The sequence below is a fragment of the Dermacentor albipictus genome, chromosome 1 (assembly GCF_038994185.2).
Source record: "Dermacentor albipictus isolate Rhodes 1998 colony chromosome 1, USDA_Dalb.pri_finalv2, whole genome shotgun sequence".
In the NCBI taxonomy this organism is placed as follows: Eukaryota; Metazoa; Arthropoda; class Arachnida; order Ixodida; family Ixodidae; genus Dermacentor; species Dermacentor albipictus.
In genome coordinates, this window is record NC_091821.1 from 307,889,982 (window position 1) to 307,961,457 (window position 71,476).

The window sequence follows — 71,476 nt, forward strand, 5'->3', positions numbered from 1 at the left end:
GAAAATTCTGTAGACAGTACAGAGCAAAAGAATGAGGAAGTATCTAGCGGATTTTCGCCAAAAGCCAACGAGAAGAGTAGTGCCTGTGAGATTTGCTGCACATTCATAGGTGAACGGAAAGGACTAGCCGCTAATGATGCCTCAGTGGCAACAGAGGCCGTTAAAGGCCAGAGTGAGAGCGACGAGGTGCTGTGCCAACAGAGGACTGTAGAGACAGCTTGGCCAGCTGCGAACAAAATGGCACAGTTACCACGCGTGTGCGTCGCATCTCATGGTATCGAGGTCGTTAGTGTTTGTTCCACGACAATGCCCGTCCTCACATCGTTGCATTTAATGCAAAACTGGCAACGTTCAAGTGGGAAACGCTGCAACATACGCCACACAGCCAAGACCTGTCGCCTTGCGACATCCACATTTGGGGCAACCGAAACAGCTCAAGGGAACCACATTCTTGTCGGGCAATGACGTGAAAGAGTCAGTAGCAGACTTTTTGAAGCAGCAACCCAAGGAATTTTATGTGACCGGAATCACGCGACTCCTTAGTCAATGGGACAAATGTCTAAATGCTCATGGCGACTGCTTTTGAATAAAGTACCTCGTTTGTCATATATTCGCATTGGCCCACTTTCAATTGACTCGCGCTCGTATATTTTGCAGAACTGCTTTTTATACGTGCCCTCTGTTGAGACTATAATTTCGGTGCGATTACTCACGATACACGGCCGGTGACAGCTGCTCCTACGCAATACATTGGAACAAATGCCAGCGTCATTGATATTTTGCACTGGCCGTTGCATACGTACATGAATATAAACACGGTTCTTGAATGACCAAGTTTCATTAACATATTTGTCCTCAACTTGTTCGTTTCATGTCCTTTAGATTTTTTCACATCAGCGGCATGCACTGCTTTGTGGTTGCGAACTGATATAGTTTTAAAGTTCGTGTGATATTTTTACTTATTAAATAGACAACATGGAAGCATGGATATCAGTTTTGGACACAATTCTTGGCACATACATTTTTATGAAGAATGATATATTTTACTTGTTTTTACGGTGCGTAGCGTTCAATAATTCGTTTGCAGCAGCTTTGGCAATGACAATGTACTTGATCCCTCGACAAATTGTTTAAGAGGAATCAATTAAATCTGTTGCATTTGAGAAAGCTAAATTGTAGTGTCTGTTGGAAGCGGAATTTCGATTTAGGGCCTGAATTTTGTTTAAAGTATTTCGAAAAATATAGGAGCACGACATTAACAAACAGCTCTGCATCAAGAACAGATATCGCGGTTCTGTCAACGGCATCTATTATAACAGTCAAAGCGGACAAATTTGGTATGTCAATTTGTATCTTACGTGAATTAGTTACGTGTACAAGGGTTCTGCAAAAGCCGTGTTTCTATAGAACTAGTTTTTTTAGATTCACGTGCAACATATCAATTTTGTCCGCTGTAGATATGCTATTGATGAAATTCACAGAACTGTGCTATCATTTATCATTGTTGAGTTGGAGATTTAAACTTCATAGTTTCGTTTCCTGAAAATTTGCGATTTTGGCCAATTTTTAATAAAAAGATTGACGACCAAATAAAAAATTAGAAACTAGCAGTCACTAGAACCCCCGCCCCCTTTTTTTTTCTTTTAAATGCAAGAAACTTCGTCAAATTTGGCGCAGTGGTTGCCGAGAAAAACGAATTCCCATTCTACATGTATTTTGATAGGAGCACCCGAGCTAAAGCTTCCTCTTAAGGTTGCCGAGCTGCAACGTAACACCCCCCCCCCCCCGAACGAAATTTCTGCCTATGCCTTTGTACTGCGCATATGCATCAAGCCACAAGTAGATATTGAAATTGGTGCAGAGTAACAAAAGCCATTCATGATCTATGTGTATGTGCATTCATACTGCAACAGCCCTCATCATATGCTTCCATCTCAAATTCTTATGCTTAATGCACCATTGTGGAAAGAACAGATCGTTATACTCTCCAAATATTAGCTTTATTCGGCGTACCAAAATGTCCCCCCAAATCTCCCGCGATTGTTGGGCAGAAAAATAGAGAACACACCTTCACTTGTCCAACCCGATAAAAGTTCGAATAGCACTCAATGTCTGCAAATAAGGGCATTTTATATAAGCAGTGACAATGTTAGCAAAGCACACAATATACTATATGCTAGTACAATACTGAACTACACTGTGGCAAAATACCAGCAGCTAAAGGATTCAACTTGCTTTCAGTATGCACACTAGGCCTCTTGGACAAGAACATTCGCTCCCCTTGCTTTATAAATATGCTGCCTACTATTGTACAAAGCAAACTCGTGGAGCAACATTACATCAATTAGTTGGAGGTGTACAATATGTACAGAAAACAGCAAACACATACTCCAAGCACAGGCACCAACACCCAGCAAGGCTGCTATACAAACGCCCAGCGGGAACATGTCAAACTCCGATTTTCAGGAAATAAGGTTAATTGGTTAGATGTTGGAATTGAGAAATAAGGACACCTTTCAAAAAAGTAACTTCATTCCTCAAATGCCAAGACAGTGGAAACACAACAAGGTCATGTCACAGGGGAGAAAGCACTCCTCCCTTTTTTATTAACACCATTAGCATTTTTTATTTAGTTTTGAGTCACCTGTGGCAACTTTCACAGAAACTTGCCTCGACGTGGCAAGTAAAAAAAAAGAAAAAAAAGGAGGCCACGAACAAGGCAATGTTGGGGGAGGGGAGTTGACAAATAGTCTCGTCCCAGGCAACGCCCTGACATCACAATCTCGAGCAATTTTCGACCCCATTTTAAAAACTGCACAGCTGGCCACCGCTGATGCACTCCAGGCCACTGCACACCAACAACAGCGAACAATGGTGGGACACTGGACTATAAGCAAAAGAACGAGCTCTTAGAAACAAGCCAATGGGGTTACATGTGTACGACTCAGCGTTAAATTTTGATCTCCCTCAATGGGTACATGGCCAGAGCTCCCAAAAGCCATGCCTACGCCCAGCGCTTGCAACCAATATTCCGCTGTTGGTAACATGCCAGTGGCAAGAGCACAATGCGTGTGTACCAGCTGGCCACGGCTGCAGCACGGTGAACCTGCCACACCTCCCCCATTTTTCTGTCCCCTTTTTCACTTCTCCCAAGTCCAGCTGCTGCTTGCGGATGTGCCGATTTTTTTTTTTCAGTCTTCCCTCTGCCCATACACTTCTGCTAGCCCCATCGCTGTGTCACAGGGCCACACTTAGATCAGGTCAGCCACATTCATGGGCATTTCCTCTATCTCTGTGTTGTAAAAGCCCTCAATGTCCTTAAGGGTGCGCTTGTCTTCTTCGGTTACAAAGTTTATGGCAACACCTTTGCGACCAAACCGACCTCCTCGGCCAATTCTGAAAAAGAAAAGAAACAAAGTGAAAGTTTAGCAAAGGAACAATCCATGCACAGTATCTACATTATTCAAGACCACATTAAATAATAAATTGAGGGGTGGGGGAGATATTCTGTAAGTGTCCACGTAGTGGGCATGTCCAATTCAACTGATGCAGGAGTTTTGATTGGCTCGGTTGGGGTAACGTGCAAAAACGACCACAGGCACCTCCAGCCAATCAGAACTTCAGCAGCAGACAGATGTCCACTAGGTGAACACTAACAGAAAACTACCCCCACCCCCTCCTGGTGTCCCTCAAAAGGAAATAAATGAAATTTTCGACAGAACAGATTTTCTGATTTCTCGTCAGCTGCCCATAGAAAAAAAATTAGTATCTTCATAACAGAGGCGTTTTATTTGGTATTTCGGCTTCAACGAACTTTTGAAGAAACAGGGACTGAAATGAAATTTGAACTGCCGAGTAGTCAAATTAGGAGGCCTTTCCAAAGCAGTGACATTGATATTTGCACTTCAATGAGGTTTTTCGCAATGATACTAACCCCACTGAAGCTGCCGGGTCCCCATATACAGTCGAACCCACTTATAAGGATATTGGTATTAACAATATATTGCTTATCACAATGAGAAGCTGCTGCACCGTCAACTTTGTATGTTTTCCATGGTGAAATAACCTGCTTACTACAGTGCCTCGATGCCACATTATCGGTTATAACGATGAAGTTTGGCTGCTGGGTGGCCGAGCCGAAAGGTAGTGAAATGCGAAATCCTTGAAAAGAAAAAAGAATACGACAAATTCAAGCCGCTGCATGATGGGCCGCCGCGCGCTCATGTTGTAGCCATCTCCAAGCGCCTCTTCCCCGTTGCCCTTCCAACCCTCCAAACAAGAATGGGCTGTGCGCACAGCTCTACGCCGCCCCACCCTCCGATACAAGAATGGACCGCACCAACTGCTCTGCTCATATGTTGCTCGCTGGCTCCTAATTTAGCACAGTTCTGCAAACAGCTTAATCGCACGCGTTCGTCTTCGGTGCTTGCATCGATCATTCCTGGCCACAGGTTTTGTGCCGCCGAAATGGAAGATTGCTGATCCGCCCACTGATCATCAGCAATGCACATCGTTGCAGGTGGAAAGAAAGCGCGCAGCTATAGATTTGGAAACTAAGTGCTTCTAACCGAGGAGGCGATCGTCGCGACCGTGCTTGCATCAGATAGCGGTGGCAGCGATGACGCGGTAGGGCAAGCTGCCTCAATGTTAAAAAAAATTAAATTATCGGGTTTCATGTGCCAAAACCACTTTCTGATTATGAGGCACGCCGTAGTGGAGGACATGACATGACAAGAACTTTATTTGAGTCCTGAGGGACTGAGACCTCGGGGAGCCAAAACCGAAGGCTCCCGAAGATCAAGTCGGTGGCTCCGCCCATGATGGAACCGGGAGATCAAGTCCCGCAGCAATGTCGTGGGCCCTCTGGACAGCCTGGAGTTGAATGTGGAGATTGCTGCTCTTGAGAGATTCCTGCCATTGTTCTTTCATGATGGGTGGAGAGGCGTTAAGGGCTGGGCACAGCCAGAGCATGTGGTCAAAAAAGCATGAGTCATGACCACATTTGGGGCACGACTGTGAGTGTTCAGGATCTATCCTGTTAAGAGACCGAGGAGTGGGATATGAACGGGTTTGCCGGAGTCTTAGCCTGGTAGCCTGAGGTTTGTTCAATTTGGGGTGAGGGGGTGGAAATGTCCTCCTGCCTAGTCGATAATGGGAAAAAATTTCGTGGAATGTACTTAATGGATCTTAGTGGATGACCTCGTTCCAAGCCTGGCTACCCGCGACAGCGCGGTGCGTAACATTGCGCGCTCTCCGGTGGGCCTGCTCGTTCGGATTGCATCCAAGCGGTTTAATTGAGCTATCTAGATGGGCTGAGAACCACGAGATTTGGTATCCTTCTTCGGTACTCTCCCTAGTCCTTTGAAGTGCTTTGATCACAATACTGTACGCCTGTTCAGATATGAGGGCGTACGAGAAGGATCTAACCGCTGTGCGTGAGTCCGAGAAGACGATAGCGGGAACTTTTGAGCTGTGAAAAGCCAGAGCGATCACCGCTTCCTCCGCCACATGGGCAAACTTAGTATAAATAGAGGCTGCATTGACCAGGTTGCCCCCCGCGTCTACCACCGAGACAGCGAACTTATCTCCACTGTCATATCTGGCAGCATCGACAAAGAGGGCATCTAGTTTCTGCTGATTGATCTTTTTAAAGATGGACTTCGCTGTCATGAATCTTCTACCCTGGTTATGCACTGGGTGGATGTTTCGCGGGACGGGGTCAACCATGATGCGAGCTCTGGTTTCCCGGGTCAAGCTAACTTTGGTCGCCGGTTCAAGTCTGGGTTGGATTCCTGCTTCTAAAATCTTAATCCCTGGCTTAGTGGATGAAAGTCTCATTATCTGAGCCGCTGTGTGAGCTTCGATTAGCTCATCGATGGTGTTATGGAGTCCTAGCTCCAGCAGCTTCTCAGTGCTTGTGGACTGCGGAAGGCCGAGCACGCGCTTGAGACCGGTTCTGATTAGGGAGTCGAGCTTAGATTAGGGAGTCGAACCGAAACCGCAAAAGGGGTGTTGCTGCAGTCTGCGCTATGCGCTGAAGCTAGCAATAAGTTCTGTTTATCTCCCCAAGAAGGTAGCACAAATTTCAAACGCTTCTTGTAAGTCCTAAGAGGTGGCAGCACCTCCCAGTGAGCACGCATCGTCATTATGGCGCGAAATTTCAAACGGTGGGTCGAAACCATACCCGTACGGCAAAGACCTTGCTGGACAGAAAACTGCCGCCGTACATGTACGGCAAAAACCTTCAAAGGGTTAAGAGCTGCGAGTGCACAGTCTCCGCTAATGGTGACATTAGACACACCAGGTCTTGAACAGTCTAAGCAGGAAGCACAGGGTCTTGCTTCACTGTTGCTTTATTGCTAACATGGCACAAAGATTGCACAACACGATTTGTTCTGTTTGCTCACACCAATTTTTACAAACACCAAATATTTCACGTCATGTGAAGCAGAGGAGGTTTGTGCTTTGCTTTACACAAATGTCAATTTCTAATGTTTTTAAAATGAGCATCTATTTGCATCTACTTTCAGGTGCGATTTCTTTTTTTGATATGGCCCAAGGCAGTTTTCAAGGCAGGTGGACATTCCACCTTCAGCGATGATACACTAGTTGCAACAGCCGCCAACAGGAAGGCTGCATGCATCAGGAACTTCGTCAAGAGTGGGTTTTAACTGACGTTGGCACTTCTATGCAGACATAAGGTAGGATGGTCTAAACAATTAGGTGAAATTTTGAGCTAACAAATGATACTAATATGCCACACTGAGCGATGGGTAGGATGAAAGACTTGTGAACTTGTGTTCTTGCACAATTTTGAGCTCCTTAGTGACTATCCGTGGTGACAAAATGCTGTTTTCTGGCATTTGGATGACCGAGTGTCCATCTACATTATTTTGACATTGATACATGCATATTGCGTGTTTCTTGTGGATGATGCACGCGGGCACCCCGATGAAGACAACGTGCACACTCTGGCTCTCAAATTGTCAGCTGAACTGGCTAGCGCTGCATTATCCTTTGTGAGTATACTTTGTAAATAGTCTCTAGTCCTTAATCCTTTGTTCGCGTAACAATCTTGTATTTCAAGTGTTGAATCTTGTCAAAACAAACGGTTTCCTCCCAGTTTCTTTTTTTTTCCCAATCTGATCTTTGCAGCTTTCTTAACATGACACAGACAGCTTCGCAGTACCTCTAATGGTTCTACAATGTCAGGACAACGTCATATTCCTCTTGTGCCTGAAGTCATACAAAGGGCAAATACTATTGGCATAACGTTAAAACGCAGGAAAACCCACATCATAAACGAAGCTACCTGTGACAGCTAGATATAGAGGGGCTACATACCTAGTATGAGAATTGAGCATTGATAATGCTGGCACAGTTAAACAAAAGTGTGGGGTATAACAAACAGCCAGCACTTGCAGCTGCTTGGAGCTGCGAGCCTCGGCAATGAACTGCAGTTTGCACTGAATCTGCCACAATGGCCTCAGTACATCCCACATTCAGTAAGCTCTAGTCAACATTGCGAAGGTATGATGCTATTACAGAATTATGCAAGGAAGCAAGCACTGTGTGGCACAAATAGTGCACACTGCAATGAATGTATGCCACATTCACCAATTGAATATAGCACCACAGGCTGCCACACCTAATGAACTTTTTTTATGTCAGCACATACATTAGTCAAAGCATCTCTATGACATCACTATTTGCAAGTATTTGTGCCCATCACTAACACATTTAGCTTCAACAAAACATGTTGATGCACTACATGTTGCTAAAAAATGTCACTCTGCCCTTGCTGAACAAGAGAACTGTACTGTACAAGAGAAAGTGCAAGCTATTGGTCATTATCCATGACTTTCATGCAGATCAAGAGAAGAACTTGCCTGTGGATGTAGTTTTCCCTGTTGGTGGGCAGGTCAAAGTTTATGACCAAGGACACTTGTTGAACATCAATGCCTCGGGCAAGCAGGTCAGTCGTGATCAGCACTCGACTCGAACCTGACCGGAACTCGCGCATGATCACGTCACGTTCTTTTTGGCCCATGTCTCCGTGCTAACCACAAGGAGGGAAAAGAACAAAACTAAATACAAGAACCAGAATGCTGACAAGTCGTTTCAAAAAATTCCAAAAGCAAACTATGAAGGCCAGTAAAATTGTTAAGAAACACAAGGGGGCTTTAAAACTGTGATCTGACTTTACTTCAAAAGTCGCCGTTCAAGACAAACTGTCAACGTTGGGCTGTGGCAAGCATCTATATCAGGGTGTCTACCAAGTTCACATTTCCAAATTCCCCGAGTTCTCCAGGTTTTCCACGAGTGCCTTTGCAAGATTCCCTGAGTGATGCAGAACTATGTTTTATGTCAAGACGAGCGGGAACCATATCGCCCAATGCTGTCACTATGAAAAGCATATGAAAAAAAAAAATTCAAAAATGGCATAATCCAATTTGAATACTAATGAGTAGCGTATGTTATTCAGAAAAAGAATATAAGGAAGGGGTTAGGAAAATGCATAGCAAATGAAATGTCTTCTAAAAAAATTGCAAATCGAGTCGGACATTCTCAAACATGAATAAAAAGGAGATGCATACATAAGCAAATATTTTTGAATATGAGCTATTTCTAACTGATAGCAAGCTCCGTGGTATAAAGCCCGAACTTTGTCACAATTTATATCCTCTCTCAACAGCTCATAAGTCGACCTCAACTGTCCTGACATACTCTCAGCGAGTGCACGATGCCTCATTGTGTCTCACTGCTTTAAAGAGTCTGTTTTGGTTTGGATGAGGGACATCTGCAGCTCGGCATCAGCCAACAATTTGTTTTCTGAACTCAAGCTCCTTCAAAACGGCAGCAGCGCGCTTAATTTTCTGTTCACTCCTCAATGCATACGTTCTTTCTGTTCTTGTCCTCCTTCCGCCACTAGTTCGCCCCACGGACCATTTGAAGCATCTTCTTGGTCGGTTTCACAGTCCACATCCGATTTTTCGAACTCCCTAGGGGCCGCAGAAACATCCAAAAAATCGTAGAGTTCGAAAACATAAATGCATGTCACTTACTGTCCTTAAGGGCTCAAAACGGCACAGCACATTCGAAAACACTCTGAAGGCCTGTCGGTACACATGTTAGGCGTATCGGTGCTTGTACTGTGACGGGAAATACCGGCTGCACGCGTGTATAATTAAGGAATACATACTGTGTCCCGTGGCAATAGCCCCTTCCCACGCTTGTTATGCTTCCCTGCAATACTTTTGCGTATGCTTCACCAAGTAACATTTCTGTACGGAGGCGAAGCTGTGGTTCAGGAACCGGCTTTATGCAATGCACTGTGCTTTCCAAGCTTCTAAGCCAATCGTGAGGACACAAAGACGGAGTCCGTGCCATTGCTGACAGCAGCGAATTCTTTCAATAAACAACACAGCACCCAACAGCTAGAAGCTCAATAGCGAACGTCGAAGCAGCTAGGCCTAGCATTGCCGCAGTGGAGCTACGGTTGCCAGCGGATCTGCGTGAGAGGGCGCCGGTTCGAGGCAGGGAGGTAATCGAAACGGTAGCGGTGGTGGCTTTGATTAATGCGTTTCGGACCTGCGGTCACGCAAAACACCCGGAAAAATCGGACACCGAAGAGTTCTTGCGTCCGAAATTTCTGATGTTCTGATACATTGACTCTATAGGGTACGTGGTGGTGCCGCGAAGCTGTCCAAGTTATCGAGAATCCAGAAAGTCGGTCGTTGACTATACACTGGCAACTCCTTCAACCGACGACAGGCAATCAAAGACGATTCATTACGATTCCTGTTGCTCGAGCCAGCATTACTGGGACTTTCAACCCTTTCAATTAAATTACAGCTAATTTTCCCTGATTGAGGCACAAATTCCCCGAGCTTTCCCCGGAGTTTTTTCAGACTACTGAAAATCCCCAAGTATCCTGGTTTTCTCGGTATTGCATGTGCATGTCAATTTCTCACTTAAGAATATTTTAGGCGACTTTCTGTTATGAGCATTTGCTGCTCAGAATCATTACATAGAGGTCGACCAGCTTTTCCTCCCGAGGAGGAGAGGAGGAAAAAAAATGAAGACGCCGGGGCCTGTGACAGATACGTCACGCGATCCTCGATGTCCTGTATGGGAGAATGCAGGAAAGGCAGAGGCTAGACGGGGCAAGTGGAGAAAGTGTCTTGCTTGGCAGTGGAGCTCGCCTGATGAAATCATGGGTTCACGGCACTGAAATATTTTTATCTCGACAAGTAATGAGTCGATTTGAAAAATTTTTTTTTTTTTTTGCGGCGCAACGCTCACAAGAGGACATGTAACAACTTGCAGTGTATGTCCAAAATTTGCTATGGGGCATAGTGAGGGGCCCTTTAAAGGTACACTAAAGGCAAACACTGAGTCAAGCTAAAGTCATAGATTAGAGCTTGAGAATCTCTAAGGTGACAATATTATCGCAAACCGAGCCTTAATAATCGAGAGATCGAGGTAAATGCAGGACATAGCAGATTCAAACACTTGCCCGATGACGAAAGCACTACTCAGTTAAGTTCTGTCAATAGTACTATACTCGTTGCAAAGAAGCATCTTATTGTATTATAAGATGAAATAAAACGCTATTTGTCCAGTCTGATTTCATATTTAAAAGAAAACTCATTGAAATTACTGTTGACAATGACGCGGGCAGTTGAAAGGTTTCGTTTTCACTCGACTCTGCGCCGCCCATGCTTTTGCGTTTCAGTACTTTCCTGATTGCGTAGTGCTGCGCTGGTTTTGCTGCCTCGCAAAACTCGCACAAACTGTGAAGCTTTAGATGTTCCATCTAAAGCTTGTGGAATGCTGAATATTTTAAGATGAAACTTTAAAATGCCACTGCTAAACGTTTAGGAGCTTCTATATTTAGCTTACGTTCGACCTATATTGGAGTATACTTGTGTTGTTGGAGTAGCGAAGGCTTCAGCTTCCATGTGATGTCACGGGACGCCTGAACAGTCTACGCCACTGAACCAAAAAGCAGCTGCATTGGCAAATCCGCCACTGCCTTGGCTGGGTGCCGCCATCTGTCGGGCGCAGTTTTACTCACTGATAGCAGCAAAAGGCAGTGAAGGCATATGCAACGTCACCACTCCCACAGTTGGGTGGCGGGAGATTTGAATTTCGAAAAACGTATTCGGACCCTTCAGACAATTTTCTCTTGGCAAAAGAGGTCTCTTCTTGGCCCGAAACAAGCTTTGTGAGGTTTCTGGAAAGGTATTTAAACATTCCACGTCGACTTAGTATTTGCCTTTAGTGTCCCTTTAAGCTCAACACGATGCTACTGCGACAAAGCTCCTGCGATGTGACAGTTCATACTTGACGAGATAGGCTTGTAGCACCAGTGATTGAGGTCCCATGGCAAAAGTTCCATTGGCACCTCACCCAACGCCAGTGCCATAATTTCTGACCTTGCGACAGCTGCAACCGTCTTGAAAGTGTACGATCCCAGTGCTTTTAAAGGTCAATGGCCTGCCAACAGCACACCACGCAAATTGTCTTATATGACACAATGCTGAATGCTATTCACACTTTGGCTTGCTTTGGCTTCACCATGCTTGTTAATTTAGTTAGTACTGTACGGCTGTGTAGTACAATACAGGTGCACATTGCAATTGGTGCCTGTTAGAATCGAGTAAATAAGGTGATTTGCGATTGGCACGACTGTGGCTTCGATGTGTGGTATCGCCATACACTGCATGGCGTTTTGGTTTTCCGCATTGGCCCTCGCAGCTCCAGCGGCGTCGCTGAGCTCAGTATTTTTTCACTGGCCTTGATCGTAAACACAGATCGAGATTCTCTGGTCACGAATATAGGTTGATAGCCAATTATGGTTAACATTTCTGGAAAAAAAGGCAGAACCATACTCGAATAAATAAGGTGACTCAAAATTAGCAATTATGTATTGCTGAGAGTTCTTGCTATCACGAAATCAGCCAATAGCGTTGGTCGCTCAACTGCTTTCTATTAGCTTTTGTTGACATCGTGTATGTGAGAGCAAGTGTGTGTTCACTGCTTTTGACTTGCGATAGTAAATTCCCTGTTGCATGCAGTGAAATATTTGGCTCACATGTTCAAAGGAGCCTCACTAACAGATCGGCAACATTTTTTTACCAGGTTCAAAAAGTGTTTCAGGGCCTCTTTATTGGATACACTCACCAGTGCCGAGACGGTGAAATCGCGCTCGTGCATCTTCTCTGTGAGCCAGTCAACTTTCCGCCTCGTGTTGCAGAAGATCACTGCCTGGGTGATGGTCAGCGTCTCATACAGGTCACACAGTGTGTCCAGCTTCCATTCCTACACCCAAGAACACACTTGCGTTTCACCTCGCAGCTGCCACAAGTTTCATATGCCACAGCCAAACAGTGCAGGACACTACTCAAATAAAGAGAGCTTCGAATCAATATAACTCTGAACATAACCTTGCACTGTCATCTTGTAGCCTCCAGGTTTGCCCAGATGGTGGAGCAACTGCCCCGAAAAGGCACTGGCCCAAGGTTCGATCGCTGAACCAGGACAAACCTTGCCTTACGTGAACCTCCCAGGGGTAACACACAATCATCAGTACATGGCCACCGAGGCCAGAAATGGAAGCCTCACAACTGTTTTTTTTTTTTTTTTCAGATGCCATAGCCACTGGAACTATTACAGCAAGTTGCCAAGAAATTCAGGCTCAAGTGCATGAACTACTTTGTCAGTGGTATTACTGCTAGGATTTTCTAGTCAAATATAACTAGCAAAGTGAATAAAACCCCAATGTTGGACATTCCTGGTAAGCTTACCTCACGGTCTACGGCTACATAAAATTGCTTGATACCCTCAAGGGTAAGCTCCTCCTTCTTCACCAGAATTCGGATGGGGTTGCGCATGAAGCACTTTGTCACATCCAGCACATCCGACGGCATTGTAGCCGAGAGCAGGATCACCTACAAACACAACACACAAACTAAGTTTCACACACAAGGTAATGGTAAAAGAAAAAGCCTGCTTTTCATACTGGCTACTACTAAGTAGTGAGTGACCATACAAGTATCAAGGCATACCTGAATGTTTGAGTTTAGTGTCCGGAAGACGTCGTAGATCTGATCTTTAAACCCTCGGGACAGCATTTCATCAGCCTCATCCAGCACAAAAATGCGGATGTTGTTTGTTCCTGGAACACAGAATGCACATCACCATTAAGCATAGATGGCAATAGCATTAATCAGCCAACAAGTACTCATACCTCAAGATCTAGGCTCCTTTTTATGCTCAAGACAACTTGCCACCTATCAGAAAGCGATGCTACAACACACTTCATTCAAAAAAATGAGATCTATGCATCTTAAGTAGTTAAGGCCTGCAGAAAGACAATGCCCATATGACGGCACTCTCAATAGACACACTCGTAAAGCTAAATTTCTTAATGAAATTGAATACCAGTATTTCAGATTTCTAGGTAATGCGAAGTACCAAGGTTGCATGGAGTCCCTTTGGCAGAACACACTTATTTACGTTATTTGATTTATGTAATCCCATAAACAACAATAACTCTGTTCAACTGAGAAGCCCAAGAAACAATAGAGCCCAGTCCAAACTTGTGCTCCACGACAGTAATGAGGCAAAGGTGACCACGTGCCAGTAGTAAGTAGCCAGTTGTGTTCATTGAAAGAGCCAAGTGTAATAATACAACAGCACTGCCCGCGGTTTTGGAGGACCCAAAACATATGTTGTATACTTGCTACATCATGTGGCAGTGCTCTGTGCATGCCGAAGTTACTGATCGAGTAATCACAGCTAGGCAAGCTGATTAAGGGAGAACATGGGTTGTGGAGATTATTTCCTGCATTTTATGGCCAACTCTGATGAAAATAAACAAGCTTACTTAGTTTTTCCGTGTCGATTTCAAATATGCAATACTTTTTCTTTAGGTTTATTAGTTCAGGATATTGACAGTGCTGCCACTATGTCTCCGGAGACAATGGGAAAAAATAAGCTGCTCAGCAGAAAGTGCACATTATTGAACAGCCAGATACTACCAATGTGCAATAACCGCAATGCTGCAAAAAGTTTTCAAATGCAATTATAAATAGCCATTCTGCAGGTGATCAAAATTTTTTCCTTGTACTAAGGCTACCCCACCAAAAGAAAATAAAATGGAAATATAGAGGCACACAAATTTGAAATACTGCTCTCAGCAATTTGTAATATGCAGATTAGGCTTTCTGATAAAGAAAGAATTGTTGCTCTAGCTGTTCTAGATCATAAGGTATCACTCCGACAGTCTGGTGAAGTGACTCAAAAACATGTTTTAAGAAAAAAGCGAGAAAACATGCAAAACCATATTTTATTTACAAATTTACACCTGGAACAGCTCAGTAGGCACCAGGCACGTAGTCCTGCTGACTTCCAGCCAGTGTGCTGCTTTTCGAGGGACTGGCGCAAGTTTTCTGATGCTTTGTGCTTCTTGGCTGATGCTGCCATTCGACGCCCATCTTTCTCGACCATGCGGGTGCAACTTTGCTGGCTTGGATTTAAACATAGTTCTTTCATTATGCCCAGATCATCGAATGCAGGCTTTCGTTGTTATTTTGTGTTTTACCACGCTGGCAACGTTGCAGTAGTTTCTTGTCTGAAAGACATTCATATATGGGACGTAAAGCCTGACACACATCAGGAGGAAGCTTTCGAGGTTGTTTTGGAATCGGCTCACCCTTCGCCACTGCAGCATTTTGCTTGCACCACGAGTTTGGGCCTGATGGACAAAGAGCGTGATTAGCCACATCATCGTTTGATGTAATGTGATATGTGACCACCACTGCATTTTTAGTGGCATCTACATCTCTTATGTGGGTCTTCAGAGCCAATCCGTAGTATGAGGTTAACCTGGAGATCAAGTCTGCTGTCAAACGGCCTTTTCCACCAAGACTCATGTCCAGGGCCTCTGTTTTGCCACCAAGTTGCGCAAAGCCGTCCCCACGAGCTTTTGCATGCGACTCACCCAGTCCTCTTTTTCAATTGGGATGTACCGATACACTACATCATCTTGTAAAGCGAGATAACTGCGTCTGTTCCCATCACAAAATACCATTGTATACGGCAGATTATGCCGCTTCAATGATCACCTGAAATGGTTGAGGGCAGCTTCCACCTCCATCTCGCCAGCTTTCTCATTAGTATTCTTCTGACACTTGTAATCATTCTTCCAGGCTCCATAGGAAGGGTCCCTCTCCTTAGGCCCCGACTGCAATCCAGCACAGAAAGCCGAGCACACGTCAGCTGAACAACTCGATCACGGTGCCGACACCGATATGGGATGTATGACCGTGGGTCATCCATGACCCGTCATATGACACCGCTAAGTTCCTGGTATGACTCGGGTTCAGTTCAGCGTAAAGCTCGTGAACAGACTGTGGGCAGTTGCTCATCAGATTACACACCGCGCGATCCGCCGCTGGCGCCAACTTCGTCTTCACATTGCTCTGCCACGCTTTCGTGTGAAGAGCCCGACGGCTGATGCCCATCAACGAGATACGTAATTGAATGCAGTCTGTCGGTTCCCCTTTCCTGCATGGCACGCATAGCCAAAACGTTCACAGCGAAGGGTTTCATTCGTTCAGCACTGAACGCACGAGCTCCGCAGTGACGCAATCTCTCCACAGTTCGCGCACATAAAACGCAGCTTCACAGTGAGTCCGTATTCCCGCTCGTCTCGAACAATTTGTGAGGCACCATTAGATATTGCAGTTCGCAAACGTTAATGAAGTGTTCACGGCACTCAAATCCACAATCGTAAACGCAGTCCGATCAGGCGGACGAAGTGCATCGTCGGTATTGTCACCTCACTTCCTCTCCGTCGCTGGAGCGGAGGAAAACTCCGATAGCTTTGCTTTGGCTTTCACTTACTCCTCCTCCAGCTTGGAGGGTTGCTGGTAGATTGTATCTTGCCGTACGCGAGCGCTGGTCGAAGGGTCTGCGGCAGACAGACTTGTCACAGTATCCACAGCAGCCGATGCAGTCGTTAGGCCTGCCGTTGCTGCATCGACGATTTTAGCATCGGATGCTGAAATTGTGGGATCCTGGGCACTTTGCAGTGTTAAGCAGCGTTTTTTGACGTTTACATGAGCGTCTGTCACACTTTGTTCACACCAAACTTGTGCCGCGTACGAAATTTGCGCTCCGTTTCAGACATCGCACCCTGCTTCCTCGCTGACACTGGGGCAAGATGGCATACCTCAATGCGCGGCTCCAAGCGCTGAGCAGATGATGGCCATAGAGTTCCACCAATCTGGAGGCTAGCTCAAGTCACGTGCACCAAGTGACGAATAGGAAGACGTTCTAGTACCTTTTTTGCCATTCATTTTCTAAGTGGCTAATGGCTGAATGGGGCCTGTTCTGGTGGAAACTTGAAAGGAAACGTCGGCTCTTTCAAATGAGACCAAGATGTCCGTGCTAGCACACGTGGACGAGCAGGCAGGCATTTCGGGAAATGTGCCGTTTCAGCTCAAGTTTCGCCTGAAATAGGGCTAGTACATGTCGTATAAGGCGTCACTGCGGCTAAAATACTGGTGTTATCGGTATGAAATTAACAATGTAAATGCAATAATAGCTGTAGATTCCAAAAATGCAATAAAACAATAGAGTATTTCCGTGATTTTTGGTTGCCAAAACCCATGTCCCCCCTTATAGGGACACTAAAGGTTACCAGAAACTCAAGTTAAAGTGGTAGAGCAATGTTCTAGAACGTCTAAGGCGTCAATTTAATCGCTAACAGACCTTTAGTAACCGAGAAATTTAGGTAAATGCATGACACGATTTGAGACCCCCCAGCGACATTCCGGTACTAGCCCGATGACGAAAGGACTCCTCATAATTTGTGTTACTAATACTCAACTACTCGTATTAAAAATATTATTTCATTCGATTATAAGACGGAAAAAAATGCTACTTGTCTATGTCTATTCGATTCTAAGAAAAAATAACATTTTGATGTTACCCTTTAATAATATGGGTGTTCGAAAGGTTTCGTTTTCGCTCGACTCTGCGCCGCGCACGCTTTGGAGTATTAGTACTTTCGTTATTGCGCCGTGCTGTGAGGGTTCTGCTGGCTCGCGAAACTTTCATTTGGAACAAGCAGCGAGAATGCCACGTCCATGTGATGTCGTGGGAAGCCCTCGGTGCTTTCCCGCTCCGGAGAGCCGGTGTCGAGGCCGCCGTCGTAGTACGCAACGATGCCGGCAGTGCGAGCCCTCAGCAGCAGGTCGCGCTCATCGGTGCTCAAATCGCTGAAGTTGAGCCTACCATCGCGAGCCAATCTGTCGGTGTCAGGGTCCATTGCGACGAGCGTCAAAGTTTGCGTCATAGAAGGAAGTACCAGCGTATGGGCGTCTTGCGCTGGAGTTTGAGGTATAGTCTGGGTCGTGCCAGCTTGCGTCGTATTGAGCCCTGGCTGTGGCGAAGCACGTTTCTAGGCCGAGTTTTGCGTCGATTTGCACTTTTTTATGCCCTGTTGCGAGTGCGAAAAGGCTCGTCACTTCTCACAGACCACGCTGCGAGCCCGCCGCAGCCTATAGTTTAACGAAAACGGACTCTCCGTGTGCCGTGGGACGTAATGTGGGACGTAGTTCATTTCTCCTTCCGCTAGCCACCATACTCCCGCTTTCGCTCTGCTGTCGGCTCTGTCTTGGCTGTTTCTGGCCGCGCGTTTGCGTTTTGCGCATAAAAGCCGTAGCGCCGTCTGAGGACGCCGTTCTACTCACCGATGGCGCAACGTCACTATGAGACCATGATGTCAGTACTCCTTGATCGGAGGGCGGGCGATCTGAACTGCGCTAGAGGTACGCGGACGCTTCAGAACACATTTTCTCTTAAAATAAGTCTCTCCTTGGCATGAAACAAGCGTTTCAAGGTTTCTGTGATGGTATTTCAACAGTCCACGTTGACTTAATACTAACCTTTAGTGTCCCTTTAACAAAATGTGTAGCATCACTATTGATGGAATTCAAAGGAACACATGGGCTGTGAGACACACTGTTGCAGAAAACCATGCATTCATTTCGACACTAAGTAAAAAGTTTCCAAGGAAAGTAGCGTGCACATAAACACAGTTAAACTTCAACATAACGAAGTCGGTAATATCAGCAATTTGCTATGTCACATCGAAATTTCATTGTATTGAAATAAGCCCTTTTATGCAAATAAGTAGAGTTCCTGATCTATTTTTTTTTTTTGCACGGAAAGTAGCCACAGAATTTTCCGACCTATCGGACAATCGAAAAAAGCATATTTAAATGAGAAAGGAATTCATTTTGATAATTCAGCAGTTGGCGACAAATGATGCAGTTTCATGCCATGTCAACGATATCTTCAGATCGGCGGTACGAATTAAGCGAAGCCAGCAAAGCTTTGGCGAGCAGACCGTCCCCGCGGACGATAGCGTCACATGCACTGGGACGACACTATCATAAGAAGCGTCGGCAATGGAGAGCGAATGATTCATCTGCCCCTCGTTTGAACAGGTCAACGAACGCAAGATTACGCAGCCTTCAATACTAAATGCATGGAAAGACAGTTTACATGATACCACACGGTCTGGGCAAGCAGACTTTGTGCACGACACCTTACTTTAAAGCATGGTGCGTGGCTGCATATGCGCTCAGCCACGATTCCCCACCCCCTTGCATGTGCTTGATCGCGTTACTGCGAACTTGCTTCCCTCCCCTCTTTCCCTATGCTCATGAGGGAAGGCGGCACTCGTGAAGCCATTATCTTGTTTGACCCTCGCATTTGGACTTCATACGGAACATTATGCAGCTCCACTTCGGTGGTCGCTCTTGTGGCGTGATTTGATAGGCGCATTCGCAAGCAGCCGCTTGGTAATTTAATGATATGACCATCTGCATCATTAAAAGTCTCCATTTATTCTCTCGGCATTCCTTTGCAGTGCCAGTGAAATTTCGTTATATAGAAATCGCATGCAAACGCACTTCATTATATTTGGTTTCTAACTATATGCTGTTCTATAAAGAAGAGGTTATGAAAAGTACCATACTTCTTTATATTTACGTTTGTCTTTTTGCATTAGTCACTTGTCTTAACTTGATTGAATCAAGTACAGTCGAACCTCGATATATCGAACAGCGCGGTGATCGCAAAATAGTTCGATATAGCCAGAATTCGATATATAAAATCACGTAGAAAACGCGTCAAAAACTAGCACAAATCAATCAATGAACCAATCGTGGCGCAATAGATACTCGCATGAAGCTTCAAACAAAGTATTTATTTCGTTCGCTGAAAGTACTGAAGCAGCGTAGCCTGCTTCATATTGGCAACCGCGTGCTTGACCATGGCGTCCTCAACATAGTCCAAATGGTCCACAAGAGACGGTCCAGTGCCTTCTATTGCGCCGCAGTAGCGGCGTACAACGGCCAAAGCAGCTACAGCCTCAGTTGCAGTCGGGAGCGGGGCAACATCAGCGCTTGCTGGATCAGCCTCGGCAGCGTCTTCGTTTGGGCGCTCAGCAGTCACTTCTGCCACGATCTCCACATCTGTTGACTCCGCCACTGTTCCGGTGCTGTCGTCACCGCCAATGAAGTCCTCAATGCACATGCTGTGTGGCTCAGCACCTACAAAGCGCCCCAACTGACTCCACGGCCACCTCGATCACGCGCGCACGGCGGGGGCGCGGGCGCGCGTGATTGAGGCGGCCGGGCTTACGGCCGGGGAGCGCGCGCTTTAGAGAAGCGCGCGCTCCCCTCGAGACCGGCTGTGGCTGGCTCCATAGTCTAGTAACGTTGGCTGGCTTCAAGCCACCGCGTGTGTACGCCGCTACGTTCAAATGGCGCCCTCGGCGCAACCGATGTGGGAGCTGTCGTACGCAGCAGTCTGGAACGCCCATCGCGCCGCCGCTATCTTCGAGAGTGTTGCGGGAAAGCTCGCCTCCTGTCAACAGAGCGCACTTGGTCTGGGGCGGCAGAGTTCGATATATCCATTTTACATCCGGCCCCGTTCGAAATAAAAAATTAAAAATGCATGCGATTTTCCACGCGATATAGAAAGTGTTCGATATACGCAATAATTCGATATATCCGTGTTCGATATATCGAGGTTTGACTGTACTCCTTTGACGTATGGCTTCTTGAACTAGCACGAAAGGACGGTGCAAGTAACGTCACAATTTAGTTTTTGTGTGGATTTTTCTGCAATCGTGCACTCCCTGCCCCACATCTCTACTTCAGACTCTTTCAGGGAGCAAAATGAAGTTTTCTTAATACTCGACGCAAGATTAAAAAAAATCACAGAATGAGCCAGATTTTTTAAACTCTATAATAGATTCAGGATTTCACATTCAGCATGTGCACCTTTTGCATTACTTTCTGCTTTGCCATTCTAATTAGCTTTTCCTTATGGACTGGCACAGAAGAACCTCAGCGATACGATCCCATTACGTACAATTTCCTGGTGCCAACGTTCATAATCGAGAACACAAAAAAATGACTTTATAGAGCTACGTTGATTTTTTACCGGTCTATATGTCCCCATGAAACACGTTTTTCCAGCACCAACATAACATTCAGTACATTGCCAAACTTCAATCAAAGGATGTATTTTACAGCCGCGCGTCTGGTGCCTCATGCACAATTCACGCCACACTTCGCATTACGTAAATGTCAACTACAGCCGAGTATGTTAGTTTGGATGAAACGTTTTTTGGTTAATACATTATTTTTTCAAGGACGTATGGACCAGGTTCTACTGTATACACCAAGAACTGATCTTCAAAAGATGCATTTGCTCAAGGTAACAGAACACATGGAACTCAATTATCCCTGTGCCATAAATTTCAACTTGTGAAGATAAAATGCATAAAATAAGAAAAGCTCTTATCAACTTGCAACCCATGCTACTTCACCAGAGAAGAGCTGCAGGTGCAAGCACTGGATGACATATCTAGATGGGTCACACAAGACTAGATTCGCCATCTGTCCAATCTGTTCCTGCATAGCTCATGCTTAAAACAGAGTTCTACATTCAAAGCACAGCAGACGCAATTAGAGCTGCTAGGGTCAACCAAACCAGATTACTTTAATTGCCTGCTGTTCTTTGATATGCCCGCAAAGCTTGAAAATGAGCATTTTTCCGTGCCACCAGGGGTGCTACAGCTGAAGTAGGATTTGGAGCAATTTTTGGAGGAAATTTGGAAAAAATTTGGGAGCAGGAAAATCCAAATTTGGAGAAGGTTGCAGAGAGAAATAACTACAATTTGGAGCACCAAATACTAAATTTGGAGCAGTCTAATGTGGAAGAAAACTTAATTTTGGAACAGAAAAGAAACAGGTGTGAATATTTACAGCAGTTATTTAGAACCAACTCCAGCAATGTGACATAGAACACAACATAGGCGTTCTTCCTTCAGTCCTCGTCTTTTGCGCTGTGCACACATGTCAATATTGAAACACCAACTCGCCCAAGCTTCCACTTTATCAAGCTTGAATGAAAAATACTGCGGCAAGTCTGGGCATGTTGGCACAGCATGGCCCAATTTCAATGAATTTCACATCTTTGGCGCAGAAATTAGCAACTGCATCAAAATGGCACAATTGGCGCAGCTGTTACACCCCTGCGCCACACTTATCCATGACCGAAAATTGAACATGCAACCTTAAACTCAGCATAATGCTATTGTGCCAAAGCTACTGCAATGTTTCAGTTCATACTTAACGAGATAGATTTGTAGCACCAGTGATTGAGGTCCCATGGCAAAAGTTCCATTGGCACCTCACCCAAAACCAGTGCCATAATTTCTGACCTTGCGACAGCTGCAACCGTCTTGAAAGCGTACGATCCCAGTGCTTTTAAAGGTCAATGGCCTGCCAACAGCACACCACGCAAATTGTCTTATATAACACAATGCTGAATGCTATTCACACTTTGGCAAATTGCTAACTACTGAAACATATCATCTTTGCAACGTCAATGCAAGTACAGTAAAACCTCATTAAATCGGAAAATCTGACAACCCGAACTTCTCTGGTCCCAGCAGGCTGTATGCATTATTTAATGGAATCAAAGTTTTGTTAGTTCAGGCACATCTGAGATTGAAGCAACGAAAATGTACGATGCAAAAGCTGTTCTAGCATCCAAGTGAAATGAGGCAGCACAGTCCACATAGCCATAGTGAGCAGTGCAAATCGAACGAGGAAAACTTAATGCTTTTAGAGCCTTTAATCTCAAGTTTACTCCCGCACATAACACAGTGTTGGCTTTGTGTCTTTGTAACTGCATAGTCTCCATCCATGATCGTGTTGACAGCGACCACGGTTTCGAGCACAGCGGTTGCGGCAAGCAGTAGTTTCATTATGACTCTGCAATGGCTGCACGGCAGAAGCTGTCGAGGATGAAAAGCACTGGCTGTATCACAATGGACGGACTACCTGTAGGCGACCAGCTGATGGGCAAACAAATAATCGGGATGTGCAGGCGGTAGTGAAATGCACGTCTTGGATGAAGACATGCACCACGGCTGCACTGCGAAGGAAGTTCGGAGGCCTGCACTGCTGCAAGTGCTACTCAGTCAATGAGAATTGCAGCTTGCACACTGGTTTTGTGCAAAATGGACACTAGGTACGTTGATTAATTCAGCAAATAAGAGCATGTTAATGTTGTAAGCTTTGTTTGTTATTTTGTTATTTTTGTTATTCTTTTTCTGATACCCTGAATAATTCAACATTCGGTCAGTTATGACGCCTTTTTACCAGTCCCATGAAATGCTGGCATGCTTGTGACAATCATAATTTCATAAAAGGCTCCTAAAACACGATGCCATACTTGCCAACCCGTAGATTTTTAAAAATTCGTAAAACTATCGCAAGGGGGAGGGGGGGGGCAGCACTTTATTATGGATTTACCTTTTGCGACAAGCTTACTCATGTTTTCACAACCGCAAGTGAAATCTGTTTTTGAGAGTAAAGAGTGAAAACACCACTGGGGCTCAATTTATTTTTGCAATAATTTTGCTGTTGCCGACTTCGACTGCTTCAGAAACTTCTCAGTGTAGGTTTGCTCAAACCGAGTACCACTCTGGTGCTCCTTGACCATCAGCAGACTTTCAGATGTATTCTCACACACAGATGAGCGAAACTGTTCTGCGTTTTGTTCACAGTGCTGAATATTCTCTCACATTCAGCATTGCTGTGGGGAATGGAGAGAATACCCAGCATGACCACTGAAATTCTGTGGAACCTGAGCGATCTGTTGACACTTCGAACGCTTCCCAATTGCGATTGCTGCACATGGCACCTTGGTTCATTCAATATGTCGGCTGGAGCCCGATATACTTGCAAGTTGGCAAACTCTACTTCAAGTGCGTCGATTGCTTCTTTTGATTCGCCACTCTGCTGGGGCAGAATAGCAGGCAACGCCATGATATGATGTACGCTGTTGAATGAAGCAGTTTCCAGAGCTTGTACTTGAGCAACTGCAGCCACCTTGCGATTGACGTTTTCTAGCAGGAATTCGTGGCGGATGTAATCGCATGATGCCGTTAAGTACAGACATACAGTAGAGAAGAACTGCTCTCTCTCTCAATGCAGCTCAATGTCTCAACCACAAAGTAGGTTGTGCTGCCAACGACTATGTCTTCCATCACCTTTCTGGTTCTCTGCAGCTCCATAGTCAACTTCCAGCAATGAATGACATGCCTTGACAAAACCTGGACGCACAAATCTAGTCAGGAGACCTTAGAAAAGGCAGTTCAAGAGGCCCCTCAGTGCATGAATCTGAGGACCCTGTGCCTGAAGGCAGCTTGCCTTCTCAAAAGGCAGCATAACATCTTGGAAAAAAAAAAAACAGCATGCCCTGTTAAAGGGAAGCTGAAAGGTTTTCCAGAAAAAATGAGTGAACATCTGTACATAATGATTTTCAACCCTCCGAATTCGAATATCGTATCGAAATTGAGCGAAAGAAAGCGCAAATATATTTTATTTTGACGAAAAGTGCAGCAGCGGACACGCCCAGCTCGCGCGTCTCGTTTTCGCCTGCGATTGGTCAGTGCGCCTCGTGACAACTCTAGTAACCGACCGCTGCCGCTACACATGAAGCGTGGTGCCAGGTAGTTTGGTGCTGTTTTTCTGAGACGGTAATGGAAAATTTAGAGACTGCGTTTTTTACTCCCAACATGTACGAGCCGATTGCGAAGAGCCGGCCTCTCGAAGAAGCAAGCGATGCTGGTGCGAGCAGTGCTTTCGACGTGAACGAAAGCAAAGTCTTGGGATCTCCTCGTGTTGTAAATGCTCTTTGGTGAGTATGCTTTTGCAAAGCGATCTAGTGATCTCGCCGATCTTTCGCCGATCTAGTGAGCTCATTTCCGGTCAAACAACTGTAGTGTTGTGTTCCTGACTGCCTCCTCGTGGAACATAAGCGGGGATGCGATCGTCTGCATTTGTGCGCTGTCCAAAGCTGTCGGCAATCTACAAAGACGGTTTATACGCGTGAAAAGCTTCCCGGTTCATGCAGTACGTGTAGTGACCATCTGTTGACTACCACTCACGTTGATTACCACTCACGTTGACTACCACTCTACATACACGCAGACGCACCAACAAAGGAATGCAGGGTCGATCGAAGCAGATTACGATGGCACGCACGCAGGAACAAGCGCGGTCAGGCATGGTCGCGGACACTGCGAAGGAACGAAACACTAGAGTTGACGTCACAACACCGCAGTTTCCAGTCTCCGCTCCGCTCGCTCGACGGGGGGCGGAGCTACAGCGCAATTTCAACCGACGATTACGTCGCTCCTAAATGAAAAAAAAAATCCAAATTTTACCTACAGGGTTTATAAGATTCCCGCATCCGTATATGAGCGTCTTATTGAATTCGACAGACTCTTCAGCTTCCCTTTAAGCACCAATGACAAAAAAATAATACAGGCACTCCTCACAGGTCACGTGGCTGGCTTCTCCAGAATCCTTGGTATGAAGTTTGTTTTTTTGCTTGAAGTACTAATGAGCTCCTTTCCTCTTTAGCGAGAGTTCACCACCATTGGTGCTTTTTTTCCCAAGGCCTGCAGCAGTCTTGTGAAGATGTGTAGCAGACTTTGGAGGCAGTGCAGGGTTCTTGGGGGGGGGTTTGTGAGGAAGTCTTCGCAATTTGGTAGGACTCCAAAAACAAGCTTCGCTTGTTGCACTGCTTTGTTTCAAATAAAAAAAAAAGCTGAGTAGTGGTTTCCACAGGTCGAGCAGCCTCTTCAAACACTTTCCCAACGACAGCCAATGTGTCGGCAAATGCTTCAACATCTTTCTGACCTCAGCGTCATGCATTTTTTGGAACTCTAAGTCGATCTGTCCGTTTCAAGCTTTACTCTAGGTAAAAGAAAAATGTGAACTAAAGCCTCATCAACCTTTACAGGAAGACAAGAAGCTCCTTTCTGGGCGGCCAAGTTGATGAGATGGCACGGGCAACCAACCCCTATCAAACCTAATTGAGCCTCTCTCAATACAGTAGGAAAACTGTTCTTGCCATTTCTTGACGTTGGCATTGTCCGAACACATAGCCAACAGGTTTCTGAGAGGCAAATTCCAAGACTTCATCTCGCCCAAAACCAGAATTGCAATCTTGTGACATGTCGCTTCCCCTTGGATTGTCTCGAGGCAAAGAAGGCAGCTTTCGACTACTCGTTTCTTTAACGAAATGTCACAACAATAGGGTAAATCTGCATATCCCTATTGTTACTGCCATCCACAGCGATCGAAAATACCTGCTGTTTTGGGGCATCCAGCAAAGGAGTCTCTGCGCTGGCGGCTATTTCCTGAACAATTAACACTGTCTTTGTTCGTCCATAGGCGTAGCGTTTCGCTTCTTCGCACTTGGGGAACTTCCAGAAAAGCGGTCCAGCATGATCGCTGGCACTCAGAGGGATGTTGTGTTCAACTAAAAACGCTGTGAAGAAGCATTTTGCACGAATCACATCGAGGACATTGTCGCTGTGTACAAAACTTGCTATTCTTGGCTGGCTGTCTGCGGGGACTCGCACGTATCCCTGGTGCTTTTTCGAAGCGATGTGGACCTTGATTTCAGACTTGTCGCCACGCGATATGTTCACATCACAGGCACACGTGGTGCAGAATCCGAACTTCTCCCTTTTCTTCAACGGCACGGAAATTCTGCCGTGTACTGCGAAGCCGCTACATGCCGGAGTCTCACTGCATCCGACACAGCAGCTCGTGCGATGCCAACACTGCAGTGACTGAAGCTGACTGAAGTCCAACCCAGCGCTCCCACGTAAACAAAGTCAACAGCATGGCAACAGGTCTGCCAAGGCAAGCTTTGGATATAATTCCTGACCCCCTAGTAGACGACACAAGTCACTACAACCTTGTAGCGGCTGATGATATCACGCATACGTATTGCCGTCTCTTGGCGGCACAGGGTACCAAGGTGTAGCTTTACTACATTTTCACTTTTTTTTTTCGAAAATAGAATGTTTTCCGTAAAATTTCAAGCACGATTCGTAAAATCTTAAGCCTGCTCAAAATTCATACATTTTACAGAAAATTGGGAAGAGTTGGCAGGTATGCTATGCTAAAATTAATTGAAGGGGGACCCGGCACTTCGGAACCGAAAATCGGCCAAAAAACTCGGTTTTCACTGACCTTATCTATGTTCGCAACTTCTTTCTGCACCTATGTATATGAATTTTTGTAGCTGCATACCATCAACTTCCATCGTTACCAGAGTTTAAAAATGAAAACTGAGCGCTCTACTTTTTAAATTGAGTACAGACAACCCAGGATTTTACATCTTTATTACGCGAGATCTACGTGCTCAATCAGCACATTTTGGTCTCATTCAGAGCGCACTTTGACCCTTTTTTTTTTTGCGGTAAGCAACCCCGAGCGTCTTCTCTGGACGAAAGACAAGGCCTCAAAGATGAAGAGCAGCAGCCACTGCTATTGGCTAGCCAACGCACATGAGCAAAATGGCACTACCCGGTTGTATGGGAGCAGCTGACTTGATGTATTTGTACCCCCCGGCACCATCTTGAAAGGCTTGTGTACTACGCACGTCTCGGAAGAGCATTGTGTTGCTATGCCTGGAAATGTGAAAAAGTATCGTACTCTGCATGCTTTCGGTCGGAAAAAATGGAAAGGTCACCGGAGGAAGCCTGAGCAGTCATCACATCCCTCAATCAATTGATTCTGGGGAACGAAGCGTCGATGCACCACGACCATGCAATACCTTTGAGACTGATCACGTTCCCTCCAGCAGCGGTGACGGCGGAAACAGCACTGAAGTATTGACTGAAGCTAACTCCGATCACCCAAGAATTGATGCCGAAGTGTTGACGGAAGCCAAAGTGAAGCAAGAATGTGCCCGTGAAAAAGATGCTCGAGCGTTTTCGTCGGCGCCAACTGATCACATTCCCTCCGGCAGCGATGACGGTGGAAACAGCATTGAAGTGAACTCAGGACGTCTAAGGATTGACGCCAAAGTGTTGACGGACGTCAAAATGAAAGTGTGCAAATGAAAAAGTGACGCTCGAGCTCCTTTCGTCGGCCCCGGCAACAGCGCGGAAAATAGAGCCCTTTGAGACTTGCAGCGAGGCATCAGAACCTGCATCGGAGCACTGCATCGCTCCGATATAATAGTGCATCTTGATCTCAAATCACTCCTAGGCGTTTTATGCTACAGTGTGTGTCGCGGACGTGCATCGGTCATCAGAGGGAACTGCGATTATGGACTTGCCCTCAAGCTGACAGTTAAATGTGACAACTGCAGCGAGATCGCAGATGACTGGACTTTGCCGTGGATGGACAGCTCAAAAACGTGCAACCCGTTCGAGGTAAACTTTGCTGTGAGAGCGATGAAGAACAGGTTGGCACCCCGTTTCCACGCGAACAGCGGAGGCTGCTATGAGAAAATGTGCAACGAAAGTTGCAACTCTTTACAAAGCATTATGTTTTGGCCACAAGAGCAACATTTCTATTAGCTACGACGACATGTGGATGACACGAGGCCACTCTTCCCACATCGGCGTCGGCACAGTGATCGAACTATTCAGTGGGTATATCACCGATGTGGTTTTGTCCAACTTTTGCTTAGCATGTGAGATGGGCCCACAGCCTGATACCGACGGCTACGGAGAATGAAGTGCAAACCATAAAGGTAAATGCCAGAAAAACACCGATAGCAAAGCTGGCCAAATGGAAGTTGAGGCGGCTTTGATCCTTTTTGAGAGATCATTTGAATGCCATGGCCTATTCTACACAACCATGCTGTGTGATGGCGACAGCAAAACATTTTCTGCCATTCAGGCAGAAAGTACCAGGTGAAAGAAAGGCTGCACAAACCATGTGCAAAAACGCAAGGGGACGGCCTTGCGAGATTTGATGCAGAAGCATAGATGTGAGAATAAGCGGGGCCTTGGTGGAAGAAAGAGGCAGGCTGACTGGTGAACTCATAACCAGGCTGAGCACATACTATGGCCGGGCACTGAAGCCTCATGAAGCTGACGTGGCACGTATGCAAAGAGCTGTGATGGCCACTTACCACCATGTCACATCCACGGCTGAATGCCCAGACCACAGCTTGTTTCCTGCTGGCTAAGGTTTATGGTGTCGGCATAATGCTGCAAAATCAATGGGCGAGCCTGACCCGAGTCACGTCTACAATCTACCAGAAGATGTCACGGAAGCACTGCTGCCTGTTTATATCCGCTTATCGGAAAAGGCTTTGATTGAAAGATGCCAATGAGGCAAAACGCAGAACTCCAGTGAGAGCTTGCATTCAGTAATTTGGAGTTTGGCCTCAAAATGAAACGTGCAGTGGCAGCTTCGCAGTGGAAGCAGCTGTAGGAGAAGCAGTGCTGCGCTTTAACACCGGAGATCTCTATTCTGCAACATAAATTTTGGGGCAGATAGACATGTCTGTCACAGGCACCGTCTCCAAGACAGCACAAGAGAAAGACCACCGCCGCAGCATCAGCTCCAGCAAGAAACAGACAGCTTCACTGAAGCTTGGAAAACTGGTGAAGAAGCATGAAACCAGGATGCACCCAGACTACGCTTCTGGTGCATTTTGATGAATTACCGTTGTTTTTTCTAGAGTAAAGATGTGCTGGAATGTTTTTCCTTGATTTCTCAAAACAATTTTCATGCCCTTCCTCTTTGCCGGAGTGATATCTTTTGTTCTGCTTGGGCTATCATTATAACTTTTTTTCCTAGTAAGATAAATAGAGGTGGTGTGTCAAGAAAAATTATTTTATAATACTTCTTCGAGACAATTTTGAAAATTAACCTTTCGTTCTAGTATCAAGGTGGGCATTTTTTATGACTAAATTTGACAAGCTATAACTTCACTTCCAAATGGCCTAGTACAAAAGCTTATGCCCAAAGACACACTATGAACATTCAAAATTGATTCCATGTGCTGCACTTTACTATGCAAGGTGGTGTTAAGGAGGTATGCGGGGATCAGATCGCGAAAAACGAAAAAAGATCGATTTTTGGCAATGACGCGTTTCGGTATCTGCAATGCCTAATCTACATTGTATCAAAATGGTTCGACTGAAAACGCACTAAAAGTGCCCGAAAAAAATTTATCAGTCCGTAGGGCGAGAAAACAGCTTTAAATCGCATAAAATCACCGCAGTTCGTGGAGCCCTAACTCGTCTTTCCCGCCACCGAACGCGAGTGCCATCTTGGTAACGTTCGAAAGCTTGAAGTTTCGCCATTCCGTTTCTGAATTCTTCGGTCGTCGCCATCTTGTAACAAACACACAAACACAAAAGAAGCGCGGGTCTGCTAGAGGCGGTCACACGGGCCCTGCGATGAAAGCGGGCCTCCGATTGGTTGCCGTACTGAAAGGCGTCTCGCCATTGGTTGCTGCTGCAGCAGCGGGCAAGCTGGCAACCACAGCGGACCACAGTTGTCTGCTTTGAAAACCACGCCGGCGTCTTTCTTCGTCTGACACTCGCAGAATTGGGATTTATGAAAGCTCCCATGTCAGTGATGGATCGTCGCTCGTTGGAAAAGAACATTTAAATGAAGCATGCCTTCAGAAAACGGAAGCGCAAGCCTCCTACGGCGAGAAAAAGACAGCGGCCAGCGGGAAAAACGGAGAACCCGACTGAACACGCGGATAACGTGCCGCGTTATCTTGCACCGTGCGATTCCAGCAGCAAAGCCAACAATCGCCCTGTGACATCGACACTGATAACCAAGCCACCGGAAGACGTGCCAACGGAGGCTCTCGCACTTGTGCGTACGGCCGCGCGAGTCAGCAACCGAGATCGCGTTGTTGGAGGCGACGCGGGTCGAAGGTCTCCATCGCCAGCAGAGACGGTGTGCGTTTCCGATGCATTGTGCGACAGGGACAAGTGAGCCCCAACCGTCGAGCTACATACTGTATGGTGACTCAAGGCTGATCAGACGGATCATCGCACGATTTAGACGTGCCTCGAGCCGCGCTTTGTGTCAGCGGTGGCTGCAGAAGCGCAGGCATGCAGCGTTCGCGACTCCCTTCGCGCAGTGTCCGCGACTGAGCAGAAGCAGCAATGCCAAGAACAAATTTCGGCCCCATGCGACTGTGAGTTCATTGTTACGCCTGTTTCTGCGATGAACTCTGATAGCTAAAACTCTGCTCAAGATGCCAACAGCGTTCTGTGGGTGTACACTGCGATACCAGGCTTGGTCTGGCCATGAAAATGGTGGTCATGCACTACTCCAGACGGCGCAAGAAAAGGATAAAGAACGCCTGAAGAAGGCATCCAAAGCCCACCAAACAATGAGGCAAAGGTGTAAGAAGATGCCTGACAGCAATGATTCAGAATATTACAGCCCTGGTGCTTTTTAATAAATTTGCAGTGCTTTTAAAACGTTGCAGCCAGTTTTCTCAATTGCATATATTTTTTTTTTCAATCACCTCGCACGTGGAAAGCGTAGCACAACAATGGCTGGACCGATTTTGGCCCAGTTTGTTTTGCTGTGATCCACAAGCTGTGCTGTACTTAAAAACAGTCTTGAAATGTTTCTTTATCTTTCCATTATTTAATTATTTCACAATTACTACATGGCTCCATGCAGTGAAGCACAGTCATGTGCATGTTAAGTTGAACAAAAAATTATTAGTGCACTAAAAAAAAATCGAACACTGTCTTGATGTACAATAGACATCTGGGCAAACATGCATGCAAAGTATTCCCAGCTCCCTATCATGTTTTGTTACTGAGCCAGGCTTTCCACAAGCAAGGAACTTATCAATTCTTATAAAACAAAAATTAATTAAGATATCCCAATGGAATTTTAGATTTGTCTCTTTATTGCAATGTGCAGTGTGTGCCAAATTTCAGCCCTTTCTGTCAAGAAACAAAAAAGTTAATTCTGATCCCCTCCTCCCCCCTTAATTAGCTAATTGGGCTTTAAATAAAAGAGATTGTGATTTATACGCCACGAAAAGTATTTGTCCTAGAAAAAATATAATTGCATTTTTGGAATCGGCTGGTAAAACACAGTAACTGTGCAAATTTCATCCAAATTGTTTAAAAATAAAAATATTTGAAGTGTATCGTCCCCCCTTAAGTTGAAATGCACACATTAGAATAAAGTGAAGTATTGCTCAAACACAGTTGCCAGTCACGTTGCAGTTACCCCCGTTGTAATGTAAAAAACAGCGAAGGACATGTTCTGAACAGCAATGCACTGCGAGTAAATGAAACGCCAAGCTAATGGGCTTGCAAGGAGAATGTCTTCCAGCTTTGTTTTTGCCAGCTATCATGTTACAGACCTGAAAAACTCGCTGTGCACTTGAATAGCAATGATCAGGTCCACAAAGGAGCTACTCAGCATAAGCAGACCAAGTCCTCTAATTGTAATTAAATTCTAGGGGCTTTCTGTGCAAAAAACCACTAACAAGGAAGGTTGGGTGATTACAAGCAACCTTAACATATATACAGTAGAACCCCGCTGTTACGTTCCTCACTGCTGCGTTTTCCCGGCTGCTACGTCGTTTTCATCCGGTCCCGGCATAGCTTCCATAGGATCCTATGTATAAGGAACCCCGCTGTTACGTAGTAGCTGTGAAAACGTTCCTGCATGATACGTCGCAACTTAGCACCGCGAACCCGCCTGGGCTAAAAGTAGGCAACGCGCTCCAACTACCATTTTGGCCTTTGACGAGTTTTGGCAGGGCTTGGCTATGGAACTAGCTGCAAGAAGCCGCACGCAACTAGCTGCAAGAGGCCGCCACTAAGTGGCCATTCATGAAAAATGCTCTCACTATCATCACTGTGCTTACAGTCACCGCATGGTTGTTGGACGGGTCGACTCACGGAGGAAACAAACTCAGGAGAGGCCCTGACGTCATTCTTTGTGAAGCCAAAGTGAAACCGGAAGTTGGCATTGCTCGTGGCGTTGCTCCGCCTATCGGGCCAGCTCTCCTCTCTTATCTACATTTCTCCCACGCCGCGCTGCGCGCAACCGGGCTGCTCAGACGCGCGCGCTCCACAGCAATACTAAACAATCGTTAGCACGTTAGCCTGATTACGCCAAAGAGGGCAAAATTTCCCGCCAATATTCCTTCGTCTGTTGCCATTGCGGTGGCGCGGTGACGACGAGGAGCACGAGCCGCATGATGCCGATGAGTTGCCAAATCCTAGCTTTGGAGAAGCCGTCGCGGCTCTGGACCTCCTCCGCAGGTACGTCGCACCTCACAGCGACGCTGACAGCAATGCGGCCTTCCAGGCTATCCAGAAACGTGTGGCGATTTTTAGCGAGCAAAAGAAACGGCAAGCCACCATTCTAGATTTTTTTAGTCATAAGCGCACTCTGTGGAAATTGTCTACAGTTGAAACTGCACTTTTTTCATTCATTTTCGGAGCTTTCCTCACTTGCGTTTTCCCAGCTGTTACGTTTTTTTTTCCCCGGTCCGGTGAAAAACGTATGAACGGGGTTCCACTGTATATAGATGTAAAATTGTACAGCAGGCTGTTATGTCTATGTCGCATCTTCAATTGCAAGCTCGCCTTGCAGCATATGGGATGTGCTTTACTCTGACAATAAAACAAGTGCCCTGTGCATTTTGTTAGACCATATGCAAGCTTTTCTAATTATACTTTCACATTAAATTTTAAAGTTAAAAAAAACCTGAAACAGTGGGCACACATAATGGCTGTTGAAGCTCATCTGTATGGCAAAAATATAATAACTCACGCAGGGCCTTGCGGCTGATCATGTCAAAGACACGCCCTGGAGTGCCGACAACTACGTGGACACCTTTCTCCAGCTTGCGGATGTCCTCGCGCACGTTGGTGCCTCCAATGCAGGCATGGCACTGGGCACTCATGTAGTCACCCAGGGCAATGACGACCTTTTGGATCTGCTGTGCCAGCTCGCGTGTTGGCGCCAAGATAAGTGCCTGGCACTCCTTCAATGATGTGTCAATCTGCTGGAGGATGGCAATTGAGAATGTTGCCGTCTTGCCAGTGCCCGACTGGGCCTGGGCTATCACGTCCATCCCTGAAGAAAAAAGGTGCCATCCCGTCAGTATATCCAAAGACACACAGCGACTACTGCCTGAACCCATCCTGTCAGTCCTTGTGCTAGCCCACCGGTAAGGTAGGAAACACACATGCGGCCACAGTTAGCACGAGACTTTGATAGCATGCCGTCAAAGAAAACAATACATTGAACAATGTTTATGCCCTATTTTGTACTAACATGCCAAGGAAGCCACTTTTACCAGGAGTGAAGGCTTGATAACCCAACATGCGAAAATGAATGCCAGGTCACCTTGAAGTTCCTGCACCAGCTCGCTATTGACAGCTTTTGATGGCATCTAATCGAGCCTAGCCAAGCCAATTACATTTTAGCAGTAAAGACACAAACAGCCTAAACATCACAAAGCAAGCATGACATCGCAAGGATTTGAACAAAGAATGCAAAAAATGGAAGCTTGGCATTCACTTTCTTCTCACCACAATATTATCGGGCAGAATTTTGAATGAATACATTGTCAGTCCAATACCCCTGGTCAGGTAGGCAAATAGGGGGTCACTGAGTGAGTGCACTTCGCCGTTAAGTGTCAAAAAGTTTAGCGACACTCATTGTAGAACACACTTGCCTACAAGTGCAATCATCGAACTCACTTTGCTCAGTTTAACTGCATAGCCTCATGGGCAGTGCTTAAGATATAAATCATCAGTGGACAATTGGCGCTATTTCTGAAAAAGGTTTTCTTTATTTAATATTCTCAGCATCCATGCCTATGAAAACGGCCATTCTTGATCTGCCAAGTGAAACTGTTTCATTTATTAGGCAGCAACACTTCGCCGCCATCAGGACTTCCAAACACGTAGTGCATTGCTTGGGTGTTGGGTGCAATGTCTGGTCTTAGCTCGTAATGATGCTCTTAATGCTATTTCGCAAATGTTGGATATATGAATAACTACCTAATGTGCTGCTTGATTTACCAATAGACAATGGAATCAATTTCAAAGGGCACCTTCGTTTCTCGTCTAACAGCATGCCCTCCAAGGTAACACTCGCTCAAAGTGCCACTCAATTTCCAATCCGACTCCTGTATAAAAACTGATTGAATGTTTCTCTTTAGTGCCCTTTTAGTGCGAAAGCATTATATGCCTCCTTACACGAAAATCCGGCATTGTCATCGGTGTGACGAAAAGATGGTACCAAAAATGGCCAACGGCACGACGAGTAAGCGCGTCTTGTGGGCCACGGTGGCCTCAAAAATAGCGTTTCTTTTTGGTACTTTGCGGTTGAATTAGGTACTGATAATTACAGATCAGGTAATTTATGAGACACACAACCCAAAAATATTTTTCAAAAATAGACTTTTTTGCAATTTTTCGGTTTCCAAGGGCCGCGTACCCCCTTAATGCTAATGTCAGTGGGTGAATAACCTTTGGTCGTGCAGCATGAAACAAAGAACCATTGCAAGCCTTGCAGTAAACTTATTTCCTGCTGCATTTCGCTGTCATAACATTTCTTGCTGTTTCAGTACGTCACCTTCATGTTAGCTGGTTAGTGCTGAATGGCTTCAGTTCGTTGAGCAGAACAAACTAGTGGTGCATTTTCAAGTTACAGATTAAATACAGCAATTGTTTCTCTCACTTAAACATGAAATGGTAGCACCCTCTTACTGCCTGCTGCTTGAGCCATTGATCAAATCAGCCGCAGACACAGTGGAATCGCGAGATCTGCAATGTTTCAAAGCACACATGATGCTTCCAAAGGCAGCCGTTTTGGCTTTCAACTCCGACGAGCATGTGCACATATTCATCTTGTTGGAAAATCGCCGCCAAGTGGGGAAAAAAATGAACTCTACAGAAAGGAGTGTACTCCTGCTACTGTAGAACAGATGTCGCAATGTATAGGTGAGCAGTGCAAGAGGTCTTAAATATAGTGTTTGAAACCATTGTTAGCGGGCTAACTATGCCCAACAGGTGTCGTATGGAAAGTTAAGGTGCAAATGTACACAATGCGTCCTTATGGAAGCTACATAGATGCACAAAATTGAGTGCCCATAACCCTGCACTTACGCGATCACTTTAAAAGTGAAAAATACACTTTACTGTTATAAACTAACCACATATGGCAAAACACCAATGAGGTATACAAGCCTGTTCCAAAAGTAGTGGTCCACAACACTGTGTGTCGCAGCTTTGACAGAGGCAACAAGTGACAAGCCTCTGCACAATGCCAGGACCAAATTCATATAGCATCATTTGCTGTCAGATGTGCAAGTGCCATGGCACAGCCTGACTATTAGTTGATGCTGGAACCATCTCTCAAATTACTACTACATGCACAATAAATGAAGAAATGGCATCCCCAAAACGTGAAGTTGCCACTTGCCATATGCTTGGTCTAATACGACCTTCAATAATAATGGGTGTGAAAGCACCCTCTTTAAGACTATTCAATTATTGTTTAACACATGACATTACTATTTTACTGAAGAGTGCCTGAGGGTGATAATGTAGCTGGCTAATAACCACATTAAGCGCCCACTGCATACCAGCTAACCTCGAAATTCAGGAGATTCGCCAAGTGCACAGGAAAGAGGGACCGGACGAGGACAAGAAAATGTTTCTAAAAGAAACGCCACCACTGAATGGCTGTCAGTAATTAAACGTCTCAGTGCTCATACTGTACCGGCATGCACGCATAATTAAAGAATGTATACTATGTCCCATGACAGTGGCCACTTCACACTCTTAATATGCTTTGCCGCATAACAGAGCAGTACTGCAGCAAAGCTGACATGAGACCAGTCATTATGCAACAGATATATTTTCCTCACGCACACTCTTAACGCACGCCTCGACTCTGAAGCAAACCGGGTTAGGTCTACACACAAGAGTCTGATTTAAATCTAACTTCAGCTAGCTACCTAGCATGCAATGGCAATTACGATGTCGCTGCATGAGGTGCCTTTCTTTTTTTTTTCCAGTGGGGGAGAAGGGGTAGTTTTTCGAGAACCTAACCGATCTGTTAAAAACCTACCTTTGATGCATGGGATAATGGCTCTCTGCTGAATAGCAGATGGCTTCTCAAAACCATAGGCATAGATTCCACGCAAGAGCTCTTCACGAAGGTTCATGTCATCAAAGTTGTCGATGATCTCCTCCCAGTTGCTCTGCCGGAAAAAAAACAAATTAGCACATATTAAAAACAGCCAAACTTAGAAAAAAACATCACAGCACAAACATGCAAGATGCCAACTTCGATACATAAATATGAAATGTAAGCTTTGCCCACCACACACACACACCAACATGTGAAAGAAACCCTGGTGCTGCCAGGTCAAGTCATCTTGTGAACAAAAGTTTGAAGCCTATTCTTGGCAGAAAATGCAGATCGAACACAAAGCGCGATAACCTAGTTGCCGTAAAGTGAGAAATCATTGTAGCACCAGTCATTGAGGCCTCAGAGACCACCGATGTGTTCACCCTAAGACCTCACCCAAGTCTGGTGGGGCATGCTGTCTGACCTCTGGACAATCCAAACCCGTCATTTTATGCAACGGTATTGGTGCTTTTTAAAGGTCAGGCATCGTAACACAGTGCGACAACATATGTGCAAATGTAAACGATGTTCTGAAACGACATGACTTGAGGAATAGACCTGAAAACTGCTTGAATCTTGAGTTGGTTTGACAGAAAAAGTTTAATGCATCAGCACTTAACCAATGGCCAATACAATGCACACGATTACTGCTAAATCAAATATTTTTAGGCAACTTTAACTTGCAGTGCAAGTGGCAGGAATGCTCACCTCGATGATGCCGTCTGGTTCCATGCCTGGGGGCCCATCATACTCCTGGTCCTGTCGTTTCTCAGGATCCCAGTCGCTCGGCCCATTTCTGTTCAAACATAAAGCAAATAAATTATGTGGCTGGCTTCAAACCATACACCAAGGTACATCTCTATGACACTTCAATCCACTTGCATCATGTGCTTAGATCTCAACATCACAGGGCAAAAAAGGTGTCAACTCCAATGTGTAAATATGGAATGCGAGTTTCGCCTGTCAAACACGTCACCATGTGCAGTAAAAACGCTGGTACTGCCACAACAAGTCATCTTGTGGGCAAAATTGAACTAATTTATGGCTGAAAACCCGGAACCCAGATCGGTTACATAAACACAGATGATATAGTTGCTGTAAAATGAGATTTCAGCACCAGTCGTTGAGACCGGAGAACACTTTAGTGTTCGCCCTAAGACCTCACCCAAATCTGGTGGGGCATACTCCGCCATTTCGCGAAACGGTATTGCTGTTTCAAAGGTCAGACATCCGAACACGTCGTGCCAACGCGGGCACTAATTTAAACAACATCCTGAAGCAACAAGGCTCCACGATTGGACCCAAATATCTGTGCGAATCTCCTGTTGGTCTGACGGGGAGTAATCAATCACAACTCCACGTACGCAATGTCCAATACAACGCGCATGATAAGGAACACCTTCGACTTACAGTAAGCAGACGCGATGTTCCATACCGACGCATGATGCAAAGGGGACAGGGCACAGATAGCCGCAGCAAATTCAATATGCTACAGCTGTCGTTCAACGAACGCGAACCCCTCTCGCAAAGTACACGCGGAACTACGTGGGCGTCTTGTCAATGGTACGTTCGAAGGTCGGAAATATTCCGGCTATTTTTCAACAGCTGGAAATGTAAGGCGACTTAGCGATGCTAACGTCAAATCTCTTTTCGCGACGGAACAGCTCATAAGCGGCCACGACTTCTAGATAGGACGAACGAGGATAATTTTATAACAAGCAAAGCGGTAGAACTAGCTTTTTATTGTCATTTTACCGACTCGGGAACAACAAACGAAAACTCGTCAGTAACCAACAATTGTTAGTAATGTAAGCGGTACAAGCAAATGATTACTCGACGCGAACAGGGACTAATAGGAGGGCAAGGTCTGTCGTGGTATTCACTCGAGAAAAGCGATGACACGCCGCAAGGCCTAAAGTAGGCCTAACGGCTGAATCCGGCGCAGTTGGACCGGCGACGCGGCGTAGTTGTTAGTACACGGCAAAATATTTGTCGAGACGCTTTCCCAACCATGCATGATACCACGTATGTGTTACAACTTTGACAATGTGGCTAAATCACCGCCTCTGTATCCCTACAAGCTGTTTCTAACGCGCCCATTCAAACGTCCGGCCCGTCGTGGGCGGCTAAAATTGCCAGTGTTCGATACACTCGCCTAACTCGACCGCAAAAAAGAACGAACAATACCGAACAACTAAGTATCGCTGCCTCAACGAACGCAATTTGTGCACGGCGCATGAAATTGGTCCAAACGCACAATTTAGCTGGGCACGTGTTATTCACAGGGCAGGACCGATACGCCATGATGGCCGTGTCACAAGACGGACCCTAAAATTTTCTGTATTTCTCACACTATCACGCATTAATCACGACCAGAGCAACTTGTTAGTAATACTATACTACTTAGATGCCAATTTTGGCTAATTTCAATGAACTTTAGGCGACAAAATATGCTTGAAGACGGAGCTCACCTTTCATCGTGGGGATAAGACATGATCGCATGCAATTAGTGCGGCACGAAAGGAAAAACCGGCCGCAGTTTCATACCTAGTATCCTTCCGCTTAATCGTGCCGGCGGCGGTTTATCACAGAACTGCTAGTAAAAATACAACTGCGCTATAAAACACTGAAAGTATTAAATTTTTTGTTTTTGATCATGTTAGAACCTCAGAAAACTTTTACATTAGTGAGTATTTGCGTATGGTCGCAAGAACTATATTACAGAGTCGGAGGTGCTTCCGCTTGTGTGAACTGGCATTGCAGCCGCCTCTCTGGCCCTTCTCGCTCGTTTTGCGATACTGATGAACGGCATGTCTAGCCTGAGTTTGAAGAAATTTAGCGCTTTTACAGCTATTGCTTCCGTGTCATAGTACACCGTGTTCAATATTTCCGCGTATTACATTGCTTCGGTTTGGTAAACGGCGAATAGGCGACGCTGTAATATGGTGACTTTTTGTGTGTGTGACGTTTTTGGTTACCGCTGCCGTTGCAATGGTTCATTGGTTTGCCGTGCCAAGTTCATCAACCGGATTGTGCCTTGCCATGATGCACACCGCGCAGGATAGTATTCGAAACTGGTGGTCTTATGTTGTGGTCATATTGTTACTGCAATACAACATAGGTTGCCGGAGAATCGAAAGCGTTGGAAAACCACGGGTCCCGGCCATGTGAGAAGGCGGGGTTCGAAAATGTGACATAGCTATTATGTCGTTGAAGTGCCAGACTCCCATGGCGAGAGCTGCAGAGCACCGGCCGCTCGGACGTAATTTTTTTTTCGTGTGGCTCATAGTAATATACGCAAATAAAAGAAAAACGGCGTCGCGACTTGTTAGTGCCATTCAACGGCAAGATGCATGCAGGGTGCAACGGCGGCGTATGGCGAGCAAAAAATTATGAGAGTTGAATTCTCTGCCATAGTGGTAAATTAAGGCAGTGCATGCTGTTTCCCCAACTCAATGCGACCGTGCAAAAATTAATGAAGTAACATATTTATTGGAAGGACTGCGGCTTCATTTATTTCTGATTTTGAAAGGGTAGTGGATGCCCGTTTCCAATGCTCGGTGACCTGTTCCGTTCCTTTCAGTCTTGTGCACGTTGTCGAGGTTGTGAACACTGAATAACAAGAATGCAGTGTCTTCTTACATTTATTTTCCCTTCAGTGCGAGCGCCAACATACTTCAATAACACTGTTGAACTAACATGGTGCACATCTCTTGAAGCTTGGGAACGACCAGCTTGGACGGCTCGTGGACCGAGTATACAGCGACAACGAGAACTGGAAAAGAAATATTGTCCATTAGAGGCAGTCAAATCGGGCACCAGTGACGCCCCAGAAATGAAACGATGTCACACTTGACCTTTACATGCCTGATCTCTATGCCTGACCCGCGAATCGGCTGCTACGTTCATTCCCTTTTCTTCATGGTGCAGCTCGCTCCTTGGAGAGCAGCCGTTTTGTTTGTTTGGCCCGTGCCAAAGACTTACGTCATCCGAACCCCAGTAATGTCTTCCTCGTGATTCATTACCTGTGACGTTAGCATACGTAATCTGCGCGATCGGGACGTGGACAGCGCGCGTCACGTTCCGCCTCTCCTTTTTTCGCCACCTCCTTCGCTGTTGACACACCAGCGTGACATTTTTGTCACCAGAGGGCAAGAAAGCCCTGCATTTTCTAAAGCCCCTCCCAGTTTCGGTTTCGGTGGGAGGCACGCAGCCCTTTTCCTAGGTCTATAGTCACCCGGGCGGTTTAGAAATGTGGCAAAAACGACCACTATGTTCTGCCTACGCCGGTAGCTAGCGTCAGCTAAGTACAAGGCAATCTAGTCCTAAAAATTCCTATCATCATTTTTTATTCTATGTTAGGACAGTCCGTACACAGTGACACGATATTTAATTAATTGTTTAGATATTGTCATCTTACAAGACGACCTCAACCACACTCTATCATGGCATGATAAATATAATATTGAATTAAATCCCTCCAAATGTAATTGTACCCGTATTTGAAACCCCCGACATAATATTCCCAAACAAGCGATAATAACAAGAAAATCAGCGAAATTAAGTGTCGCACCACACTGTTCCAGTCATCTTTTTTTTTTCACACACAATACGAGAGCGTACAACTTGCCTAATGCTGTTGTTTCAGTGTCCAGTGAGTCGTTTGCCATTTTATACTCAAGTGAAATCTGTATAAAAACAGTCACGTCAGAAGTGTTAACCTACCTACGCACAACCACCTCCTTATCTTGTGCCTCTTTAATTTCACTGATGTATACGTTCGGTGGGATATTGGATTGACAGTCGTGTTTCACAAGCGCGATCGCACCATGCAAGGGCCCCGTGTCGCAGAAAATTCGGTGTCGGCGTTGAGGTGAAATTTCCCGTATAGATTTAGGTATTGTCGCAGCACTGCGCGACTGAGGCAGAGAAAGAAGTAGAGTGTGCGCGCGTGATCTCGGGGGCACTCTGCGCCGGCTGGGCCTGGCCTGTAGCTTCCATCTCGGACCTCGTTTCACCCTGTAAATAAACATCATTCGTAACATCCTATATATACATGCCACGCCTTGCTATATTGCATGTGGCATGTCCGGGTGATATTACCACACCATTCTATCACCGAAATTGCCCATACCTTGTCTTACATTCTTGACAAAGTTATTCCTCGGAAATTGAGAATAACAGCCCACAAACAAACGTCATGAAAGAAAACATCGACAGTGCACGCCCTTTATCTTAAATCTTCTCAGACTGAAATAGTAAAAGTACGAAACAATAACAGAAACCTGAAACTGATGTAATTTTTTGGCGTGGCTGTGCACCACCTCTGGGATCGGCCCAGCAATAGGCCGCGTTTCTAACAGAAAGCTTGCCTCCGTGCATATACGGGTACGTGTGAAGGATGACACCGGGCTCCGTTGCGTACAGTGTCGATCACACTTGTCTAGAGTGGCCCGACGGCTGCTCCGCACTGCGCCTGCGACGCCTAGCGACAAGCACCGGGTTCGAGATGTGTTGGCCGATAGCGCCACGCGCGTGGACGCTGCGGCATTCGCGGGCGGCCAAGATACAGGCCTGCGTGATTTGCGGGTCGCGAGCACCGGCTTTTTATCAGTAGACGAGCACTGCCAGCTGAGCTGCGAGCGTGACACGGCTAGAATGCTGCGGCCTGTATCTTGGCTGCCCGCGAACGCCGCAGCGTCCACGCGCGTGGCGCTATCGGCCAACACATCTCGAACCCAGGGCTTGTCGCTAGGCGTCGCAGGCGCAGTGCGGAGCAGGCTTCGGGCCACTAGACAAGTGTGATCGACACTGTACGCAACGGAGCCCGGTGTCATCCTTCACACGTACCCGTATATGCACGGAGGCAAGCTTTCTGTTAGAAACGCGGCCTATTGCTGGGCCGATCCCAGAGGTGGTGCACAGCCACGCCAAAAAATTACATCAGTTTCAGGTTTCTGTTATTGTTTCGTACTTTTACTATTTCAGTCTGAGAAGATTTAAGATAAAGGGCGTGCACTGTCGATGTTTTCTTTCATGACGTTTGTTTGTGGGCTGTTATTCTCAATTTCCGAGGAATAACTTTGTCAAGAATGTAAGACAAGGTATGGGCAATTTCGGTGATAGAATGGTGTGGTAATATCACCCGGACATGCCACATGCAATATAGCAAGGCGTGGCATGTATATATAGGATGTTACGAATGATGTTTATTTACAGGGTGAAACGAGGTCCGAGATGGAAGCTACAGGCCAGGCCCAGCCGGCGCAGAGTGCCCCCGAGATCGCGCGCGCACACTCTACTTCTTCTTTCTCTGCCTCAGTCGCGCAGTGCTGCGACAATACCTAAATCTATACGGGAAATTTCACCTCAACGCCGACACCGAATTTTCTGCGACACGGGGCCCTTGCATGGTGCGATCGCGCTTGTGAAACACGACTGTCAATGTTGCGTGAAATTGAAATGATCGCGGCGAGAAATGAGACATTGAGCTGAAATATATGTGGAAGACAAAAAATAATTAAGAAATAATAACATCTTGAAGGGGCAGCGCAATATGACGAAGACACAAGGCAGGAACACCCAGGACAGCTCCGAACTCACAACTAACTTTATTTGAAGGCTTACACAGCCTTCAAATAAAGTTAGTTGTGTGTTCCTGCCTTCTGTCTTCGTCATATTGCGCTGCCCCTTCAATACGTTCAACCAGTACCAACTCGCCCAAATGTCGATCCTTCTAAAGAAATAATAAACTACTGCGTGCGAAGCGCCGGCATAGTCGCAGCCAAAGCAGCGATTAAACGTATGCATAACCTTCATGTCAAACAATCCCATATAACGCTCCGTATATGTTCATAGGATTATTAGATATTGAGGTTACGGGAATATGCATTCCATTTATTTATTTATTTATTTATTTATTTATTTATTTATTTATTTATTTATTTATTTATTTATTTATTTATTTATTTATAGACAAGGCTCAAAGAGAACACAATGGTGGTTTTGTCCCTGCATTAGCGGAGCCAAAAGTGAACACATATATCGGCAAGAAGAAGAAGGTCAACTTTGGTGACAGCAGGAAATGAACACTGAGGGAGAAACCAAGAAGCAACTATAGGTCGAGCCCGACTGACATGACGCTCGCTCGAAGCATGACCGACTATATTGCAATGTTGCCAGGTTGTCATGCATTTTCCCCACGTCTAGAGGCGAAATTTCCCTTTATTTTCTTTGTTCAACAGTATACATACCTCCACTTTCCCACGTGAATAAATTTGCTCGCAAAAAAGTTTCTAAAGCGTCGAAAAAGTTACTTGTTCGATTTTATTGTTCTTCCTAAAGAAAAGTGACTTTCAAAGCCTATCTAAATAATAAATTCCTTCAAGGCTAATCTAAACGAATATTGTAAGGCAGACTCAACCAGCACACCCAACAGACGTGATTGAGTCCCATGTAAGCTCACGTGCGGGAGGCCGGCCGAACAAAAATTTCAAAAAGACGTTTGTACAGTGCCTTGATCAAACGTTTCTTTTGTACAGCTCAAATATAAAGCATTGCTGTCACACATTGTATTAAACCAGCAGGCAATCTGTAAATGACCAGTCATATACTTCATGCTCCACATAAGTGCGCTTAAAGGATAACACAGCTCTTCATAAATTGAAGTTAACTATGGCTCTAGGTTCAGTTTTTGATATGCGGGCATGTCCTTGCCAAACGCGCTGGTGGCGCAAAGACGTATGAAGCTCCGAATGTCGTTACTTCTTCCAACGTTTAGTTTTACCTGCGCGTCGGCAATAACCAGAAAGCTCATTAAGGCCACTTACGTGAGCCAGAAGGAATGACGTCGTCGTCGTCGTCATCATCATCATCATCGTCATCATGCTAATTTAAGTCTACTGCAGAACGAAGGCCTCTCCCTGCGATCTCCAATTACCCCTGTCCAGCGCCAACCGATTCCAACTTGCGCCTGCGAATTTCTTAATTTCATCACCCCACCTAGTCTTCTGCCATCCTCGACTGCATTTCCTTTCTCTTGGCGCCCATTCTGTAACCCTAATGGTCCACCGATTATCTAACCTACGAATTACGTGACCTGCCCGGCTCCATTTCTTTCTCTTAATGTCAGTTAGAATATCGGCTATCCCCGTCTGTTCTCTGAACCATACCACTCTCTTTCTGTCTCTTAACGTTATGCCTAACATTCTTCGTTCCATCGCTCTTTGTGTGGTGCTTGTTTTCCAGCTTCATTGTCAGTCTCCAAGTTTTTGCCCCATATGTTAGCACCGGTATAATGCACTGATTGTACACCTTTCTTTTTAGTGGTAATTATAAGCTTCAAGTCAGGATCTGATAATGTATGCCGTATGTGCTCCAATCAATTTTTATTCTTATGTAAATTTGCCTCTCATTATCAGGGTCCCCTGTGAGTAATTGACCTAGGTAAACGTATTCCTTCGCAGACTCTAGAGGCTGACTGGCGATCCTGAACTCTTGTGCCTTGCCAGGCTATTTATCATTATCTTTGTTTTCTGTATATTAATTTTCAAACCCACCCTTACGCTCTCTCTGTTAAGGTGCTCAATCATTTATTTTAACTCGTCCCCAGTGTTGCTGAACAGGACAATGTCATCTGTAAACGGAAGGTTGCTGCGATATTTGCCGTTGATCCTTACTTGAATAATTTAATAGCTTGAATAATTCTTCCAAGCATACAGTGAATAGAATTGGAGAGATTGTGTGTCTTAGTCTGACCCCTTTCTTTATAGGTATCCTACTTTTCTTGTGGAAAATTAAAGTAGCTGTGGAGTCTTTGTAGATATTTTCCAAGATTTTTACGTAAGCCTCCTGTACTCCTTGATTACGTAATGCCTCTATGACTGCTGGTATCCCTACTGAATCAAATGCCTTTTCGTAATCTATGAAAGTCATATAGAGAGGCTGATTGAAATCTGCAGATTTCTCGATTACCTGATTGATTACATGGATGTGATCCATTGTACAATGTCCCTTCCTGAAGCCAGCCTGTTCCCTTGGTTGACTAAAGTCAAGTGTTGCCCTTATCTTATTGAAAATTACCTTGGTGAATATTTTATACAAAACTGGAAGCAAGCTGATGGGCCTATGATTTTTCAATTCTTTAACGTCTTCCTTTTTTGTGGATTAGTGTAATGTTGGCGTTCTTCCAGATTTCTGGGACCCTTGAAATCGTGAGACATTTCCTATAAAGGGCCGCAAGCTTTTCAAGCATTACGCCTCCTCCAGCTTTGATTAAATCAACCGTTATTTCATCTTCTCCTGCCGCTTTTCCTCGTTTCATGTATTCTAAGGCCCTTCTAACTTCATCGCAAGTTATAGAAGGAGCCTCTGTAACCTGTTCACTACTAGTTCGAATGGAGGCTGTTCTAGGTACTGTACGGGTCAGTGTAGAATTCCTCCGTTGCTTTTACTATATCTTCGAGATTGCTGATGATATTACCCTTCCTATCTTTCAGTGCATTCATTTTGGCTTGTGCTATGCCAAGTTCTCTTCTCACTGATTTCATGCTGCGTCCATACTTTTGTGCTTCCCCAGTCTTTCTTACATTATAATTTCGAATATCCTTTATTTTCTCCTTGTTGATCAGTTTTGGAAATTACGCGAATTCTATCTCTCTTGAGCTGGACGCTTTCATCATTCATTCGCTCCTTCGTTGCTTGGGAGAGCGTATACCTACGGCTTGCCTTCGCGCGTTTGCAACAGTCCTTAATTTTATCCAAGCTCTGCAAGCGTGTACTGGTACTCGTTACCACAGAATAAAACATTTTCGACTTGGCCAAAATAAGAAGGCCACATTTTACATTGCGAAAAAATAAATTTACCTAAACTTTACCATATTATGGGAAATTTCCCACGAACATTTTCGACCTCACCGAAAATATTTCCACCATTTACACTGCCAAAAAATAAATGTAAATTTTTCTTTGAAACAGATTTCCCTCATAATATGGGCCCACAGTTTAGCAACATTGAAATAGCTTGACAAAAAAGCGAGAGGCAACACAAGGCTGAGACGGCGCATCGCAGGCATCGCGATCACGTGACGGCACACTGTGGAAGCGTCGATACCTAACAACCCAGCTACGGACTCGGGCATTAACTCGCGATAAGGTCCGTAGATGAAACAAATAGGACCTTAACTCGCACTATACAGCAATGCGTCATCACGGGCGCTATCAATAAGCTGCGTTGTCTTGGCATACAAGACAGTTGCGCGAATTGCATAACAACATCGATGTTCTTTACTCGTCGTTGTCATTTCGTTACTGGGGCTAATTGTTATACGTACACGTGTGTCAGTGCCATGTAGACGTCATGCATCTGTCTGTCGCGTTTCTCACTCGCACAAACAAGAAAGCTCGATTCGGCAACGACCGCGTTCGAGGCTCAGCGCACCGGTGTTGGCGAATCCGACGGCGCACTTAGCGTCCGGCCTGCGCAGCAGGACGACGTTCTTGCCTTCCATCTTCAGGAAGGTGAACCGCAGCCGGCAGATGCTCGCCCCACCGCGGTACATGCGCAGCGGGTCCCGGTGCGACGACACGAGCTCGCAAACCTCGGACTCGGACACTCCCTGCGGGGGGCAACGCGAGGTCCTCAGGCTATGTTGCGCCAAGCTTTGCGAGAGAAAATTGTTCTTGCAAAAATTATTTTCCGCAGCAAGTCTTTCGACAGGCCATGCTTGTTTTTACCAAGTCTATAAAAATAAATTCTTAAAGCAGGTGCAATTGACAAAAGCTAAGTCGATGAAGAAGTCCCTGTGGTCCAAAAACACTTTGTTACAATTTGTTACATGTAGGAGTATATGTTCGAAGTTTGATGCTGATCGGTGTGCTTCATCTACACTTAGATCTCCGCTACTCAATTGCGTGTGTATCCCTGAAAAAAAAAAGAAAAAAGTGCGCTTAGGGCAAGCTCTTAAGCAAATAGCTCTCTCTCTCTCCCCTTGGCCTCCCGCGAGATTCTGCGAAATTGCCAAGTTCACAGGTTAGCAGGTACAATGCCAGTAGGGGAGTCCCCAAGTGGAACCAGTAAATCGATGAAGCCCGATAGGGACCATATGCAACAAAAACGAGTTCTCGGTTGTATTGCAATGCTAGTTTAATATTTTCGCTTGTGCCATGTGGGTCACAGTCACACTGACGTCTTTGTTGTTTTGGAGCAACGTATAAGGAGGGTGACGTGACGTGACTGAATGCCCAGGAGGGCCATGCGGGCTGCATATGTAAGTTCCCCCCCTTTTTTTTTTCTTGGGAGAAAAGTGCTTAAACGCCGCCTCTGGCAGACAGCTAAATCTATTACATCATCTGGATTACTTGAAGAGGTGAATGCTACATGGCCAGCAAATCACAGTGTGGCGTGAATTAATCAGCTAAACAGACGAAATCAGTAAACCAGCCACATTCATTAAACAAAATCCTGTGCTTCGCACGTGTTTCGCGATAAAGCCTAAAGAATCGGTGACCGAGTGCACTGACGTTCTGGTCAATAATCATTGACACTATAAGAAGCCATTTCAGATTAGTGTTAACTGGAGAGAGAGAGAGAAATATAAAATGTATCATTCCCAAAGGAACAGTAAAGTTTCGTTCGTTCTCTGTCCTCGCTTCACCCTTGGAACTTGAAGCTTCTCGGACGATGATCGGCAGTTGTTGATCAAACGCAGGCAGGAAACGAAGAGATCAGATGTACAAGAAATATTTATACGTAAACTTTTCTATATACATGGCAGCTAAAACAAATACATTACAAACTTGAACAATTGAGAAACAAAGTCTCACTCTTCGACTGTCTCAATTAGAGCCCAGACTCGTTTTAACGTACATAGTACGGAGGCTCACTGATCTATCAGCAATCCTGACTTCAGCCAAGTCTGAGGGACAGCATATCGTCCCGATTTTTATAGCCCAAATACACAAAGAAAAAAAAGGCGGTAGGGCCGTTGCCCCGTCCCACAGGTTCAGTTGCCAATCAGAGTCAACCGTTTGTTAAGCCACAACCCACAGGGATGGGCTTACTCTTAAAAATAAACATATTGGAAAACAAAGCTATTTTCCTTCTTCCCCAAAACTCCGTTGCCCTCTCATTTCTCCGTAGTTAGTGACGGGCTCAGCAAAACACGCCAGGCCCGAACAAGTTATCGCTAGACCGCCTCAAATCCCAACGGCGTCTAGGCCGCAAATGTCTCGGAAGCAGGGGTATCGACACCACGTAGTGCCGCTGTACTCAAAGTTTGGCCATGTGGGAGACGGATGGCCCTCCTTGTCCTTCAAACTTATTGTCTACAAGACAAAGTTCTCCGAGTGCGTGTTTCCAAGACGCCGTCGTCCGAATGCACTCTTTACGTGTGCACAGCATTCCTACAGCGTGCACTGTAAGCTGGCCTTCGACACCACACAGGCAGTCGCACCCAACAACAAGGCTGGCGATTGCGTTCCGGACGCGCAGAAGATTAGGTCCATGCTCACTGCATGCGGCACGGGGTCAGAGTTGCTAAGTCCTTCTTAACCTCGGCGGCGCCTCCAATTAGTCAGGCACTCGGGCGCCAGACCCACAATACCTTGTACAGCGGTCCCTTTCAAGGCTGGTCTGTGTGACCGTCGGCGGACTGCCAACACCGTGCGCATAATACCGACTTCCCGGAATCGGCACTCGCCCTCCTGGCGCCTGCCACGACGCGTCACCCAACACCGCGCGGTGCCTGTGACCCCACATAACACAGCAACTGTCGCCCCGCTGACATGGGGGGAAGTGAACCCCCTCTCTATACACAAAGCACACGGCCGATTAGTGACACTTAAGAACACGAACAATCAGAGCGACCTTACAGGAACTAAGGCCCCAGTCCGGGCCTCCTGGTAGGCTCATGCCTCTTGGCCCAGCACGTTCGATTGACCTGCCAGCGCCAGAATCAGCCATAATAGCTTTCCAAAATTTCGTGGAAAAGCGGTCCACTCCTCCCAACTGCCAGGACGCCGGTTGGGTGGTAGTTTCGAAAGTATTGTCTTTCAGAAAATGGAGTTGGCGGGGCACTCCCACAAGGTGTGCTTATTTGATGTAGAGGCCCAGCAGTGTTTACAAGCGGAGGAGCCTGGGTCCCTGTTAATATATTGCGTATAATCTGGTGTGAGTAATGCACGTGTGTTTGTGCTTTTCGTGAGATTGGGGAGTCCGCTCGAGGATGCGTGCAGGATGGTGTGCTGTGGACTGTTGATACTTCCCTGCGAGACTTCACAATATATCCTTTCGTTCCGCTGCATCTCCCGCTCTTTTCTGGGATTGTAAGTGTCTTCGACAGGCTAGGAGGTCCCGGATCCTCTGCGTATCATAGTTCGTGGGCTCTTAAGTTTTCTCGGAATCCTTGATGGCCTGGAATCCATCGTATACGCACGTGTAGGAGGGGGAGCATACATGCGTGTGTGAACTTCGTGGATATGTGTAAAGGCTACATGATCATCGTTTAATTTGATGTATTTGCAAGCGCTTTGGCTTTGTGATCGGTTTATAATCGTGTCAGTTGTGTCATTACCATTATGGCAGGCATTGTCTTTGCGTTGGGACTCTCAGGTAACTTTTCACAAGCATCGAGTTGTGCCCCAGTATACCGATGGTTTGCTACTTTCGGTGTTATGACTGGCACCTGTATAGCATGTGTATTTATGCGTCTGTCCGCTGCATCATATAATATTTACTCTTCTTGACCACCGTTTTCGAATTCTTTACCGGGTGCATATATCTTGGAATGGAGTGTACTAGAGCATACCCCAATGCCCGTCGTTCGTTCTTGCGTCTATTCTGACTGACTATAAGCAGGGTCATAATCCTGCATTTACGGCAAGAATACACTTGTGCACTTGACATCATCAATGAGCACACATATCTGGCCGCGAATCTGAATAATATGCGGACCAGTAATTCATATACTGCCTTCCCCCCTCCACAACCCCCCTGCCCTTCCGTGTCAGTGTTGTTTAAATGCTAAGAAGTTGACTGTAACGTGGTATACACATCATTCTCACCGTCATCATCATCAGCAGCAGCATCAGCATCTTTTATATCCACTGCAGGAGGAAGGCCTCTCCCTGCGATCTCCAATTACCCCTGCCCTTCGCCAACCGATCCCAACGAGCATCGCCGAATTTCCTAATTTCATCGCCCCAGATAGTATTCTGCCATCCTCGACTGCGATTTCCTGTTCTTGGCACCGATTCTGTAACCCTAATGTTCCACCGGCTATCTAACCTACGCATGCATTACATGATCTGCCCAGCTCGATTTGTTTATCTTAAGGTCAATTAGAATATCGGCTATACCCGTTTGCTCTCTGATCCAAACCGCTCCGTTTCTGTCGCCTAACGTTATGCCTAACATTCTTTGTTCCATCGCTCTTTGCGTGGTCCTTAACTTGTTCTCAAGCTTCTTTGTCAGTCTCCAAGTTCATGCCCCATATATCAGCACCGGTAAAATTCATTGATTGTACACCTTTCATTTTAGTGGTAATGGTAAGCTTCATGTCAGGATCTGACAATGCCTGCCGTATGCGATCCAACCCATTTTTATTCTTCCGTGAATTTCCTTCTCGTGTTCAGAGTTCCCTGAGATTAATTGACCTAGGTAAACGTACTCCTTCAGACTGGCCGACTGGCGATCCTGAATTCTTGTTCCCTAGCCATATATATATATATATATATATATATATATATATATATATATATATATATATATATAAACGAGAAGAAAGGAGGTTTAACCGAGGGACCCGATAATTATTAGTCATATAATGAGAAGCCAACAAACACTGACACCAAGTACAACATAGGGAAATTGCATGTGCTTAATAAATAAATCAATAATGATAAATAAATGGAAATTAAAGTGGATGAAAAAACAACTTGCCGCAGGTGGGAACCGAACCCACAACCTTCGCATGTCGCGTGCGATGCTCTACCAATTGAGCTACCGCGGCGGCGTTTCCCCATCCACTTTCTTGGGTATATATGTGTACTAGTAGAACCCTGGGAGTGTTAGCCAGCGCCCCCACTCACAGACCTAGGCGGCGGACGTGGAACGTCTTTTTTGCCGCAGGCGTCACGAGAACGTGATCTTTTCGGGTGAAGGCAACTGGTCAATAAACCCACATATGCTACCTGAAGGCATCAATGTTGCCGGATTCGAGACCCTCGTTATGTAATAAACGAGAAGAAAGGAGGTTTAACCGAGGGACCCGATAATTATTAGTCATATAATGAGAAGCCAACAAACACTGACACCAAGTACGACATAGGGAAATTGCATGTGCTAATCAATAATGATAAATAAATGGAAATTATGGTTCGGTTCCCACCTGCGGCAAGTTGTTTTTTCATCCACTTTAATTTCCATTTATTTATCATTATTGATTTATTTATTAAGCACATGCAATTTCCCTATGTTGTACTTGGTGTCAGTGTTTGTTGGCTTCTCATTATATGACTAATAATATATATATATATATATATATATATATATATATATATATATATATATATATATATATATATATATATATATATATATATATATATATATATATATATATATATATATATATATATATATATATATATATTCAGAATTACTTTTGAGGTTTCAGGTGCCAATACCACGATCTGATTTTGAAGCACCACCTGGGGTTCTTTGTTGACGTGTACCTATAGATCTAAGTACTACGAGCGTTTTTGCATTTCGCCCCCATCGAAACGCCGCGGCCGCGGGATCGCACGCGCTGCACTATGGTTAGCAGCGGAACTCCATAGCCACTAAGCTACCACAGCGGGTGAAAAGCAGAAACAGAAAAAAAAACCGATAATTGTCAGCGCAGCTAGTTATCCCTTTTGAATTCGATAAGGTTTGTTCACACACGGCCTCGATAAGACAGCGCGCGCACAAGAAACGCGGCGCTCGTTTTATGACGACAGCCGCGACTTTCTGTCTCCTCTCCGTATCGCGCCATGGCGGGGGGACTGCGGCCAAGATTCACAGATCGAATCACCCAGCCAGCGAGATGTCTGACAAGAGCACATCAGAGCGTTTTGTTCCGCCTGGCAAATGTAATCGATCCGAGGTCTGCAAGGCGGCCTATCACGATTAGCGCGCATGTGCGGACAGGCCTGGTGGCCTTTGAAACATGGTGCACGTACTCGTTCGCTCAGTCTGATCATCATCGCCACCATCATCATCAGCCTATTTTTTATGTCCACTGCAAGACGAAGGCCTCTCCCTTCGATCTCCAATTACTTCTGTCTTGCGCTATTGCTGATTCCAGTTTGCGCGTGAATATTTCCTCTCCTAATTTCTCCAAATCCACCCCAGCTAATTTTTCTGCCGTCCTCGACTGCGCTTCCCTTTTTTGGGCGCCCATTCTTCAACTCTAACGGTACTCCGGTTGTCTAACCTACTCATTACATGGCCTGCCCAGCACCATTTTACAGCGAAGCTGCTTGTGGCTATGTTCTGGCGGATCACGCCCCCGTGGACACAGACCAACTTTTCGTACTCGACCGCTGACTCCCGTTTCGCAGACATTGCGCAATACCGCAGCGCACGTTCTTCGGGGGCCACTTTAGAGCGCGCGTCCAATGTAAAACAAAATGTCATTGTCTCTATCCTCCAATCGTTGTGTATGATTGCCTTGTGACGTAGAGATCGCGCCACTGCCTTTATCAGTTGCACCATGTTGCACTTTGGACTTGGCATGGGCGTGCCAGCAAGTTCGATGCGAAAGTCGGCGCGCACCGAAGCACGAACGGGTGGCGACATCGCGCGGCCGCCGTAGCGCCCGACCGCGTCGAGTGCCGGCGGAGCTCTTCCCGGAGTAGAGAAACTCGCACGCGTCGAGCGCCGGTACGTGCGACACGTTTTCTTTTAACATTTTCTTTTAATGTCAGCTAGAATATCGGCTATCCCCATTTGCTCTCTTACCCACACCGCTCTGTTCCTGCCTCCTAACGTTACGCATAACATTTTTCGTTCCATCGCTGTTTGCGCGGTCCTTCACTTGTTCTCGAGCTCCTATATCAGTCTCCAAGTTTATCCCCCATATGTTAGTACCAGTAGAATCCAATGATCGCACATTTTTCTTTTCAACGACAGTGCTAACCTCTCAGTCAGGATTTGGTAATGCCTGCCGTATGAACCACTCTTCTGCAAACTTCCTTATCGTGATCAGGGTGTTCTGTCAGTAATTGACCTAGAAAAACGTACTCCTGTACAGACATTAGAAGCTGACTGGCGATACTGAGTATTTGTTCCATTGCCTGGCTATTGAACCTTGTATTCTGCATATTAATCTTCAACCGCCCTCTTATTGCACTCTCTCGGCTGAGGACATTGCGATGCGTTTCATTACGTACGTGGTGCTGCAGTTGCATCGCGCACTCCTCCTCGCGTATACATATTTGTGCAATTTGCAATTGAATTAAGTGAAGCCAAACGCAAAGTTGACGACGGCAAAGCACGGTCCGTTTCCGCGTCCGAAGCCGCGCTGCGCGTCACGCGCGTTTTGAACCGGTCGCACGAAATGTGCGAGGATCCCGAAGCTTCGTGTTATTTGTGATTACAAAATGTGCCACCCTTTGGATGCTCCGCCGAAAGTGACAGCGAGCACAATCTAAATCTTCGATGAGAGAAGCGCAACGAAATAACTGGCCCGAAAGCTTGACAGCGTTTCATGTTTACTCGCAGCAAAAAGTTGTCAACGAAGAAAACGTCATCTCTCCTCATCAACGATATGTGCGTTAGCCATTTGTTGCCGTTTATTTCGAATGAGACGTCGAGTTTTTACGTTAGAACAGCTAGATAGAGCGGGGAGAATTTATTGCAGAAGCACACAGAGAACGGCCTGACGTAATAGTCGTATAGCCTGCTTCCCTATAGAACAGCGATGTCTTTATTGATTATTGAGAGATATATGTCTCGATGTGCTGGCAACGATGCAAAAAGCCGCAGTTTCGCCCGCAAAGCGAAGCATCGATTGCGATATCTAATTAGTGGGCTGCCATAATAAGTATAGTAGATTTATCAGCAATATAAACTTGTGAACACTCGCTTACTAACTCAATTACTAGGCATGGTGTCAGCGCGCACAGGTCACAATCACACGCGATGACCGCGGACACTCGCTGTATGAACGCTGGCGTGAGGAAGCGCAGCAGCAGCAGCGAGTGAAGTGACCTTCCAGCTGTCTATCGCTTCAACGCAAACTGAGCGGCGAGAACAAAGCACACGCGAAGCTACGAGCCGTCGGCCCTCCTAGACTCTGCTCCCAAAGCAGATCGCTTTCAAGGCCAAGCCCGCGCGACTGCGCGCAGCTGCGCCGTACGCAGTTGCTGCCGAACATGAAGGAAGGCTCCATGCTGCCGAAGTACAACGCCCCTCCCCTAGCTCCCCTCCCCCCGTTTCCTTGCGCGCGACGGAAGACGGCGTCCCGATCGTACCGCGGTCGTCGGCTTACCCTCGCAAGCTTTGACTCGCGCACACAGCGCGAGGCGACGGCGTTATCACCCGTGGACTTCATACGGAACATCACGGCGACGGCACCTGGACTGTCCATGTAATTGCTGTCGTAATAAAACGTGTCTTCACGTACGTCTACATGTACGTACTTTCAACCAGGATTGTGTCGTCAGCGTTGTCACCCCTCGTTTTGCTTACCGGGCATATTTCCGGTGGCTCGTAGGCAATGCAGGCTCCCGTCTGGATGTTGTGCACTGCCGCGTACAGGCACTGGCCCTGGCCTTCGATCGCGCCCGCAGTCAGTCTTCGCAGCAGCAGGCCCCAGTCCATCTTCCTGTCGAGGCGCGGCCAGATGCGGGAAGAACTCGGTCGGCCCGTTGGTCGCCGAGCCTGCTCTCTGACGGAGGCGCAGTGTTTTCTCTCTAAATATGGCGCATACCCACTGTGAGGTATCGTATATAGAAGAATCTGGTGCAATTAAAGAAGGCCAGTTTTGTCCAGAAGCCTAGTCTTAGTTTCATAGAATTTAACCCTTTGAGGGTCGATTTTTTTCGCCATATGCGACCACCCAGGGTCGATTTTTTTTATTGCACATTAAAATTCTTCAGAGGGACCTATTTCAAAAAAAATTTACCGTATTTTTCTAGAGTGACCGTAAAGTAAAAAAAAATGTTTTGTGTTGGCATATATGTCCTGTTTGTTCATGAAAAACAATGTCCACACGAAAAAAATACACAAGAAAAATGCGTACACGAAAATCTTTCGCCAGTCTCAAATGTTCCTCTTGGACTAATATTTCTTCAGCGTGTGGTAGTCCTTGAAGCATGGCTCCACACAGAGCGGTTTGTTGCACTCAGCGCACATATACCTTGTGTCTTTGCGACGTTTTTGCTGCCGAGTGGTGTTGGCGCAGACGTGGCACCTCCTCTGGGTACTGCTTCCCTGAGCAGCTGTGGGAGGCAACTTCTGAATAAAGTGTCGCGCTGTCAACCTCAGAGGATTTTCTCCAGTTGGCCTTCCCCGTTTGCTTTTCTCAGTGTGATGTTTTTCAATGAGTTGGCTCACTATTAGCCGTTTGAACTCTGCATATTTGGTTGTCGACCCGGTGTTCTCACGAAAGAGAATGAACGCGTTGAGCAGCGACATGTCTAGAAAGCGAAAAAAGCATTTCTTATTCCACTTCATTGTCTTCCTAATACTTTCGGAAAAGCTCAGCTGCATGTCAACTTTGTCTACCAGTCCCATTTTTTTTGTTGTATTCTAACACGCATTTCGGCTTCTTCTTCCTTTCACCTGACCTACAGTCCAGCTTCTCCGTTTCAGCAATCTCCGCTCCATGCATTGTTGACAGCATGTGCACATCTCTTCTATCATGCCACTTCAGGGCCATCATGGTGTTCGTGTGAAAGCTATCAATTTGTCCTTGCTGAAGCTTCTTTGCGAATTTTGGAAGCCCCCTCCTATTTGCTCGCACCGTGCCGCAAGCACTCGTCTGCCTGCTGTGGAGAAACTTGAACAGGGCTGGGCTGCTATACCAATTATCAATGAACAGGGAATGTCCCCTCCCGAGAAAGTCTCCAAGCAGCTCCACCACAACAGACCCTGTGAATCCCAGCTCTTTCAATATGGTCACAGCTGTAGTAGCTCCTGTGTACACGATAAACCGCAAGATGTAGCCTGTGTTGACGTCACAGAGCACAAACAGCTTTACACCAAACCGATGCCTCTTAGAAGGAATACACTGTCGAAAAGCAAGGCGTCCTCTCCAAGGCATCAGAGACTCGTCAATGCACAAGTCTTGAAAAGGAACAAAAAGTGCGGCAAATCTTTCTTGTATTGCTTCCATCACCGGTCTGATTGCTCTTAGACGGTCTTCTTTATCTGTGATTGAACTGAAATGCAGCACTCGCGTCAATAGGCAAAATCGGTTGGCGGAAAAGACTGACAGGAAAAACGGAGTTTCCAGCATCGTATCTTTAGACCAGTATTCCCTGACAGTATTTTTCCTCACCAGGCCCATCAACAGCACAACCGCTAGAAAGCAGTAAAGTTCTGAGACATCGGTCTCCTTCCACTCCCTGAGTCGTGACTTTCGGGGCAGACTACGCTCGTGAGCCTTCTGTTTTGCGTACTTGTTTGTTTCGGTTACGATCTGCAAAACCACACCTTCGTCAAAAAAAAGCTTGAAGTAGTCGGCTTCTTTTGCGTCTGGGGGTGGCATAGAGCTGGACACTTGTCCAGAATGTGTGGCGTCAAATGCAAACAAGCAGGGAGAAAAGTTACCTTTGACCCAGTCATCATCGTCATGCCGCGAACGCTTTTGCGATGTTGCTCTTTCGTGAGATTCTGAGTCTGAACTGGTGAGTAACTCCTCATCTGATGGGCTCAGGTCCAATGAATGTGACTCCGACCCGGTACTTGGGCAGTAGTCCTCATCGGAGGAATCGCCGCTCGACTCACTTGCTGCAGAGCAGCCAGCGCGCACGTCCATGGCGTAATCGAACTCTGAGGTGAGCAAGCTCAAGAAAAATGGGCGGTTATGCGCTCGTCAAAAAAGTGAAACGTCGTGGCAAACTTCCGCTCATCCTTCAATCTTATCGTCAACCACAGGTACTTAGTTTTCTGAGTCTCCAAAAAAGGGAACGCATGCACGGCGGCATCCTTCGTATGCGGACCCCTGTGAGCAACAAACGAGCGAGTAACAGGCAGTCACCCTTTGAGTGATAAGAACAAGATAGCCATTAGTTTTGCGAGCGAAAGGAAAGGAACCCGCGTGCAGAATGAAACCAAAACTAACCGCCATGCGCCCGCGCGGGCGCCGATGCGCGAGCGGTAGCAGACGCGCCGGAGAAAAAAAAAAACACTATATAACGAAAACCGAAAGAGAGAGACGCGAGAAAAAAATTACATGTATTCCCACATAGTGGCAGCACATGCCAGGCAAGAAAAAGTTAGGAAATTGGTGCTCGTTTTAAACATACAGACGGTGCCGTAAATATACGGCATCGACCATTTTCGGACAGTAACAGCTTCACGAAAGCATCGCTTCCCAAACAGTCCAATATGTGCTTTGGACCTGCACATATATATGTGTACATATATAGTTTTTGTTTGCTTGAGTCCGCCTTGGCTGCGACGAAAGCGAGAGGCAAGGAGAGCGTCGCGCTGAGGGTGCGTAGAGCTCCTTAGCCCGGGCACAGTAGCATGCAACTCGACAAAACATTCACCAGTTGTGCATAGTCATAGAATGGAGGACACAGCAGCAGTAACACACAGAAAAAGCAGTGTTCGTACTTTGCGTGGAAACGTTCGTTCCACTTTGAAAGGTTTGTAAGATGGGCACTTCACCAAAATGGGGTGCCAGTCCGGTTGAATATCAAGTCCATCTTAAACATATTTTATGTGTACGGCTATCTGGATGAAATGCACCCTTGTAGGTACAGTCGTTTCGGCGTTTCGGTCCATCATTCGCGTGTTCCACAGACTGTGCATTCCCATGCGTAAAAAAAAAAAAACACGTGACGAAAGGTGCATTATCATCACAGGTATAAGCGTTGATTTCAACGTTTTTCTGTAAACTCCGCGGTTCTTGCTTACTAAAGGTGTGCCTAGAGCGTGCCTGATTGTGCACCTTACGTCACAGCCGTGTCGCTGACTAGTGCAGCGTCACCGGGCGGAGCACGTGACGGTGCGGAGAAGGTGGCGCCACGTCACGAGTGTATAAAACGAGCACGTTCATGACGTCTCGAGGTCTACCAACGGTATAATGCATTCGTAGTGTGTGCCGAATTTCAAGTTTAGAATTTGGTGTCGCGCCAGGAGTTGTTGCGCAGAAAAGCGGGTGCGCGCGATCTCCGCATTGACGTCACAGTCGGAGCGGCGGTTGTCGGCGGCGAGCGATGGAGGAGCGTGCACGCTCTTGCGGCTCGCGAGGACGGCCGCGCACGCCACTGCGAAAGAAGCGCGTGCCGCCTAAGGGGCAACTCCGGTTTCTTTTTATGCGAAGCATATTACGAGGGCTCAACCCAGCTCCTCAGGCGCGGCGGTGACCATGAAATCACGTGACACCGTGACGTCACGACAGAGGAGAAGTGGCTTTGGCTCAACTCTTGCAAGACGGGCTGGGTGGGAATCGAACCAGGGTCTCCGGAGTGTGGGACGGAGACGCTACCACTGAGCCACGAGTACAACGCTTCAAAGCGGTACAAAAGCGCCTCTAGTGAATGCGGTGTTGCCTTAGAAACGCGCTGTTTCTAAGGCGTGCGTCTCTTGCTCAGGCGCACATTTCGTTGCCGCGCCGAACGCTGCTTTGCTCGACGCTCACCGCGTCCAATGCGGGGCGCGTAGTCGCTGCCCTGTAGCCCATTGTCTTACACCCCTTGGCGGGTCGACGGGAACGCTGTCGCGTTCCACTCTTGAAGGCGAAGAAGTAATGCATGAGTTGTTTCTTCGTCTAGCCGAACCAAATATAGCCAAGCAACAGCAGTTCACCAGGCTAAACAGTGGTTCAACAACTAAAATAAAGGCTAGTATGCTTCGCATCCTGGGCTTAACCTTACCTAAGCCACAGCCATTTTTTTTTTAGTTGGGGCTTTGCGCTTGCATATTGTCGCGAATAATGCGTCATTCTAATCTTTGTTCCAATACCAAATGCACTCACACATAAGAGCCGTATGGCCAGCAACCGAGGCGAACGAGGACGAGCGCCCCAACAGGTTCCATTGCAGAAAGGGAAGGCTGGCCAGCGGTCGCATCCTTCCTGAACACAAATAAATTACTACTACTATTATTGTACCACTTGAATATTTCCCCTGTCTTGTTTGATGAGCTCATCTCTGTGCGTCCAGGTAAGTTTCATCCGTCACTAAAGATAACTCCATCTGTGCCAGCCTTAGGGAGAGATCCTCCAGTGGCATAAATGAATCCTCTGGCTTTGCTTTCAAGCGTGATGATTATGCTCCCCGTTTATGTAATTTCTTGTCCACCACCGTTTGGTCACTGGTTACAGACGAAACCAATGTTGATGACCAAGTAGATCAGTTTAGCAGCATGCGCAAATACATTCCCTAGTACAGACCTAAACGCGCTAAATATTCCCACTGATTCTGATCTGAATATATAACTGCCCAAAAGTATAAAGATCGCGCCCACAGGAAAGCCAGACGTCCTGCGCCTAATGAATGGAGAGAAGAATTCCGCTTCTTGCGACTTCTCTGCAAACGCCTCTATAAGCGGAACCATCACTTATACATTGCATTTTGGAAAAGAGCGCCTCCGACGGGGCGCCTGAATTTTGGAGAATATCCGCACGCACTCTAGTAAAGGCGTTTTCGCCTGCTTGACACTGTAGAAATCCAAGCAGTCGCGGAAGGTTTTACTGCCCATTACTCATCCTAAAATAAAGCCACAAGGACCTCTCGCTACATCTCCTGCAGAGTGAACATGATGTGTTTGTTCTGCAGGAGCTGTACGTTGCTGCAGAGGAGCTGCGACTGCCAGGTTACGTGGGCTACAGTGCTCGCGCCTCCTGCTCACATCGGTCATGCCAGGTCGCCCCCTGCGTCGATCACACAGACCAGCAAGGGCCTCCCCGCTGCGCGGTGTACGTGAGGCGAGAGCTACCCAAGGTGGAGATACAAGTGGCTGACCTGACTGGCGGGCCGTTTGAGTGCTGTGCAGTGCGCGTACGCATTGGGGGTGTGTACACTACTATCGCATGTGTTTATGTCCGACCATTCCAGCCCTCGGGCCCCTCCTGTCTGCTGCGTTTAGCTAGCCACCTGGGCAAAGACTTTGTCCTCTATGGCGATTTCAATGCCCACTATAGCCTGGGTTGGCCGGCACTGCTGTCCTCGTGGCAAGACACTAAGGGAGGCTGCTAACCAACTCGGCCTGCAGATTCTTAACACTGGCATCCCCACTTTCATCCGGCGTGGAGCTCGTCCAACACAGACGGCAATCGACCTGAGCCTGGCCACGGAGGACTGCCGGGACAGCTGGGAGGCGATTCCTGACACCTGGGGTTCCGACCACTTGCGACTGCTCCTGCCTCCTTTTCGAGGCAAGTCCCCCAGGAGCAGAGAGTGCCTCACAGTCAACTGGAAGGCCTTCCGTGAGCTCTGCCGGCAAGCGGACAACGACAGGGATCTGTTGCAGATGATCGCGGAGTGCGCCAATGCCGCTACCATCCGCTCTACTGTCCCGGATGGCAAACCAGTCCCGGATATTCGCCATTTGAAACTGCGAGCTGCTCGGCGTCGTGTGGAGCGCAAGGCACTGCGCACCATGCTTCCGTAACTACGGACGGCCTACCGCAGGGTGGATACTGTCTGCCGCTGCCACGCCCGACGATGCAGGCGCGAAAACTGGGAGAGCCTCCGCTCCACCATCAGTCGCAATCTAGATGGTGATTGAGCTTGGCGCCTGCTGAGGTCACTGATCGATGCTCCAAGTGCTCAGTGCCAGTCCTTAACCGTGGTTGTCCTCATCGGCATCAGCGAGCGGGCCCTGGTCGAGCGCCTAGCCGACCGGTTTGCTGAGTCCCGCCGATCATGCCCTCGACGGGCGCCACAAGACGCTGCCTCCCTCCCTGCAACCATCCAGAGTGGGTGGCAGCACAGATCTCCAGCCTGTGCAGCGAGCTTCTCCGCATGCACGAGCTCGAGTCGGCGCTGGCTCTCACACGACGACAGAGTGCTCCAGGAGCAAACGGCATAACCTGCCAGATGCTGCGTAACCTTGCAGAGCTGCGACGGAATGACTCCTAGAGCAGTTCAACTCCTCCTGGAGCGCTGGGGTCCTGTCTGAGGGCTGGCTGATGGCTGTGGTGGTGCCTTCGCACAAGCGAGGAAGCCTGCGACTTCGCTCTCCTCCTACAGGCCAGTCTCCCTTACCTCGAGATCTGCAGCATGCGAGGTGATGGAGAAGATGGCCCTATCTAGGCTCGAGTGAATAGCTGCCCAGCTGAAGTACTTTGCAGAACAGCAATCTGGATTAAGGCACAAGCGCTCGACGGTGGACTCCATCATAGATGTGGTGGCGATTCTGGTGGATGCCAGGGGCAGTTGGGATGTCGCCATGCTGCTGCTCCTGGACGTCCAGAGTGCCTTTGACCGGCTGCCGCACGAGGTGATCGAGGCTGCACTGGACTGCTTAGGCGTCATGGAATGTCTTCGGGGTTTCATATCTACCTTCCTGGCAGGCCGGAGCTTTCGGGTGCGGGTAGGCAAGGTGCTTAGCGATACCAGAGACATCACCTCCGGTGTCCCACAGGGATCGGTGCTGAGCCCTTTCCTCTTCAACCTGGCTCTGGCAGGACTCGCAGCAGCGCCACTACCGGCTGACAGCCGCTACCCAGTCTGCTGCGCTATCTACGCAGATAACGTGGCGCTGTGGGTACGAGGACACAGGACAAGCATCGCTGCCATCCGGGGCTCACTGCAGAGGGCCCTAGAAGCGGTCATCTCCTTCCTCGGTGGCGTTGGCCTCTCCGTGTCCCCGGCAAAGACAGAGGCTGAGAGGCACTACTTGTACACCCGCTGGCCTCAGCACGCCACTACGTGAAGCAGCTACACATTGCAAACACTACCGTCCCGTGGAAGCAGGACCTATTTAAGCCTAACCAATGATCATCGGCTCTCCTCGATTCCTGCTGCCAAGACTGTCACCACGAAAGTCCGAAGAGTCCAGGGGGCAGTGAGCAAGATGCAGCAGCGTGGTCGAGGCTGCACCGTCAAGTGGGCGCTGCGGATGAACCAAGATGCGGCCACATCCAACCTTCTATATGCCCTGCCGCTCGTTCTAATATCTCCAGCCAGGTAGCAACAGCTTGAGAGGCTGCACAGGAGTGCAGTAGGAGCATCCTCGGTCTCCCCAAGCACTCCCGAATTGCTGCCACACTGTCTCGGGCTGACGAATGGCCACTGTCGCTGCACGTGCTCCAGCGTGCCCTTGGGCACATTGACCTCTGCACCGTGCTCCACATGGTAGGGCTCTGCTCTCTCGACTGCGGAGCCAGCCACTATCTCGCATGGGGGGCCTCTGTCAGCTCTACGAGGAGCTGATTGTGGAGCGACCAGTGCCGATGGTGGTGGTGGTGGTGGTAAACATTTATTGCTTGAGCCTTTTTACAAGATTACTTGTGAGGGGGCTCAGGAGCGCGTAGGGTGTCCGGGAGTTTGTGGCCCTCGGCGACCCTCAGAGCCCAGTCCACCAGCCGTATTTGGTCGGCTGGGTTGGAGCTAGACACCGCGGTCTCCCATCCCTCGACGTCGGTGAGTTGCCACTCAGAGGGTGGCTGGAGCTCAGGGCATAAGAACATAATGTGATGGAAATTAGCTCGAGGTGCGCCGCAGAGCGTACATTCCTGTTGATATAGGCCTGGATGAACCAGGGCGAGAAAAGCTGGAGAAAGAAAAGTTTGTGCCTGAAGTTGGCGCCAGGTACTTTGTTGCAATTTTGTTAAAGATTTATCTGGGGGAGGGTATCTCAACCGCATTTCGCGGTAGTGGAGGGTGATCTCGTGATATTCGACCAATCTGTCTCCGGCGTTATCCAGGTCATCGGACGGCGTGGCTCGGTTGACGGCTACTCGAGCGATAGAATGGGCCATCTCATTGCCTGGATGGCCTGCGTGCGCGGGCACCCAGATGAGCTTAATTTGTCTGAGGGGGGTCTGATGATTGAGAATTTTAAGTGCCGGTTCATGAACTCGGCCTTTCGAGTAGTTGCGGATTGCAGTTTTGGAATCACTAAGGATAACCTCGGCAGCGGTGGTTGAGATGGCCAGCGCTATGGCAGCCTCCTCCGCCTCTATGGACGTACGCGCGTGTATTGTGGCAGCTGTGATGTAACCAAGTTGATGGGACACTGCACTTACGGCATAGGCTGGTTTCTGTGGGTAACTAGCGGCGTCGACACACACAGTGAGGTGGTCGTGTTGGTGTTGTTTGTAGAGGGCTTTTGCCCTGGTCTGCCTGCGTGCCTCGTGATGCACGGGGTGCATGTTTTTAGGCAGGGGGAGAATAGTGATGCAGTTTTGTATGTCCGATGGTAAAGGACATGTCTGATGGGCCTTGGAAGTCGGGATTAGTCCTAGTTTGTCCAGGATGTGCCGACCTGTGGTGGTAGACGACAGCCTCTCAATTTGGGCTGTGCGATGGGCTTCCGTGAGCTGAGCAAGTGTGTTATGTACCCCCATGCGAAGGAGGCGCTCGTTTGGCGTGTGCCTGGGGAGGTTAAGTGCAGTCTTATAAGCTTGACGTATAAGGGCATCCACTTTTTCCGTTTCCGTCCGGTTGAGATGTAGGTATGGGAGCGAGTATAGTATTCTGCTTATGACAAAAGCCTGTACTAACTTTCTCAAGTCATGCTCTCTCATCCCATTGTGTCTATTGGCTATCCGCTTAATCAGGCGCATAGTGTGGTGTACTGTGGTGGTGAGTGTGTTCAAGGTCGCCGTATGTCTGCCGTTGTTCTGCATGACCATGCCAAGCACTCGTAGCTGTGTGACCTCTGGAATGGAATACGACTTCATGTGGATACGGATGCTGGGGTTTGGAGTTGGGTCTGTGCGACTCTTCGGGGGGTGAAGAACAAGAAGTTCCGACTTGGTGGGGGAGCACGCGAGACCTATTGCCGTAGCCCGCTCCACCACCACATCGGCCCCTGCCTGTAAGGTCGCCTCCATGTCGCCTATGCTGCCTGTAGTGGTCCACAAGGTAATATCATCTGCATACAGGGAGTGCGAGAGGTTGGGAATATTTGCCAGGTCTCTGGCCATGGGAATGAGAGTGAGGTTAAAGAGGAGTGGCGAGAGCACTGACCCTTGCGGTGTGCCTCTGCTACCCAGTTGGACCTTGTCTGTTGTCAGTTCTCCCACAGTAAGGACCGCAGTCCTGGCCTGTAGGAAAGCTGTGACATAGGCGTGAGTTCTCCCGCCTACGTGTAGACCGGATAAGGCGTTCAGCACTGCGGTATGTTCCACATTGTCAAAGGCCTTGGTCAGGTCGAGTGCTAGTATGGCTCTTGTGCGTTTGGCATGCCGGGGGTGCAGGACTTCTTCAGAGAGCTGAAGCATGACGTCTTGCGTGGATAGATGCCCGCGGAAGCCAATCATCGTGTGAGGGAAGAGATTATGTGTTTGCATATGCTGTTGGAGTCTTTCTAGTATGACATGTTCGAAGACCTTACCTAGACATGAAGTGAGTGAAATCGGACGTAGGTTTTTTAGATCTAGCGGCTTGCCTGGCTTGGGAATAAAGGTTATCTTTGCATGGGTCCACTGTGGTGGGAGGGTTCCTGCGGCCCAGTGCGAGTTAAAGAGTTGGGTGATCGCCTGTATCGACCTGTCATCAAGGTTTCGAAGGGCTTTGTTCGTGATGTTATCCTCCCCTGGAGCGGATGTGGTTCTGAGCTTATGTAAGGCTGCGCGGACTTCCCAGACAGTGATGTCTGCATCTAGTTCTGGATTGTCCTGGCCGGTGTAAGGAGGTAAGGGGACCCTTGTGCGGTCCGTCAGATATAGGGTTTGCAGAGAGTGCAGTAGTGCTTTGTCTTCCGCTGAGTTGCTGTGCAGCAGCCGCGAAAGACTCTTGCGCTGTTGGATCTTGTTATTTTCGGGGTTTAGCAAGCATCGCAGAAATGACCACGTGTCCTTTAGGCCTAAATTCGCACTCATGCGGTCGCAGAGCTGCCCCCACTGTTGGCGTGTTAGGTGTGTTGCGTGCTCTTCTATTTCCCTGACAAGGGCCGCGATTCGGGTTTTGAGTTTTCGATTGTGCTTATTTGCTAGCCAGCGTTTCTGTAAACTGTTGTGTGCCTCCCACATGTGTAATAGCCTACTGTCTGCGAGTTCTGAGTCTGACGTGGTTGGTACCTGGGATGTGGCCATTGTGGTATCTGCCATTAGTTGCTGCACCCACGTGTCCAGGTTATCGATGGTTTCAGGTGCGGCTGCTCTAATCCTTCGAAACCTGTCCCAGTCAGTGATGGCGACTTGGCGGCGTTGTGTCTTGGAGAGCGTACGGGTAGGGATGTACGTGCTAAGGATGAAGTGGTCACTGCCCAATGAGTTGAGCGTATTGAGCCATGTACCATTGGGTATGTGCTTAGTGAGAGTAAGGTCCGGGTTTGTGTTATGTTGGACACTGTTGCCGATCCTTGTGGGAAAATTAAGATCGTTGAGGAGCGAGAGCCCCTCGTTTTGGATGAGCGTCCATAGCGTGGTACCCTTCCGGCAGTTCTTTCTGTAACCCCAGGCAGTGTGGTTTGCGTTGAAGTCGCCCACTATTACTAGTGAGTTCCTTCCGCAAATGTCTAAGGTTTTACGTATCGCCGTTACTAGCGGGGATGCAGGGCCCTTGGGGGGGCTGTAGATGTTGAGCACAAACAGACTGGTGTCGTGTCTGTGTTGGGGAAGAAGTTCTATGAGCACTCCATCAATGTCCGGAATATCAAGTGGATGGAGCGTAGCTGTATAATTTCGGTGTACCAATGTGGCTACCCTGCTGGAGCTCGCATTGGCTATCTCGAAAGGTGTGTAATTAAGGAGCTTTGCGGGACCTTGTGTTTCTTGTAGTGCTATGATTGTGGGCGTTTGATCTGTGGGCAGGGACTGTAGGTGGAGTTGGAGGTTGCTGCGCTTAGCCCTGTAAATCCGGCAGTTCCACTGCCATACCACGGCCCCGTTAGGCCGTGCTGCCATGATGATGACTGTGAAGAGACTCGGCTACGGAGGCCGAGGTTGTAGAATTTGAAGCTAGCAGCCCATTTAGCTGAGTTTGTATCTGAGACACGGTTGCTTCCTGGGTGCCCTGCCGTTTCTCGAGCGCCGTGAGTCTATTAGCTATATTTGCCATCCAGGCGGCATTGTCTTTCTGCATGGCCATGAGGCTTTGTTGCATGCTTTGAATAGCGTTTGCAAAGCCTGTCATGGAAGTGGTCCCGTTTTGGGAATTTTCTCCGCTACCGTCAGGCTGCGCACGGCGCTTCTGGGGGGGATTCCTGGTGGGGGACGTTGCTTGTGACGGAAGGTTAGATGCCTGCGGCGCAGAGGGGGGTCTGACAGAGGGAGCCCTAGCGGCGGGTGGGGGATTAGGAGAGTCGGTTCTGCGCGCATGCATGTCGCGCTTAAGCAGTGATTGAATTTGTTCACGTAGTTCGGCGATTTCGGCACTTTGTTTCTGAAGCTGGGCCCTGAGCTCCTTATTTTCCCGCTCGAGAGACGGAGACCGCGGCCCCCAGCTCACCTGTTTCGTGGACTGAATCTCCGTCCCAGGTAGAGGAGGGTAGGAGGTGGAGCGGCTCCTGGTCCTGCCGCGCCCGGTGGTGGAACGGGATCTGGACCTGGACTGCGTCCTGGAGCGAGAGGCCCTGTCCGACTTCTTCTGGGGGTCCGAGAGCAGCCTCGTGGGACTGCGGGAGCTGCGTTGTTGGGTGGAGTCGGGGGTAGCCTTTTTCTCGATCAAAGCCACCTTGACGGTTGCGGGTGGAGACTTGGTCTTGCCGGTGCGGTCAAACCGCACCTTACACTTTTTGCACCCCGTGAAGTGCGCCCCTCCACAGAGGATGCACTTGGCGTTACAGGTGGGTGGTTCGACGAGTTGATGCTCTACTCCGCATCGCGGCCAGCGGTTGCTCTTGGGGTGCGGACACACGTCCACTCTGTGCCCTGCCCTCCAGCAGTTGTGGCATGCCTCCACTTTGGCCTTGAAATGGTGGCAGGCATATATAGAGTCCCATAGAAGTTCAGCTGCTTCGGGAACGCTTGCACATTAATGAAGGTGATTAAGATAGACTTGGTTTTGCCCAGAGGTCTTGCGTCAGTGATCGTGTACTGGGAGCTCTTATTCATAGCTACCAAGTCTTGGATGACTTCTTCTGGATTTTGATTGTATAGCGCATTGTAAATGATGCCACGTACCGCATCGTCAGGGGCGGCCACGTAAGCGCGGAGTGGGTATTTCACGGTGTCTAGTATCAAAGAGTCCACAGCCACATACCTCTTCGCTCGGTCCTCCGCAGGGGTACTGATCGTGAACGAGTTGTTGAATGGGTTCAGGCGCAGTTTGTCCTCCTGCCGGGCGGTGTTATAGTCAATGCGGGCGTTCGCGCATACGAGTGGGAGAAGCACTCCGCCGTTGCACTGTCGCACGCACAGTCCGCCGCCGGGTCGGAATATGACCTTGAGGTCTGTTTTGGGTAGCTTGGGTAGAGGAGCGTGCCTTTTTGGCTTGCCGGAAGTCAGCGGAGCCGTCGGCGGTGTGGTTGAACTAGAAGAACTGCCGGTGGAACCGGCCGATGGCGCCGGGAGCGGACTCGACGCCAGGTGTTGGAGCTTGGGGTAGGCAGCCTTCCGGGCTTCAAAGGCCCTCTGCCACCTTGGGTCACTTGCGAACTCCTCTGGGGTGATATTTTCTCCCGCGACACAGTAAGCCATCTCCAAGGACGGCTCCATGGCGCTGAGCGGCGTCGGAACAGACGCCAGTAGGCCAAGACCTAACCGGCTGTCGTGGCGAGACGCTCGTTGCGTTAGGCGTAAAGTAGGCCTATAGCGCGGCGGCCGCCGCGTCAGATAGAAAAGCGCTTCTCGCGCACAAAGTCCGGTCGGAAAGTTCCAAAGAAAGGTGAAGACGAGTGCCGGGCACCTGCACTGACCTTTGGGGACCGGTTTCAGGCCATTTACGGTGAAATACCCGCCATCTCGGTGAAAAATTCTCGGAGCCGATGTAAGGTGCGTCCGCTCTGCTCCGCCGCTGGTGGCGTTCCCCCTGCCGATGGTCACATCTCCGCCACACGAGCAGCCTCCAGAGGTGCACCTATTCCTGAATGGAGCATCAAAGCGCCGGACGCCAGCAGTAGCACTACAACAGGCTGCTGGCAAACTCCTGGAAGAGCTTAACGGCAGGCTGCTCGTGTCCACGGATGGCTCCGTGCTCTCCAACGGCTCCGCAGCGGTGGCTTGTACCATCCCATCTCACCGATCACCATCGGCACGCCTGAGAGCAAAAATCTCGGCCCTCTCTGCAGTGGGGGTAGCCATCTCCTTCCACTGGCTGCCTTCCCACGTAAAGATCGCCGGAAACGAGGAGGCGGATGTGTTTGCCAAGGCCGCCCACCACCCAACCGTTGGGTTTCAGAGGACCCTTTCTTGATCTTCTCTGCAATTATTTGAATGACAGTTCACAGGTTGTCATGAGTCAGTTTGAGTTTAGGGGGTTGGTCTTGCTAAAACCCTGATTCACAAATTTAAACCTGATTCACAAATTTAACACTGTCTCGTCTGGAATAAATGAAAACATAGGAAAACTAACCTGTCTAACTTTAGATTGAGCACAAATATACACTTCCCGCACAGTGTACGCACATGATCTCAGCGCTTTTTTCTGTCTCCCATTTTACATGTGACTTTTTTGACGTATGTCGCTGTGGCTCGAAGTTGTACGCTTAACATATCAATTTTTAGATAATTCGAGGTTGCACTTAGAGATGCCATGTGCTAAACATCACGCCTTTGTATCTGCATGTGTAAGTCATTTTGTTTTCACTACACATAACCATTGTAACCGCTGGCACTTACTTGAGAGTCATGTTTGTATGTATTGTATCGTGAACACATCTGGATTTCATTTTTTGTATATTAAAAATGCGTGTCATGAATAATCATTTATAATGCGCAATGATGATGATTTATGATGCGCAGTGTATTGTCTAGTCAGTGTAGATAGCGCGCCCTCTGCTCGTGATACGGTGCCCTTAAAAACTGTGTATGTGTTGTACATGCGTTACTGTACTCTGACGAAGGCTGGTCCACCAGCCGAAAACGTTAAGTAAAAAGAAGTCTTCCAAAAAGTTCGTCGTCTCTTTCCTGCGTATGTTACGTCGGGTCCTGCGTGCTGAACTTTGAAGAAAACCCCTATATATATATATATATATATATATATATATATATATATATATATATATATATATATATATATATATATATATATATATATAATACAAATCTGTATTTCTGTATCTGCTTAGATAGTCTCAACATATTTCCATCTGTTAAAAACAATATGTAGGCTCGTTGTACGTAACACACATCCGTTCTTCAGCGAACGCGTACAACACGCTACGTTTATATGGGGACGTGTAGCTTACTTTCAACGTTTTTGTCTCTCTCTTTTATTCATGGTGCGCCAGATAACTCAAAGCAGTTTCTCATTTATGAGCTCCTCGGTTGACGGGACATCGAGTTGCGAACTGCACTATGCTTCCAAGCATATATCAAATAATATAAAAAAGAAACGCATTCCTTTGATGGTGGTGTTCCTTTCTTTTCATCTTTACCACACGAACTCCGAAGAATTAAGCTTCATATTTTATTCTGTTTAGGGGTAAGAAAATATTCGATTCCATATTCGAAGGTCACTTTCCGCAAACATTTGTATTTCTGACTATATTCAAACACTCCCATAATTAATTTTAAGATCACCACCCCTAACTTCCTCCCATGCTTAAGCTATCCTAAGAAAGTTGACAGTTCTTCCGTCTGGGTAGATAGCCTCCGCGACCTCTTCTATAGGACTCCATGTGGAAATCACGCACGTCTCGGCTGCATTGATGCCGCATAATACGATCCCACACAATGATGCGTGCGAAGAGGTGATCGCTTTTCTCGGCGACAGAGCCGCAGGGCTCCGCGTTGCGTGTCGCGGCAAACCAAATTTGTCATGGGCTGCGCAGCACCGATATGTGCCGTGCCAGTATGACTTATACACCGCCCAGGCCGAATTTGTTCCTTCATGCGTGATCGGGCGAAAGCACGAAAGGGAGTCGAGATTTGAACAAAGCAAGATATAGCAATCATGAGCAAGCGGAGTCGAGCTTCTTCTTTCTTTTTGTACTGGTTGGAATAATTAGAATTTCAAACCCCCTCCTCACGTGTGGGGTAGCAAACTGAACTCACTCTGGTTAACCTCCCTGCCTTTCCTTCCTTTCCTCTCTCTCTCTCTCTGTCTCTCTCTCCAAATCTACCAGTTCTCAATTAGAATAACTGCTAAAGCTGTCACGCGTCTAGATGGCTCTTCGATCGCATCTATACACGTTCCATATGTGTATGTATACGTAAAGTGGCCGTGCCTGATACATTATATATATGTATATATGTACTGTGTGTCAAACATGCTCTCCCAGCCCTTGGTGCCTTGGTGCTGCAAGCTCGGAAAGGGCACGAGAACTGGAGGCCGTGGTCACCATCGAGGCCGCACCATGGAAGTGGCCTCGAGGCCTGGATCGCCACGCGGTGCCCATATACGCGCCCCCATATCCGGGAGCCAGCAGGGGTGCACGCCGCGGG

At 47.3% G+C, this 71,476-nt stretch overlaps 2 protein-coding genes across 6 annotated transcripts; both read right to left on the bottom strand.

The window, feature by feature from the left end:
• Positions 1 to 2,569: 2,569 nt before the first annotated feature.
• On the bottom strand, positions 2,570 to 39,209 carry eIF4A (eukaryotic translation initiation factor 4A). 3 transcript variants are annotated; one of them, XM_070531525.1, is made up of 9 exons: positions 39,068 to 39,209; positions 37,305 to 37,392; positions 36,534 to 36,666; positions 33,219 to 33,524; positions 13,074 to 13,183; positions 12,813 to 12,956; positions 12,190 to 12,327; positions 7,890 to 8,059; positions 2,570 to 3,396 (listed from the first exon to the last, which is right to left on the bottom strand). In XM_070531525.1, the coding sequence occupies exons 1-9, from the start codon at positions 39,088 to 39,090 to the stop codon at positions 3,252 to 3,254; spliced, it is 1,257 nt and encodes a 418-aa protein (XP_070387626.1). In that variant the 5' UTR covers positions 39,091 to 39,209; the 3' UTR covers positions 2,570 to 3,251. The 3 variants fall into 3 exon arrangements, with proteins under 3 accessions (XP_070387626.1, XP_070387625.1, XP_070387627.1); XM_070531524.1 differs by lacking the exon at positions 39,068 to 39,209 and adding an exon at positions 38,854 to 38,915; XM_070531526.1 differs by lacking the exon at positions 39,068 to 39,209 and adding an exon at positions 38,007 to 38,044.
• An 881-nt stretch (positions 39,210 to 40,090) lies between these two features.
• Positions 40,091 to 55,574, bottom strand: LOC139054492 (uncharacterized). Of its 3 annotated transcripts, XM_070531527.1 has the most exons (4): positions 55,330 to 55,574; positions 47,035 to 47,212; positions 40,296 to 40,371; positions 40,091 to 40,208 (listed from the first exon to the last, which is right to left on the bottom strand). In XM_070531527.1, exons 1-4 carry the CDS (start codon positions 55,459 to 55,461, stop codon positions 40,106 to 40,108), a joined length of 489 nt encoding a protein of 162 aa, XP_070387628.1. In that variant the 5' UTR covers positions 55,462 to 55,574; the 3' UTR covers positions 40,091 to 40,105. The 3 variants fall into 3 exon arrangements, with proteins under 3 accessions (XP_070387628.1, XP_070387630.1, XP_070387629.1); XM_070531529.1 differs by lacking the exon at positions 40,091 to 40,208 and having other exon boundaries at positions 40,223 to 40,371; positions 46,928 to 47,212; XM_070531528.1 differs by lacking the exon at positions 40,091 to 40,208 and having other exon boundaries at positions 40,223 to 40,371; positions 55,330 to 55,571.
• Positions 55,575 to 71,476: the final 15,902 nt, after the last annotated feature.

What these genes read in the sequence shown, in the direction of transcription:
- LOC139054492 (XM_070531527.1), bottom strand. Translation starts at nt 55,461, where the DNA reads ATGGACTGGGGCCTGCTGCTGCGAAGACTGACTGCGGGCGCGATCGAA. An exon ending in AGCCACCGGAAATATGCCCG is followed by an intron (nt 47,213 to 55,329) that starts GTAAGCAAAACG and finishes TGCCCCCCGCAG; the next exon opens with GGAGTGTCCGAGTCCGAGGT. An exon ending in CTTCAAGAGATGTGCACCAT is followed by an intron (nt 40,209 to 40,295) that starts GTTAGTTCAACA and finishes CTTGTTATTCAG; the next exon opens with TGTTCACAACCTCGACAACG.
- eIF4A (XM_070531524.1), bottom strand. Translation starts at nt 38,900, where the DNA reads ATGGCGTATCGGTCCTGCCCTGTGAATAACACGTGCCCAGCTAAATT. An exon ending in ATGTAGCCGTAGACCGTGAG is followed by an intron (nt 12,328 to 12,812) that starts GTAAGCTTACCA and finishes TCTTGGGTGTAG; the next exon opens with GAATGGAAGCTGGACACACT. An exon ending in ATTTCACCGTCTCGGCACTG is followed by an intron (nt 8,060 to 12,189) that starts GTGAGTGTATCC and finishes CCTTGTGGTTAG; the next exon opens with CACGGAGACATGGGCCAAAA.